The 56,960-nt window shown below is 42.4% G+C and overlaps 3 protein-coding genes across 4 annotated transcripts; 1 reads left to right on the top strand and 2 right to left on the bottom strand.

Annotated features, from left to right (window-relative positions):
• Positions 1-5,705: 5,705 nt before the first annotated feature.
• On the top strand, positions 5,706-9,953 carry FABP6 (fatty acid binding protein 6). Its single transcript, XM_009985890.2, has 4 exons — positions 5,706-5,802; positions 6,682-6,857; positions 8,706-8,795; positions 9,900-9,953. The coding sequence occupies exons 1-4, from the start codon at positions 5,736-5,738 to the stop codon at positions 9,951-9,953; spliced, it is 387 nt and encodes a 128-aa protein (XP_009984192.1). The 5' UTR covers positions 5,706-5,735.
• A 5,015-nt stretch (positions 9,954-14,968) lies between these two features.
• Positions 14,969-31,073, bottom strand: CCNJL (cyclin J like). The gene is made up of 5 exons (XM_086621829.1): positions 31,062-31,073; positions 28,199-28,409; positions 17,487-17,786; positions 16,488-16,647; positions 14,969-15,440 (listed from the first exon to the last, which is right to left on the bottom strand). Exons 1-5 carry the CDS (start codon positions 31,071-31,073, stop codon positions 14,993-14,995), a joined length of 1,131 nt encoding a protein of 376 aa, XP_086477955.1. The 3' UTR covers positions 14,969-14,992.
• Positions 31,074-49,004: 17,931 nt separating this feature from the next.
• C1QTNF2 (C1q and TNF related 2) lies at positions 49,005-51,164 on the bottom strand. Of its 2 annotated transcripts, XM_086621588.1 has the most exons (3): positions 50,924-51,164; positions 49,604-49,618; positions 49,005-49,399 (listed from the first exon to the last, which is right to left on the bottom strand). In XM_086621588.1, exons 1-3 carry the CDS (start codon positions 51,162-51,164, stop codon positions 49,005-49,007), a joined length of 651 nt encoding a protein of 216 aa, XP_086477714.1. The 2 variants fall into 2 exon arrangements, with proteins under 2 accessions (XP_086477714.1, XP_009983205.2); XM_009984903.2 differs by having other exon boundaries at positions 49,005-49,618.
• Between the last annotated feature and the right edge of the window lie 5,796 nt (positions 51,165-56,960).

The following is a 56,960-nucleotide window of genomic DNA, read 5'->3' on the forward strand; positions in this document are numbered from 1 at the left end:
CCAAAATGAAACATGTGAAGATAGTTGCTTATATAAATACTGTTATATTTTTATATACTATATAAATTATTATATTGTGTAATTATATTATATTTATATATTCTTTTCTATGGATAGATTTAGATTAGCTATGGGAAGAAATTCTTCACTCTGAGGGTGGTGAGGCACTGGAACAGGTTGCCCAGAGGAGCTGTGGATGCCCCATTGCTGGAGGAGTTCAAGGCCAGGTTGGATGGGGCCTTGAGAAACCTGATCTAGGGGAAGGTGTCCCTGCCCATGGCAGGGGGGTTGGAACTAGATGATCTTTAAGGTGCCTTCCAACCCAGACCATTCTGTGATTCTATGATACATTTAACATGAGTCTTACCAAGCTGATTATAACCAGCTCAGGGGGGATTTTTTTTTCTTTACAGTTAGAGAATGAGAAGATTGGTGATTTGTCTTGGAGATTCAGCTATGGCACGGGGCTAGTTGCAAACCCTGGCATACTCTAACTAAAGTCAGGGGTTGCCATGGGTGAGGTGGGGGCTCAGGGCAGGACTTGCTGCCTGGCACACGGGCCCTGACAGCTGGCCACCAGGTGGCAGACACAGTCTCCTATAGAATAATGATATTTCTTTGACCTACATAAAGAACAGCTGCATCTTTCTCCATTGAAAATGATAGGTAGTTCCAAATACACTGAAGGTAGTGGCCACTTTCTGAAAACTGTTTTCAGCTTTCACACCTCAGTCTTTTTATTCTTTAGCTTTTCTGTTACGATTCTCACCTTTACCAGGGAAATATCTTTTATTTTTCCACTGGTCTCAGTTATAGCTGTTAATTCCCTTGGATTTGAACTGAGCTCTGTTAAGCAGAAGTGTAACGTAACCAAGGTTGTTTGCAGCAGTGTGCAGGCTCTATACTGTAGTAGTTGAAATGGATTAAATACACATAATGTGTTTAAAATACATGTGTATATAGACATAGATAATTTTGTGTTATTCTTTTTTCTACTGGATAATTCTGGAGTGCTCTGCACCATTGAGTTTAGTGCCCAGCCCACCAAGCATGAAGCACTGCTGTAGAGGTATGCAAAAGCAACATCACATGCTCACAGCTCTGAAGATGCAGGAAAATATGAATATTGTAAATGCAAAGTGCAAGGTCATTGAACGGGTACTGGTTTAGCTGAAACTGAAGAGATAGAGACTTGGATGAGTAACCTTAGCAATTGTGCAAGTGACCATAACTTCAGAGAAGTCAGAGGGCCTCCGTTCCTTTATTCTTGGAATAAATGTTATCCTGACTCAGTATTTGGAAGACTACTTAATGGAATTCTTCATTCCCCAATACATTCTTGAATTTCAGTGCATTTTGTAACAAAAAAAAAAAGGCAGGAATGAAAATAAGGATTTATTTCAGAATAAGTGAGCAGAAACATGGGTGCAAATTCACAATGCACATTAAAAACTCTTTTGAACAAACAGGTACAGATGATAGCACGTTTGCTCAAAACTTGTTCTAAACTGATTCTGATCCTGAGCAGCCAGGCAGAGCAAGCACATTTATGAGCACTCTGTAACTTTACCTTTATTGTTTGGGTGGATCTTTGTAACCTGGTCTGGAACTCCTGTGTACAGCGTAGCATACAACCCCTTGAAGGTGAATAAACTCTTGCTTAGTGTGTGGTGAGTGACTCACCCAGTCAAATAGTTATTCATTGGTAATTTACTATACTACACACTGGCTCCATACCCACCACATTCCCACTGCAGGCAAGCTCCAAGTATTGTATAGTTGTGTGATGTCAGCATTTTTGTATCACATTGCAAGAAAGCTATCAATATAATTTGAGAGAGAGAGAATATAAAAGCTCAAGTACTGTTCATATAATCTGATTATCTTTTTCCCTTTTCACAGAACTGTGGCATTTTTCCTGTCCAGATTGATCTCTCTTCCAAGGTCCATGTGGTGTTACTATGCCAGTGGCATTGCCCTCCAATAAGTTTTATGTAAACAGAAGAGTTTATGGCTTGAGTTCATTTACCTTCTTCAGAGTTGTGCTCTCTGAAACAGAGGCCTTCAGTTCTCAGCCAACCTGAGGACCGTCTCGCCGGTCACCCACTCTCCAAAAGCACAGTTGGGGCTGAACACTGGTTATCTTTCAGTATACTCAGAGCCACATGGAGATGGCAAGAATCTTAACTAGGGATTTGCTCAGCCAGTTGTGCTAAGCAGCTGTAAAGATTCTCACAGCCCATCAGTGGAGCAAGTGTAAAACTCCCTGGGTGACTGTTCAAACGTAAATGGTCGCTCAGAGCTCTGGTCATTTACTTCTAAGGGCTTATTTGTCTTAAGAATGTTTAAATTAATGTGCCATCCTGTGGACACTGGGTTAATGCCTGGATTTAGGATTTCTTACTGGCTGTGTCATCATTCACTATATCATAGGCTCTGATAGGTCACTTTTTCTCAGTGTTTTCAGCCTTCTCATGTATGAAATAGGCTTGATGATACTTTCCTCTAAACAGAATTTTTGAATCTGTGTATAATTGAAACTGCTAGGGGTTTTGCCTCTATTAATGGCATAGAGTTTGCACTGTTGTAGCTTAACTGGTATCTGCTTAGCTTTACCATAGCAATAAGGCTTCTATGTATGTGCAACCACTTCATTGTTTTCCATGCTAGTGCTGTTTTTCTTTACTTAGATAGAGCCTAAGCATCTGAGTCCAGCTGATAAAGAAAGTGTCCTTTTCAGTTGTCTGCTCCTGCACAATTGGTCATTGAGTTCAGCAATCTTGGGATTAAGCTGAAGGAGTTTTAATTAAACAACTAAGGACAGTCAAATCATTTTACAGACACTTCTAAATCCAAAGCGCAAAGGAAACACTGCCAGTGAAACAAGTTTCTCTCTTCCTTCCCTGAATCTTATGTATTTGTAATTGATAGAGAAACTCCAGTTTTGTACTTTTCTCCCACACTCCTGTGTTTTGAATGCCAATCACAGGACACAGAGAACGTTCACAGAGTGAAGGTATATGGCTCCCTTCTATTTCAAGTACGGAGACATCCTTTTAATTGCATGCAGACAGCAGATGTTATGGCTTTTGTGGTGTCATGAACTCCAGCACAATATAGTCAGCCACTGCACAGCATGGTACAATTTAAAGCTGAGTAAATATGGGAAGAGTGAAGGGTTAGGGGAGGGAAAGCAGTAATTCCCAGGACATTTGTTCCATTTTTATTTTACAAATTGACCATGATTTTGTTATGCTTCACTCTTACTCACTTTCTGCATCTCTTCTAGAAAACTGCCTTCCCGCCAGTAACATACACCCAAACAAATAGTTTTAAAGGGATTGTTGTCAACTTCAAAACCCGCATCTCCATTTGAAAGTTTTATGTTTTCTTTCATAAGATGATGTACGATTTTTGAAGTTACTTTCTCTCAGACTTAGAAGAGGAAGTAGGTTAAAAACAAACAAACAAAAAAAACCCCACAAACCAAAAAACCAAACAGAAATACTATAAATTCACAACAAATAAACATGAGGTAAGCTCTTTTCCAATCCACAGGTATTATCTCTCACAAAACTGACTTGGAATTTTCTGAAGCTTTTTCTGGTCAGAAAATTCTTTTCCATTAGAAGTCCCCTTCTCGCCTGATTCAGAGTTTTCACTCATCAGTCAGTGTGTTATTCCAGAATCCCTCTCATTTTTCCCCTGTAAGGAAAAGTTTTGAAACTGCAAAAATTTTCCTAAGACAGGAAATGTTTTCCTGTTCAAACCTCATCCACCCTGCATATTCTGTAACTGGTTTGAAGGTGTATAACATACGGACAGCAAAGGCTTTGCATAAAAGAAATCAGCTTAGTAAGTAAACTAAAAAATTAATACAAATTTTTTTTACTGAGTTACAACATACTCTGACAAGTAATATGCCATTAAATATATATGTATACATAGCAAATATATTTAATAAAACCTTAAATCCCCTGACAAATAATGATTTAAGGAGTTATTGTGTGCACTGCTATGCTGGGTACAGGCTGTCTTATTTCTGACTCCTCCTGAATTTGATGCTGGTATGACATAATCTGAATCCAGTCCCAAATCTGTGAGGCTATATCGACACAGCCAGTATGTGACCATACGAGAGAGGACACATAGGAGGCAGGATTCGCTAAGAGATACTATTCTGTCTCAGCTCAGTAGAACAGCTTGCAGACTTATACTGTGCTCTCCAACATGCAGGATTTAGAGCACAGGGAGTGTACAAGTGACTGTGTGAATTCAAAGATCAATGTTACTGTTAATAAAACTGTTAGATGTGGCAATGCTTCTAATTTGTTCTAAGAGTTTTACAGTAATGATATGCCATGATTTATGATATTGAACGTTTTACTGAAGTTTCATCTCATTACTGACATTTGTCTCATTCTCTGACAGTGGAGTATGGAGAGGTCCATTAATTAGAAATACAGAAATGGTTATATAGAATACATTAATTTGAACGTATATCAAGGAGAGCAGTGGTGAAATTTAGTGGAACTTTGTTTTCCATGTTTTTAAACACCTAGCCTATGTTCCTGTTGTTCTTCTGATCAGTTGCTTGACACTAGACGTGTTCTTGCAGTAGCATGTGACATTATATTAATAGCATTTAAGAAATAGAAGCCACTTTGCATACAGCGAAACTTGTTGAACGCTGCTATATATCTCTCTGGATTTCTATAAAATCAGGTAAAAGTAGATTTTCAGTTCCCAAATTTATCACTTTAATAAAATAAAATTTTAATCTATGACACCATTTTCACATAAATCCTAGGAATGTTTTTGTTCAGATTAAAAATTGTTGGTCTATATCCTCAGCCAGTGGAGCTATGCCAATACACAGCAGCTGGGAATTTCCTACCCTGCTATCTGCATGTGGCAATGGATTCATTAGACATAGGACATCATCTCCTGTATGCATTCTAAATTACCCAGCAGTCCCTGACTTTTAACATATGGCTATCTTACTTAAATCAGAGCTCTGCTTTTCCAAAATAAGTGTATTTTTTGTACTTTGTAGAAACATTTGCTATGCAATACAAAGCACTCTTTGTCTCTTAGTATTAAATAAAGTATGGGAACATGGTGCTACGTACTACTCTGATGTACTTTACATCCAAGTAGGGCAAAATATTTCTTTTTTTTTTTTCTCTGTGTGGAGATAAGGTAAGACATGCAGGTGCAGTAATTTATCTGGAATCTTGTCATTGCCCATATTCTACCAGAATTACTTAGGAATCTCTGCAGCTTGTTTCTTATTTTTGTATTTTAACCAATATAGGGTATGATTCCAAATAGGGCAAGGCTGTGATCTCAGGACACTGCTTTGCAGCTGTTTTCTCCCTGTTTCATTATGACATATTTTACCATAAATCATCAAAGTAAAAATGAAAATTAAAATTAAACTTTGTTTAAATATGCACTAAAACCAGAACCAAGCTTTTGTCCTTGATTTCTGCTGATCTCCAGATTATTGTCAAGAATGTATAATTGAATTATAATCTTTTCATACAGGTCAATGGCATCCATGCTAGTGACTCACATAGATAATAAAAGTATATTTCTAACGGGTGTGGTTATTGCTGGGTTGAACAGCTTGGGCTGGTTTATAAAAACGAGGGCCTCAAGCCATCTGCACTTATCCATTCTTCTTTGTTCCAGCTGCTGTTCTGCTCTACCAGCCACATCACCAGGGCAACATGGCATTCGCAGGCAAATATGAATTTGAAGGTGATGAGAACTATGATAACTTTGTGCAGAAGATTGGTAAGTATCTCTTGGGGTGTAAGTCTTAAAGATTATAAATTAGTTAAAAATACTTTTAAGAAAAAAAAAAAGGGGGGGGGTTTTACTGAAATGCACTAAGATCAACAGGGGCTAAGACCGGTAGGAGTGCTCTGCGCTTCAGCAAGCGGATTCCGTTTTCATTGTTGTAAGCAGCACTGTCAGCCACAGGAAATAGTTCTGTTTTACAGAAGTAGTATTCCATTTCAGTGCAGCAGAATGAAGGGCCGAGATGCCTGCAGTATAAAGATCATGATGATAACTTTTTCTGCCCTTAGTATTCATCAGTGGGAGTACAAATTTAGTATGAGAACATTTGTCAAAAACCTATACAAGAACAGGTTTCTGTAAATGCTTTCAGAAGACTGGGCAAACCTGTTTCAGAGATTACCCTGTAAAAGCTCTCAGAGACAGTATGATCTGTGCACATAAGCTCAGTGCTGCGTTCATTTTTTAAAAAGCAATGGCAAAATACTAAATAGGTATGTGCAGCTATACAGCAAAGGCACAAGTTCATATGCATTAAATTCCACACATCTGCATGTGTAGATGAAGTAGAAGGGAATATTTATATGTAGTTTGTATCTAAGCGTTTATTCTGCGTATCGTTTCTCAGGGAAAAGTATGCAAGACCAAAACTTAGTATTTTAGCAAATGCATTGTTGTACCTGTATCTTCCTTCATACCAGTAGTTTAAACTCAGAGCTTTGATGCTGCTGTAAAAAAAAAAAAACAACCAAAACCAAAAGTCAGATGGTCAGATATCAACATCTGAGAACAAACATACCAATAGCATGCTACAATTCAAATACAGCTGGTAGGCTATTAGATTTTATAAACTGTATGTTTCTATTGATTAAGGTCTTCCCAGTGACAAGATTGAACTGGGAAGGAATTGCAAAATAGTCACTGAAGTGGTACAGAATGGAAATGACTTCACCTGGACGCAACATTTCCCAGGAGGCCGCAGCACGACCAATACATTCACAATTGGCAAGGAAGCAGACATGGAGACAATCGGTGGTAAAAAGTTCAAGGTAAATTAATTTAGCTCTCAAGTTCTATGCTGTCTCAGTTATTTTTTTTAACTTAGGGTGAAAATCAAATCTGTCTCAGGGACATCTTCCTTAAATTCTACGTTTCTAAGCTATGACAGATGAAGAAGAAAATTTTTCCCCCATTTCTTGATGCCCCTAGCAAAATATCTAAGTCTGATTTTAAAGAGAGGTAGAGCTTCAGAACTGTATGTACTAATGAAGAACGAGGGCAGAGTGTCAAGCATCTACTGATGTCGCAGCTCAAGCAAACATAACGCTTGTTAAAACTCTACAGAGCTGCTTAGCAGCGTGTCATTACTGAGTGCCATACAGCAACTGCAGCACAGTCTGAGGGATTGCTGTGATCCCTAGCTCTGCCCAAGCCTGGCACCAGTACTCACCTTTTGAAGTCACCTGTGCCCGAGCCTTAAACCAAACACTGTAAAGTGAAAGGCGGGGGGGGGAAATCCTCTGCGTCCTCCTCCTTGTTGGAAGGACAGAGCAACTTGTGCAGCCTCTAGCAAGAAGGAAAGATTACATGATATTGATCTGCTCCTGTCATGGACAAAATCTTGATACAAAACCTGCTGTGAAGTGGTTGCTCTACTCACCTTATTCATTTCTCGTCTATTTAAAGGGATAAGACAGTTTGGGACAGCTAAACTCTACATTCAGGTGTCCAGAACCCTAAACCAGATTACTGGATAAATGGTTTATATGTATTGAAGGGACAGGAAAACAAGCAATTGCATCAGAGAGCTTTGACAAACTGAGAATAGCAACAGCATTGCATGATTTCCAGAATGCTTTTTTAGTCATACCTTTCCGATTATGAGAGGAAATAACCCACGTCTTTGGCTTTGAGAAATCTTTGTGAAACCTAATAGATAGAACAAGACACAATTCTACTTAGTCAATTTATTGCAAACTTCACAATTTTGAAATATTACAAACTCCATTCTCTTCTTTTTGGCCCTGAGCACTTCAGCAGTCCAAAGCCTATCAAGCAGCCAAAGATTTAGGCAGAGTGAATGGCTGTCAGCAGAGAAGCCACTGCCTTTACCATAGCGTCACTAAACAGTACATAAACTAGTAAGATGTTTCCTTCCATCTGGTAAAAAATATCTACTCATCTCCTCATTTTGCAAATTATTTTTTTCTCTTCTAAATATGATTGGCTTATCTGTTTATTACTAAAAGCATAGGCAAGACTGACTAGTTGTACAGACAAGACTGATTATGTGATCACATGTGATATCTAGTTTGGCAGTCAGCTCAGCAGCTTTAGTATTTGCGATCTTCATAGTGGCATCCTGGCATACTACTTTCATACAGAAGCAGGTGAGCGAGATGAATTCTAGTGGAGTTGGAGGTATGAAACTCAGGATCTGGGTAAAGATTCACATCACTTGTCCACAGTGACTTTTTATTAGTATCTGAGAACGCTACTTCAAAATTAACTCATGCAATCATGCCTTTTACTTCACTGTCAAAACAAGAGAACCACATAAAACACTAAGAACTGAAAAAGAGGCATAGTCTGTAGTCACATCATTTTTAAGAGCTATGAAGGAATATTGTCTGACTTATTGTGTAAATATGGAACTTGTATGTTTTGTTAGATGAACGTTTTTCTATTTAAATTGTAAACACTTAACTAAAGCACAAGGATTTTAGTCTTGTTCATGAAGCTGCATGTGTAATACACAACTCCTACTTTTTTAAAGGTAAAAAATTTTAAGCATCAGGTGTACAGATGTTTACAGTGTATCTGATAATATAAATGCCAGTAACTCCAGGGAATATTAAACCTTTCTCTATTACTCATTAAACCTTGCTCTATTACAGGTAACTGTTAAAATGGAAGGTGGGAAATTAGTAGCTGATTCTCCCAACTATCATCATACTGCAGAGATTTCTGGAGGAAAGCTAGTAGAGGTGAGTTCTCAAATATTCAGATTAGCTTATTAAAAAAGAACAAAATCAAACCTCTAGAGCAGCAGGCTTAAAATTGAGTCTAGAAAAAAAACTTTATCTAAAGTAAAGCAAAACTATTAAGTAACTTTCTCCACTCTAGATAATCTTCTACAGTTTTGTGCAGGCTTAATCAAAAAATTCAGTGTACAAACTTTTCATCATATATTTTGATAAATTTGAAATGTAGATCTTGCATCTTAGGCACAGACACAGTTTTATAGCTGTAAGACTGGAATATTCAGACTGAAATACTCCCAACTTGCCAGGTCTTTGACTTTATTCACTGTGCCTATGCCTCAAGAATAGAAAATAATATACATATAAAACTTTTCACCTACTAACATGTTTCTATAAAGTTAATAAACTTTTATTCTTAGAAAACTATCTAACTGCAAGAATATCTGTAGAATTATATTTCCTTAATCTTACCAAAGGGGAAAAAAAAAAAAAAACAAACAAACCAAAACCAAAGAGGTTAGATTTCAAGTAGTATCTTATTTTCTCCACAAAACGGCAACATAGTTTTGGAAGATTACTGAAACTACAATACTTACAGTAAAACTTGTAAAACAAATAAGATTATCAAACATCAGGATTTCTGAGTCTCAAAACTTTTCCTGAATTGACTTACGTCAGTTATGTATGTCTGAGTGCATCTTCAACTGGGACTAACCGGAAGTTACTCACTCTGTGAATCAAGAAATGACACTCACCCTCCCTGAAATAATAGTGTCAATCATTTATTGCTTTTGGAGAATAATTATCTCACTTGTCTAAAACCCTGGTAACTTGGAGTTAGTAAAGCCACATCTAATGCAGGATACATTTAAGTTAGCCCTAAACACCTGTTTAGAAGTTGTGCTTGTGTAAGAATATTTTTGTGCTGTGTATTTTATTGCTGACAAGGACATTCAGCTTATTTTCTAGGTATGGCTTCTACTAAAGGCTAAATGTTGCTTCAGTAAAGGACAAGTTCTGTGGGCCAGTCAGGAGGTCTTTCCATTTGTGAGACTGAGGCTCTAATTACACTGTTCAACCAAATTTTTGGTTTGTTCTTTATTCCAGATTTCTACTACCTCTGGTGTGGTCTACAAGAGGATCAGCAAAAGGGTTGCTTAAGGCAGTAAAGCCAGTCTCTTCCAGTGCACTGAAATACAATGATACAAATAAATAAAACAGAGTGCTGATTGTGTTTTCCTCCATCTTTCTTCACATTACAAACATGAAGAATTGTTTTTCAGAGTGATGTTATCCTCAACATTAGTGCTCGCCCCATTCCTAAAGATCTAACAAATACTCAGAAAAATCAGAACACAAAAATTGGAAGATGCAACAAAGCACTTAACGATCCTGCTCCAGTCAAAGTATTTCAAGATATGATACATACTTAGCATATTCAAAAGTTTTCTACCACCTACTTAACAGAAGCTATGTTGTTCAGCTTCTGTCTAGAGAACAGGACAACACTCTGCCCAAAGCATACATCAAAATGCAAGACCTCATGAAAGTCTTTTGCCTTATTGTTGGTCAGAAGGCAGAAATTTAGGGGCTTGAAAAGAAGGGAAAGTCAGCTTATCGCTCATGAAAAGATATGGTTTCATACTTGCCATCATGGTTTTCTCAGTCTCATCAGTATCTCCTCCTGACTCAAATTCTTAGAGGACATTTAAGGTTTTACAGACTCACTCCTGCAGGAAAACTTGCGAGTGTCTTGTTTTCTCAGTACAATCCTGTTATTTACGTAGAGTGTATGTGAAAACCTGTTTTCTGAACACAGTAGGAGTTAAATATTACAGGTTTTGGATTCACTGTTCCAAATCACTTCTGGCCAATACCCAATCCACAAAGCAGTTCCCTTTTCAGACTCCTTTTTCCAGCTATCTTGCCTTCTGGATCCACCTAGCTACTGGCCCTCACAGGCTAATCAATAACTAGACATGGCATGTGTCTTGTGTACACAAAAGTTCATTTTCTGATAGGCCTATATACATGACTAATAATCAAAATAGTTTCAGGTACCTTGCATTATAAAAGGCTATTAATTACTTTTTATGTTTTTTCTCAAGAGAGATTATACTAAACTTTCCAGCTGCAATAAGTGTTCATTCAGGCTCCATCGGTTTACCCAAAACAGACTGCATGTCTTACGAGCAGCTGTTGCTCAAAGTATTACTTACTGTGTCCAAGGCGAAGCATAATGCTGAACTCTAATTAGAAAAACACAAGTCAAATCTGAAACCTGTTCAATCTTGAGACATTCTTTTGGTACTTGCAACAAACAGATCTACTACTTTTAACAGAATTTTGTTGAAATTCAGCCTCTTCAGTTATCTGAGGTCATACTGAGAAGTAAATAGGGATCTCTTCAGGCTTACTCCTCAGGTCAGTTCAAGTCAGCTAGTACATTCCTCTGCAAATAATAATGTGCCATCCTAGAACCTTTAGATCTAGAATGTGCCCATCATATTCCACATTTAACCAACTACACAGAATGACCTGTAGAGTTAGATACAAGTAAACACTGAGCAAATGTTACATGAAACTAAAGCTCATACTAGAACTAAGGGATGAGCCATGCATACCACCAAGAACCTGCCCTGAAGATTATGCCGATACCTTGTGATTCCCTGCTTTGAAAACAAAACGGAACCAGCCACCACTAATCCCAGTTTTGGAAGCAACCACATTTAGTGTTGTGTAACTGGCACATTTTTTTGTTTTCACATCCTGCATGTGATCAAGTAACTTCCCATTATATAGACAACAATGCTTTGAAAAGAATGGTGGGACTTCTATCTAGGCTCTCTAGAAGCCTGTAAGGGATGCTTTCAGATAGGAAAAAGGCATTGCTGCCTTTTCAACTCAAGGACATTCTTTAGGGTTGCCTTGAAATGACAGAACAGACAGCATTAAAACACACCCCTTGCTAAAACCAAAGAATCAAACAGTGGCTTTGACAACTTTGCGAACACCGAAGTTGTGGCTTTCTCACAAACAGGGAGATGATAGTAGTTTCCCTTTCTGGTTTAAAAAAGGAGGCTGTAGCTGTAAGATTTTTTTTTTTTTAGTTCATTTTAACCTTTGATGCCTGATCAACACTAGCAGACTTTTTTTCCACCTGTATCCCTGCTGCAGCTCTTGTCAGAACTCACTAAAACAGCTTTTTTAATTTTCATATCAGCTTTCTCATATATTTGGTTTTATCTGCAACGTCCTCCCATGTGAGGCGGTAATTAGTGCCAGGTATACCCCATCTTGTATTCCTAGCCATGCTCTGCTGCATTTGCTTTCGCAGCAGCCTTTCTTATTTCAAAGTCTTCCAGGGAAGTATGAGTTAATCAGCATGTAAAAATTCTGATCTATGACTATTCTGTAACTGACAGCATCAAACAGCACAAGCACAGGGTGGGAAGTTTTGCATCTATTTGTTTAAAAATTAACTCAGCTTTACATGCACCTCTGTGGCTCCCTCCAAAAGTAACTGTGGCAAAAAGTCTTCAGAAAAGCGTCTTTAGATTGGCTGAACTCTTCCGTATTAGCTGTTGCTGAGGAGGTATGTTTTCAGAAAAGAAAAAATAAATGACAGTCACATGAAGTATATACCTAGAAATTAAATGTGTGGAATTGCCACCAACGTTTAAAGCATTCTGGAGAGAACCATCAATCAAAGCAGTATTAGGCCAACTCAAATTGTCGTAAATATTTTCCTTTTCAGAGTCTGCTATTGGACTTAATCTGCCCCAACTCCACCCATGACACAATGGCACAAACAGAACCTAGAACTCAATGGACAAGTCCTGCTTAGAAGATAGTCGCCAGAAGAAAGACTGAATGTACAACCATGTTCTCTTATTCAGCCTTTCAATCTCCTCAGGTAAGACGGCACCCCCAAGCCACACTGGCCATGCAAGCTGGAAAAATCCATTCTTGTATTATTTTATGTCCCTACCTTGCTTCTGCACGTTTTCTGCCTGTTTCTTCAGCCATCTTGTCATCTCACTTTGTACTTCCTTCTATACACCAACACTTTATTGGAATAGGACCTTATTTCTTGTGCAGTGGCCAAGCTCCTGATCTGCCTAATGCTTCATAATATATTATTTGGCAAGGCCTTCCCATCACATTTGTCCTACCACTCTTCTATTCTGTAAAACATTATAAGTACTCAGATCAAGTATTTTTAGGGTATAGATATATTTTCTTCGTTAGCTCTTAAAAGCCAAAGAGAAACTACTAAAAAAAAAAAGACCGTACTTCAACTGTCCTTGTTTATTGTATTGGAAACTTTCACTGCGAACTTAGCAAGTATTTTCACAATTAAGCACGATGGCAGTCCAAAGTATCACACTGCACATGACACAAATTATAAGGGTGATAAAGAAAAACCACACAACAGTAGTGCCATGTATATGTTGTTCTTTATGTCTGGTGAATGACAAAAAATTCACTGAAGTCTTCTGAAAATAAAGTGAAACATAAATATAAAGCCAACAGAATAAAAGATGAACTAAGTTCTCTAAACTTCTAGACTAATTTCTGAAGAGTACTGTCCCTTCATTTACAGTTTGCTTTTTTTTTTTAAATAAACCAAGAATATTCCTCTAGCCTGCTGAATGAAGAAATTAACTTCATACCAAAGGTTGCATTCTCGGATGACAGTTACACAGCTTGCATTAGCATGCAGGCTAATTTTTTCCCTCCACCCTAAAACACCCTTAAAAACAATTCTCTAAAAATATAATTTAAAACAGCACTATGACACGACTTGAAAAAATTGCCCCAAGTCAGTAAAAGCATATTGCACATTACTTGCATTGCTGTCCTGAGAACCTTCAGAGAAAAGACAAGCCAAGAGTACTGCCTGCAAAGAAATTTACAATAGTGGTTGCATACATCAAAACTAAAGTTTCACATTTGCACAAGTCCATTTCTTGTAAATATCTACATTAACACTTAAAAAAAAAGCCTATACAGTTTATTTGAACCATCATCTCTGGTTTCAGTTGAAAAAGAAACCTTTGGATATGTGGCAGTAGGTGTGTGTCTCACTGCAAAGAAACAACAGGATCTTCCATTTACCAGCTACATTTTCCAAGAGAATGCCAAGATGGTACTTAACAACAGAAGTCAGCATTGTGTAGCACTAGAGTTAAACTCTTAATTTCACAGTAAAGTTAACCAGTTCCCTATCTTTGCCCCCATTAACACCAGTTTCTTTCCTGAGCCTGCACTACTGCCACAAGTTATTGAGCCCGAGATGGAAGGTTCACTGCCTTCAGTTATTTCAAGAGTTTTTCCAAAAGGATTTCTTCAAGTAACATTAAATCCCTGATAAAGCTCATGAACAATTTTACTAACAACAATCTCCAGTCTCAAAAGCAGCAGCATGTTAAAGATCCAAGAGATGAATTAAGGTTTTGGTTTTTGTTTCCAAAATACTTGAAGGCAGAGTGATGTCCTGTTAAGCAGCACAACATTTAGATTCCAAGAGAATTTTAAGTCAAAAATGATCTTGATAGTCTTCTGGCCTGTTTTTTCTTTTTTTTTTTTTCTTTGCTTCTAAAGTCTTACTTCTGAACTATCACCCCTGCTCAAAGAAAACCAAAAGTGTTCTACACAGATTTCTGCATAAAAAAGGTTCACATCTAACTGATACCAATTTCAGTATATTTTAGTAGAAGCTTCCAGTACTATAAGCTGGCACTGTTCAAGCAACAGGTCACTGGCAGAGAAGGAGAGCACTCCCATATTTTCCAACAACATCCTCTAGGTACATTGCTACTTGGCCAGAAATTCAACAAACAGTCCAGCCTGAAATAACTCTTCAATACAAGCTTTCAGCCAACTCTGACAAGTCACTAACTGAAGACTAGAAGGAAGTAATCTTCAGGGTTTCTGTGCCAATGCCTCTCAAGGTGGCCATGAGTGAGGTATATTAATGAATTTTTATTTGTCTCTCTCATTAAGAGCCAAAGGTACAACCCTTGGCAGAAAGGCACCCAGATTCCAGTGATCAGTGGATCCAGATCAACATCCTCTGAACGAGCAAGTCATAAGGATTCTGTTCCTTTGTGGTTTTCATTCAGATACACATCTTGTATCGCAGAGAGTTCTCTTCATCAGCTTCTCTTCATATCGTCGTCTTCTCCTGCCCATATTTATCCGTCAAAACACCCAGCTGCATATGAGTGATGGCCACTGAAGTAACTACTGTCATAAGCCGTGGAAATGCAGTGCCTGGGCTCTGTTCCTAAGGCCACCTGCACAGCAATGGGCATTTGGATGGGTAGAGCCTGGGCAGGTGGCCGAAGGCTGTCCTGAAGAGCTGTGTAGGAGTGCAACGAGCTGTCAGCACTCCCAGCAAGCAGGCTGCTGTGCCTCTGGGCCTGTAAGGAGTCTCGATAAGCAGAGCACAAATCTTGCACTGGCGACTGGAACTGGGAAAGCGTAGCTGAATGCTGGGCTAAAGGGTGATAACTAGATTGCTGGAAGAGAACCTGAGTGGTGGCTTGATGGCTCAGATTTCCCACTGCTCCCTGTTCTTGATGTTGAATCGTTACTTGCTTTTTTATGTTACTGGCCTCTTTGATGTCATTCTCATAATATCTGAAACAAATTATTAAAAAAAAAAATATCAAAGAGAGTTGTTCTCTGAGCTTGCACGTATCCCAAAGTTTTCACCAGTCAGACGTCATCAGCTTTTTGGCCCTAGCTGTTTATGGTAACCCTCGGTTGTTTTCACAATTAATTTCTAATTATCCCACTGTGATCTTCACACACTAACAACAGGTTTATGAATCATTTTGCATCACAAGTATGTTTTTTCTGATGGACTGGTTATCTTGGAACAAAAAGACACTTTAAAATAGTCTGTGTAAGTATTTGCAGAGTATTAAGGCACATAGCTATAAGGGACAAGGGGAATTCCTGTTAGATATTAGGAAGAAATATTTTCACACTTTTCATTATCATGAGAACGATGAAGCATTGAACAAGTTGCTCAGAGAAGTATGGAAGGCTCTGTCCTTGGAGGCAGTCAAAACTTGACTAGACAACACCCTAAGCAGTCTGATTTAGCTTCAGTTGACCCTGCTTTAAGTAGGCATTCAGAAGTTACCTCCAAGGTCCACCATCACTCCTAACCTAAATCATTCTATTAAACTTGTTTTATTTTCTGTTAAAATTTTATGTGTTCACATACTCAACCAGTACTGATGCATCGCACTCATGTCCTTTACTAGAGAAAAAACATCTCCGTACCGTATTCTTGATGTTAGAGATACACTTGCTGCACAGAGACATCAGTGTATTGCAGGTACAACACGAAAACAAAGGGAAAAAAGCTTTCATCAACCATTTCTAAAAGCTTCCATCCAATCACATGAGCAACCAGTACAGGAAAACATAATGAACACTAAATTGTGCACTCCATTCCACAATGCAAATGCTGTTAAAATACAGCATTTAGTAAAGTGATCTGATTTTTCCCTCTCCCCAAACTGAAGATGGAGATTACCAATGTAATACTGTACTCTATTACTGTATAATTATAGCTAAACAATTACTTAAAAAAAAAAAAGAAAAAATCATAAGAAAAGAGAGTATTAACATCTTCCTAAGAGCACAAGCAGGTTACATTCTTTCTGATCTTACATGAGCATCATTTCAATGCACTGGGCAAGATGTTCCCAGGAATAACATGTCAGCAATTCAAGCTGTGTTGTCCAGGCAGGAGAAATCTGCATACAGATACGTGAGGCACACACACAAGCTGCAGCAATCAGAGATGGACGAAAATGGAGGAAAGCGTGATCTACGAAAGAAATTAAAATCAAGGATTATACTCTTACTCATCACTGCAGAGAGCCTGTTGCGTATACTTGGCAAAACAGGACAAAATTAAATCCTCAACTTTGTTCCACGCATCTCAGAGTATTAACTCATGACCAGAAAAACTGGTTGAATCGCTCAAAAACTGGGTGAATCTTTCCTGGAGATCTCTCTACTACTTGTTTGTAACTACTATCAAGGCTTCACTATAGTTTCATTTCAGAAAAAGCCACGAAATAGACTATGCTGAAATTTGTATACTGGTCTTAACTGAACCAAATTAGGTACTGGCAATCACACACGTCTTTATGTTAGCGTTGAAACCAGCTTAGGAGGATGCTGCAAGTTCATTGCCTCTCATGTGGGCAGATACTGGAAGTGATGCTGCAAACCAGAACACTAGAAGTCTCATCATTCTAAACATGTCATGTCTTGCAGCACGTGACCCTCAAAAAAAAAATAGTTTAAAAAGATTCATACACTGAACTGCATAACACCATGTCTACAGCTGACACTAGTTCATACTCTGTGGCAGACCAAACATTAAACCCCATTTCTGACAGTATCTCCAATTAATATTCTAAGCTGAAGAAAAAAAAAAAAAATCTATCTCATCTGGAGATTTCAGAAAAGACAAGAGGCTTATATGCAAGGAAAGGACACTGTACCATTTGCCCTCTGAAATAACTGCAAAGAGAAACCCTTCTGCACAGATAATTTTGTACAATCCGTATTATGACAAGTTTTAAAGCCCTTAACTCTTTCAGATTTTTGCCTTTTGCCAAATGGAACATCATTCTAGCATAAAACTAAGTCTCTTACCTTGCACTGACAAATAAAGGAAATAATACACGTATTTCTCCAGAAAAACTTTGATTTTGGTCCATGAGGTGACTGGCCAGCCGTTGTGAAGGTCATTCTCACCAATGGATGCATAGAGGTAGTAGTCAATGTAGTGTGCTGGTGTTGGTAGACAGAGGTTCCAGTTGAAGTTTTCCAAAAGCAGCATTTCCATTCTAAGCAAATCTTTCTTGTTCAATACCACATTCACATTGCACATGTATGCCAGATTATTTAAGTGCTCCAACTTTGGTACTTTATCTTCTTTTTCTTCAAATTTACCTGCCAGAAGAGATAGTTTTCAGATAAAGTTTATCATTATGATTGAGCATCCAAAAGCCAAAGAATACTCCCCAAACCAGAAAGTCTAATAATTTAAAAGATGCTTTTTAAAGAAGAACAGGAAGGTACAGTGACATGAGTAGGAAAGAAGCCAACGGACTGGTCAACGTATTCCTATATCCTTTTTATGTTGTTTGCTTGTATAGTGTTGATGCCAAAACCAAGATTATAAACTCATTAGAATTACAGATAGTTTTTCTCATGATAACTGGAAGCAGTTTGCTGAAGGGCATTCAGACAAGTGTGAAGAAAGCAAGCAGTATGGGGAAAATATGGCAAAGGAAGATCTAATATTGGGGGAAAAAAGCTCCTTTGGGTATAGAAGCTAAATGCACATGCTACAAAAAGGAAGACATAAAAAACCCTCGGGCAACACCACCTTTGCCCTTGCTCCTTCAGAATTTCTCTTTGTTCTTTCCTGTCTTGGAGGGCCTCATTAGCTAAGGTCACTGAAAGGCTAGGAGAAGTACAATGCAACCAAGTGATTAACATAAATAATTCCTACAGGGTTTGAAGAGAGCATACATCTTCAGAGTCAAGATAGCTAAGCAAAGCCACACCTTTTTCTAAATTGTATTTACCAGCCTACTGAAACAGCAGTAGTCTCCAGAATGATGCAATTTTCACCAGTAGCTACAAAGAGCTGTTTGTTTTTTTTTTTACAGAACAACAGGATCTCACTCTATTCAGCCTTCTTTCATAAAAAGCATCCAATATCTGATTTGATTCCCAGGATTAGATCTGTCAGTAATAAAGCAACATTGTTACTTTGCTGCAAACTTAAGAAAGCAATTAAGTCTTCTAAAATTCACAGTTGGTTTACCAAGCCAAAAGTGACCTGTCTACCACTCCTTGTTCAAGAGCCAGCAAAAAACAGTCATTAGTAGTAAGTTCCTAGTACAGCTTAAAGAACATCCCTCCTGCAAAATCCAAACCCACAGCTTAGAAGTACTCTGTAATTATTTTTCTTCTTTGTTCTTGAGGGCATATATTCCACAATCGAGTCTTGCTTCAGTTGTCCTTCCTTTGCCTCTGTAAAGGTCCTCCTATACCAACATAGACCAACTAAGATACTAGCACGTCACATGGCTTCAGAGTGTTCTCATCAAATCTAAAACCAACTGAAATGAGTATTGCACTAGCAAATTATTTTAAAAGGAAGTAAGATCTTGCTATCCATTTAGGCTGGCAATTCCATCCAAAATGACTCCAGTGTATTAAAACCCCAACAATTTTCTGTACTATTAGCAGCTCAAGTGTCTTTTTAGCACATTTAAAAATGGATTTTCCATCTTTGAGCTGGTTCAGGTATCATGAATATGAAATACATTAAAAGTGTAATATAGCAGCCACTCCACCATAAGAGCTTAACAATAGCAATGAAAACCAAAATTCATCCATTGTAAGAAGCAGAACAGTAAAGGATTGTGGGCACACTGTCAGTGAAAAGCCCTTAAAATTCAGAAGTCTGTATACACATTCATGAATCTCCTTGTCACTTGAATTTAAAACCATTTAAGAAAAATGAAATTTGAGAGAAAAGTTAACCCTTTGTTTTTTCCCCATAAGGTGATCTCACAGCCTGACAGAAATTTAAGGAGTATGGTAGCAGAAGTAGGAGAAACCACTGCATGCCCAGCATACTACAGATGAGATCTGTCATTCTGGCTTCCCTAAGTTCTAGTTCCTTCTTTCCTCCCACTCAACCTTGGAAATGCCAAAAGGTCAGACTGCAGTCTGGAGAGCAGACTATCAGCACAGTAGTGTAGGGAAAGTATCATACTGACATAGGGCAAAGCTATTTGACTCGATCAAGATCATTTTTCTTTTAAAGTTTAAAATAATTAACAGCAGCTAAATTTAGTGATTTAGATGACAAGTTATTTATTCTTCCTCCCCTTCAGCTTTTCAACACACTAGATCCGAGCTTTAATGCTAGGTAACAGCAGCCACTGCAGCAGACTGAAGATGCTGAGTATAAATGTAGCTAGCTAGGGTGAAGAAAGGCTCCAAAACAGTCGAGAATGGGGGAAGAGAAATCAACTCAGAGGTTTTGCTAATTAAAAAAAAAAAAGTAAAATTTGAATATGAACTACTTTCCAAAGCAACATACAAGTAACTTGATCACATTTTCTTTCCCAATTCCACCTTGACCTAAACGCTTCACTTCCAAGTTTACCAAGCACTTCCTACCCGTGTTTAAAGCAAAACCTGGAGAAGACAGCAAAAGTTACTTCATTCCAAAGAGATCAGCAGCAAGCTGGGAAAGAACAAGTTTAAGATGTTTTTAAAAGGCAGTGTATCCTTTTCAATTTCCCCAATTTAAAGATAACGGAATATACTATTCCTATTTTTGTTCCTTCAGTTACACCAGAAACTGAGATTCTGTGCACAGCATGTTTATGCTGAGAGAACCAGGACCTCCAATACAATTGCTGCAAGAATACTGAAGGCTCAGACAAGAAAGCTGCAAGTCTAGTACTGACCAAACAAGTAACACTGACTGGTTTAATCTGCATCACGCTTTGATACGAAAAACAAAGCAGTTTTAAGCTACGTTATCACCTCAGTCTGCAGTTTGAAGTTCAGGAGAATTGTGTATGAGTCATTTGCATGCTTTTGAAATGCCACTGTAGACACCTCAAATTAAAAGTTTGCTGTTGTGTTCTGAGCTCCAGTTACTGATAAAACTATTTAGTTGTCACTATTGCCCTCAAAAAATAGTTCTGTTTTGAGGTAACAGAATCATAAGCCTTTAAAGGAATGCTTAATTTAAGAAGTACCTGGATGCTGCAAATTTTTATACAAGGAGGCCTGCTGAAGTCAATAGGATGAATAAAATAAGATGAACATGTAAAGCAGGTTTAAATTTGTGACCAGCTTTTTTGTAAAATCTAAATAGATGAGGGCAGTATGGGACATTAAGAGCGTGTAGCATTATTGCAATTAATGATGCAAAGATTTTCCAAGTTACTTTAGATCATGTTCTGTCCCACTCTGAATTCTACAATCAGGTTCTCCCCAGAAAAAAAAAAGGGAGTGCTTTTTATGTTACACGTTCACACTTCTGTTTTGATGAATGAAAGCCAGAGTAAGTCCTGTTGTCAAGGGGAACAGGCTTAAGCCATAAGGACTGCATTTCATTACTGCATTTGTCACGTTATCAAAACAGCCTATCAATCCATGCCAGCTTTTCACTAGGAAAAACTAAAGGTCTCAGAGGAGCATCACTGCTACCAAATGTACCCTGAAGAACTGATTCATGCACTGTGGGAGGCAAGAGCCACTACCACACCTAGCTAGCAGCATGCAGTTCAGACTGATTACTGGTGGTTGGGTAGATGATCCTCCTGGGGTTTTTTGCACGGGTAGCGAAACAAAAGCAGAACATGCAGGCAATTTGTTTTATTACTTTTTCAGAGTCCTTGAGAAGACCAAGGAACAAAAAGGACTGCCATTTTAAAGAGTCATTAAAGTGTAAGTACTTTTTGTCCCATAAACAATTAAAATCAAACCAAAAGAAGGATAAACCATTCAAGCCCATCTAGCCCAGCACAAAGAAAAGACCACAGCTGAAGGACTACTTTTCATAGAATCATAGAATGGTTAGGGTTGGAAGAGACCTCAAAGATCATCTAGTTCCAATCCCCCTGCCATGGGCAGGGAAATCCTCCAGTACACCAGGTTGCCCAAAGCCTCATCCAACCTGGCCTTGAACACCTCCAGGGATGGGGCATCCACAACCTCCCTGGGCAACCTGTTCCAGTACCTCACCACCCTCAATGTAAAGAATTTCTTTCTTATATCTAACCTAAATCTCCCCTCTTTCAGTTTAAATCCATTGCCCCTTGTCCTATCACTACACACCCTTGTAAAAAGTCCCTCTCCAACTTTTCTTTATTCCTACCTTATTCTGGAAGGTGGTACAACGAACTTCTGAGACTCTATGCTGGTTCTGGCTGGAATAGAGTTAATTTTTTTCACAGGAGCTAGTGTGGGGCTGTTTTGATTTGTGTCAAAAACAGTGTTGATAACATAGGGATGTTTTTGTTACTGCTGAGCAGTGCTGACACAACATCAAGGCCTTTTCTGCTTCTCACCCCACACCACCAGCCAGCAGGCTGGGGGTGCACAAGGAGCTGGGAGGGGACACAGCTGGGACAGCTGACCCCAGCTGACCAAAGGGATATTCCAGACCATAGGACCTCACACTCGGTATATAAAGCTGGAGAGAAGGACGAAGGGGGGGACGTTGGGAGTGATAGCGTTTTGTCTTCCCAAGTCACTCTTACAAGTGATGGAGCCCTGCTTTCCTGCAGGGCTGCCCACCTGCTGCTCATGGGAAGTAGTGACTGAATTCCTTGCTTTGCTTTGTGTGTGTGTGCAGCTTTTCCTTTACCTATTAAACTGTCTTTATCTCGCCCCACGAGTTTTCTCACACTTCCAATTCTCTCTCTCATTGCACTGCAGGGAGTGAGGAAGCGGCTGCGTGGGGCTTAGTTGCCAGCCAGGATTAAACCATGATAGACTCTCCCATACCACCCCCAGATACAAACACACCTTCTAACTGTCCTCTAAGGAAGGCAAGAAAAAGAGGCTATTTTAGAGACAGCCTGCTTAATTCCTTTTTCTGCAACGTCCTGTAAAGTGAGCAGTCAGGGATTTTTTCATCTGCCTGTACAATACCTAGCACACATGCAAGCCACTTAGGTCAAGGCACCTGAGTCTTTAATGCCTTACTATAGTAAAGTTTAATCACTAAAGAAAATATTCCATGCATGTTACAGCAACAGGGAAATAAAAAAAAAAATAATACTACAGACCAAGTTTTCACTAATCTATATCCTGGACTGACACCCACTATTATCTTTTATTGAAAATAAGTAGCTCGGCTGTCTTTGTCAGAACAGTTACCTGCTCATGAAAGTGCAGACAACAGAGAATGGATCACAAAGTACAGTCCAACAGAAAAGCTGCCTGATGTCTGACAACAGCTCCACAGAGTCAATGGGGAACCAGGTGACAAAGGATTATCCATGACCTAAACTCAGCCCATTTAGCACAGCCACTCTAATTTCTTTTAACTTTCTTTAACTCTGAGTTAACTCAGCTGCTAAGAATCTACTGGCAGATTAAGGAGCAGGGCAAAATAGAGCCAGGAAAACCACAAGAAGTACCCAAGTACTCTGTGAAGCAATCCAGCACTGGATGTGCTGAGCAGTAGGCTAGCTTTGCTTAAAAAAATATACTCAAAACTGTTACCATGTCTCCATAGCAGCAGAACCCTCTTGAAGAGGTGCCATAAGAACTAGAATTGCTGGAACGTTCAATGCCACTGAATGGCTGAGAGACATTGCTTTTATCAGGTACTGAAGCACCTGCTACTGAAGAGGGTTAGCTCTTCAGGAGAGAAAGGAGCAGCTTTTAAAACCCAGCTAGAATTTTACAGCAACGAGCAAAAGCTGCACTGCTTTAACTATACTGATACACCATAACAGTACAGCACCTGTATACTGTAGTTAGAAAACTCAAAGAAATAGTTACAGCAGTTTAAGACTTACTGCCCAAGTATTTGCTCTCTCCCCAGAGTTTATTGCTCCTGCAGCTGGAGCATCTGAATGGATTGTGTCAGTGCATCTCATCTGCTATGGGGCAGCTGGCTTGCACAGTGTTCAGCAGGCAATTTGAGCCAAGCAGCTCTAAAGCAGATGGGTTCTCTTTACACAGTCCTCTTTGTAACAGAGCACGAAGGGCTAGAGCACCTTAAAATACCACGATCATCTTCTGTAATAAGTTCTCCAATGAAGAGGCAGTTTAGAACACTACAACCTGCTGCTGCTCAACAGTGCTCCTCTACAAGGGCCTGCCTTGTCAGCAGCCAGGTGGGGGGAACTGAAAGTTGCTCAATTCCCTTCAGGCAAAACGTTAGTTGAACTAGATCAATTCCCTTGCTGAAATAACCAGATTTCGTCTGGAGAAAATCAGAGCTTACTCAAAGCACTGGGGTGCTTTGGGGGAAGAGGAAAGCAGTAATATTTGCAAACAGATAAGTGACCGAAAAGTGAGCATCCATCCATAGCCTGGTGCAGAGACAGCAATCCTGGCTTCTGTGCAGGTGTACTTGTAACTATCCTGCTCTAGACCCAGCTGGCTTGCCAGAAGACCACCAGTCCCACCACCAGTCCCAGCTGCCCAGCATCACTTCTCACCAAAAGCCAGCATCTCCCTGACCTAACAGCAGTCAACCTGAGTAATCACGAGTCTGCTTCAAGCCAGGACAGATGGATTGTCTTAAGTAATTAAAGCCACAGGATTTCACTAATGATCTTGCAGCAGCAGGAAGCAACAACCTGTTGTATTACCACAGCTGGACCTCAAACAGAGGTTCTCTGTCTTCCAGTCCTTGCCAAAACATCCACATGGACCAGGTCTTTCTGTATTAAACACACATGTTTAATTTACAATCCCAATTTAGATCATAAAGTTTCCTTTAATGCAAGTGAGAGACTATTCTAAATACACTACTAAAGTAACTGTGGCATCAATTTTTCCAACAGCTTTTCCTTCCCTCCTGCAATAGCTTTCAGTTCACCTCTAGATTACTGTGAACAATTTTTACCATTCTTTTTCAGAACTGATTCAGAGCAAATAACCACCATTGATGACATTAGTAAACTTCCAAAGCTTTTATAGCTGTTCTGAGGAGCTAAACTATCTGGCAGGAGTTTCCAGAGGCCTTGTCCAATTATCACACTGTACATACATTGCAAAAGAAACATACATCTTCCGGCTAGGGAACAACCGGATGATTGGAGGGACACACATCCACATTCCTCTCAACTGCAGGAAGCCCAGGCTGAACATTACTGGGTTGATAGTGGAATTTGTTTGTAACAGTATTATCTTCTCACTCCCTCATCTCTTTCACAATTATTACTGAAGTGGGAGGCACTATCATCATCCAGTTTCCCTGCCTGGAGAAATTGATGAGCCAGTCAAAATGCATTTCTAGAATACAGCAAGAGAAATTATCTCCAGCTAACTAAGGGACATCTAGCAAAATGCTATGTTCTCCATCATGACAGCACTGCTGTTGTATGCTATCAAAAACAGGTGATGGCAATCTTTGTATGTAAAGGGAAAAAAAAAAAGATACAAGTTTGATATCCTTTAGATCCAAGATAGAAACAACAATGTTCAAAGCTAATATAAGTTTACAGTAATTTCTCTGAGCTTAAAAATTGTCCTCAACTTGCATTTAGCTTAGAAAAGTTTGTTGCTTCCATTTCAAAAGTTGTGTGTCTAAAAGCCGCTCCCACTCAACAAAAAACCCACACGTACAGTGATTAGTGGGAATAAGTCATCTTGCCTCTAACTACACCTGATCTTGCTTGTGGGCTGCACTCTTCCCTTAATCTCTTGCTCTTTTCTAAGGAAGCAGTCAGGAAGAGAAACCAAAGTTCCACCAAATGTGTTTACAACAACTAGTGAAAGTCTGAATTAAACGGTCATCTTGATATGATGCAAGCACCACAACTATTTAAAAAAGATTAGTTTTTTTTTTCTCTCTACACTAAAGGTATATAATTTTTTAGAAGTACAAGTGTCTTGCAGCACAGCCTGAAGAAAACTTTTGCTGCAATCCTCTACTGAAAAACTATGCAACTTCCTACAGTAATGCTTTGCGGGAAGTTCTAATTACTGCATTTGCAGCAACAGGCAAGGGACTAGTTTTATTCTTTGCTACAATGAGAACTTTCAAGGTGACTTCAGGTCGACACTTCTGACTTACTCAGAATCTTTTACTACAAAACATAAAAAAAAAAATCATAGTACAAGTTTTCTTCCATTTCATGTAACTTTGAAAGTAACAAACTAAACACAAGAATTCCCACTTACTGTGAAGTGGCTTTTCCTGACTTGACTTGCATCACTTCAAACTACACTTACCAAAGAATATCCTTATTGCACACTAAGATGGCCGAGACAGTAAACAACAGAGCTTACTGCACTCCCAGAAGTCTCCAAACTGAGCCCTAGCATTCTAAACCTTATCTATGCAAGTTAATTAGGCATTTATTTTGTGCAAAGCTGCTTTGGTTCAACTTTCAATGTTTTGTTTCTACATGTTGCTAGGAACACTGCCTTTACGGTAACAGACATTTCCCCCTTCCTGTAAGGGATGATTTAATTCCAGATCAGGATATATATATATGCTACTGCACTGCTCTAATCTTGATTTTAGAAAAATTCTCATACTCATTAGCTCACTACACTTAGGCTTGCTCTTTTAAGCAAATTGCTTTAAAAAAAACACCACCACAACAAACAGGCAGAAGTTGCAAAACATTTCCCTCTAGCATTATCATAGGGCAGTTTGTGAACTTCCTTTTGCTTCACAGTTGCATAGAGATGGTCTGAAGTTGTATTTTACTGCAATCGTTTACATAAGGAAAACCTTGAAAGCTTTTTTTGCTTCTTCTTAAATCCTAGAAGCTACAGAAGTCAGCAGTCCAGCTCTCCTCATCTCATATAGTGAACCTCTGCTCAAGATCTTACCAGTATATGAACTCTGACAATTCAGAAAAAGTTTGCGTGCACTATTTTCATCCTCTCTGCATAGCACTGGAAATGTAAACTATAGCTATAAATTCTTCTAATAACTTTCATTTGGATTTAGAGGAAGAACTGTTGAAGCATCAATTTTATGCTGAGCAAAAATGGAGGCATATACTTGAAAGTGTCAGATTTATCTAAAGAAAATTCTACTCTCTTTTCCTGAAGGTAACATTGATCCATGCATTTGGAAAAACAAAAGGAAAAACCAACAAACAAAAAAACTAGCAATGCTGTGAGGCATTTGTAGTTAGGAGGTTGCCCAAAAAAAAAGAAGATATGGTCTGAAAGCTGAAGGAGTACACATCTGAGCAGACATCAGTCTCCAGGCTACCTGAACTTCTTATTTCATTCAGTCTGATGTGTTTGAAATTAAGGATAGAGTTTCATAACAATTTACAAGTCAGCTCTAGCCACTCTCTCCTCCATCACACCAGTGTGAAGCTTGTCTGACCCCTCAGAAAAATACCTCTCTGGTAAATAAAGTAAACACTTCTTCAGCTAGGATGGTTTTCTGCCGATCTACTGGTCTGAAGTAGCTCACCAAAGGTTCAGGTCAGCAGAACTGCAATACCAAAGAATCACTCAGGCTGTTGTAAGGCTGCACCTACAGCAACCATTTACATTATTCTTTGCTGTGATTTTAATTTTGGCCTTTTTTGCAACATGAACCAGTAACTGCTCCACATAATTCACCATCTTCTCTGGGGTCAGAGAGACAGCAATGCAGTATTTAGCACTAAGTGTATGGTTTTGTTTTTTTTAATTTACCATTATCTCTGCAGATTAAGCTCTTCAAAACGCAACCAGCAAGGAAAAGCAGTAGCAATCCCATATCCTGAGGGGTAAACATACAGTATCACCTTCTTTCCTCAATAGCTTCTGGCTCTCCATAGCATTTACCTTAACCAATATGACTACTTGAACTTTTCAGCCATTAATGCTAGAGTTTGCATAATTTTTGTTGTTCACAATAGTGCATTGCTCTACATGGCTCCCATATGGTAGGATAATTTCTCTGTAACCTAGAGAGTTCGTAAGTCTGCCAGGGTAGACTGCAATTCCTTGAGGCACCAGTCTCGCTTTCCTCCACTTGTACAGCAGCCCTGGCTGCAGAGAAGGTTCCAAGAAAGCACTAACAATAAACATTCAAGATCACTTGCTAAATGGATACCAATACTGAAACTTTAATATTACACAGCAATTCCTAGCTATTTGATAGGAGCATTGATAGGATGCATTCTAGCATCATCAACACATCCACTAAGTGCCTCGAGAAGCAAATTTTCCTTTGGCCACTGTATAAGAGACCTCTGATTTGCAAGGAACTGATTATGCCCAGTGATCACAAGAGAGGCACAGACTGTCCAAGGACAGATCTGCAGAAGAGGCTGCGTGTCACACAGACATCATTCCCTGCTACCAACTCTTCCTTGGAACAAACCTCTCAATCTTGCCACTTCCTTCCCACTCCACCACCCCCTCATCTTTATCGTCCAGTTCCACTAACCCAACTTCAGCTGCCAAAACTTCCTCTGCAACACTGACACCAGTGTATGTGTAGCGCAAGCTATGCAGCTGAGCAGAGTTTATTAACAGACTGCTTTATGCCTTGATGTGGACATTGGGCCTTACCCTACGTACGTGGAAGCTGTTAGAGAAAAGAGCACATGATATATAAGGAAAACAACCACCTGCTGAGAAAAAAAAGCCTTAATAGACAGCAGCCAACTTACTTGCTAGAAGAAGACAGGCAAACGAAACGCTGTGCAGTTGCTTGATGGGGATATCATAGCGATCCATAAAGAGGTCCAATAAATAGATTGCGAGATGCCGGGCTGTAGGGCAGAGGCTGAAACGGTTGCTGAGGACAGTCAGGAGATCAATGAAGTATCGGCGCATCCCAATCTGCGGTGAATGAGCCTTATACACAGGCAACTTAAGTTCCTAAGAGGGTGGGGAAAAAAGGGAGGAAAGAGGTATTGAAACAAACACCATTTCAGTGTCTGGAATCCCAAACCAACACCCACCACCTGCTATGGCAAAGGCATATCAGCTAGAGCACTATGACTGGCACAGAAATTAGGGCTGGATTACTGCACATTTTGACAGTCTGTTAATTTCCAATACTTCTGTCATCCACACACTTTCCTCACAAACATTAAGTGCATGGTCAAACACTGCAAATTACAGTTTAATTCAGGAACAACTTGATGCTGCTTTCTACAGAACACCAACCTTCTTGGCCATAAAAATTGCTCCTGAAGGACTCCTTTTTAGTTTTGTTCACCCAAATTGGACTGTTGAGTAAGGTTTTAACAGACTTTCATAGGCAAAAAGGGCAAGACATTTCTCTGATATTGCCCCTTCCTCAATTGCCCAAGTTACTACATCTTGTGCCAAAAAAAACTTTAGAATAAAGAATATCCATCTAACATTAAAAAAATTTCACATGGTGCATGGCTGCAGCAAGAAACAAAAGTAGACATTAACAAGAAAAACAACACTGGACAATCATTAAACTTTTCTAATTATAGTAAATTCCAGTATTTTCTGTAGTAACTTATTTCAGCATTATAAAAGCAAACTATTGAACTGGCAAACTGTATTTCACATGTAATACACAAATTTTCATTTTAAAGGCAGAATTATGTATGGTTTTGGTCTACCTATGCTAGATCTTCACCTGCAAGGTTTTACACACAAGTTTGTTCGTAGCCACTATGCAAAGAGTTGGCTAAGGGAAGGAGTGAAAATCTTTGGGAATACCCACAACAACCTAATGCCACTTAAATTTTGACACTTTCTCACTTTAGACATGGTCATATACTAATGCAGTTACCATGGCGAGACTTGAATTAAAACAGGCTGAATACATGTTGATAGGCAAGGATTAGAAAAATACCATTTCAGCATGGTATATATAGATAGATATATAGACAGACATGTTTTGTAATGGAATTCAAAGCAGTACATAGTAGTTAATTCTCCTAAATAAATCAGGGCTTTTTTTAAAAAAAAAAAACAAAACCAAAACTGTTCAGCAGAAGCATCCACACTGGCTGCCCTGTTTACAGGAGTACAAGGCACCACCTTGCATGGCTGGCGCGGTGGCTGCCCACGCTCCTTTCATCCCCGGGCAAGAGACATTCCATGCAGAGGTTCAACTTATCAGGAAAAAATAGCTACACAATCGGGCTCAGAGGGGTGCGCAGAACTGGAAACCAGGCAGGCTCCAGAACGAGAAGCAGCTTACAAAGACAGCAAGCTGAGCGCTGTTACGGATGATTGCTTCCCAGGCCTTTTTAAAGAAAGTCAGTGAAAAAAAAAACACATTCCGGACAGAGCAGACACACGCTGTGGACAGGCAAACAGCCCTTTGAAACCTGGGACAGCCTTCACTGGGGGATTATAAAGAAATCGCCCACCAGTAACAATTTATAAAGCAGGGAGACAATGGAACATGTTCCCCCCCATTGTTTTATACCCAGAAAACCCCCATAAATTTGATTTTTCCATTGCCTTATGTACAGAGATTTCAATTCATCAGTACAACTGACACACACAGGTTCAGAGGAGGAATTCACACTATACCCATAACATGAATGTTCTGGCAGAAATGGTTTCAAGCTCAGTGCTTACATCAGTTAAAATAACTGCTTTTTTTTTTAATATGTCTATAAAATATATATCATAAGATATCATAAGATCAGGTGGTAATTCTACACGTGAAATATTATGTTCTTCTAGGTGACTGGTAGGAGATTCAAGTTGGGGTTTTTTTTTGCAGTGTCCTTCCTGTTTCAACAGCTAAGTCTCCTAGCAAAATTATACTCCATGTACTCTGAGGTCAGCATATGTATTTAAGGTGAAATTTGCTTTTTTGACCATAACAACAAACGCAAGAAATAAACAGTAACTCCAGTTATACATCTAGTCAAAAAATGTGACATGCCTGAATGTTACAGTTCAGTGGGGGAACACAGGGGCTCAGAATGACACAGAGATCCAGAGACGTGCACCTGAACCTCAGGTGCTTGGAGGCCAGAACTACCCCTACAGTCAGCCCACTGCTAGAAAATTCAAAGACCAGAGCAATGACTGTAGGGGTAGTCAGTCAAATGCATTGAATTTAAGCCAATAAAACTATTCTGCTACTGGTTTAATACAGACATTTACTCCCCTATAAAGCATCTGCTTTTTTAAAACACGTTTTTTTAGTTGTTGAAAATCGGTTACTAGTAAAGGGCGTAAGTGAAAGGCATTCTCATTTCATGTACCAAAAAAACCCCACGTAGGCTTCCATATAAAGAGACTTAACAGCACAGCAAGGCTCAACTTCAGGATTAATGTTAGGAGGAGCAGAGCCACGTGCTGTGGTTTCTTACAAGATCAAGTTCCTAGGTATTAATTGATCCAGGGCAATTATCTGTGTACAGGGAAGACCCTTGCCCTGCATCACATAACATGAAGCAGCTAATAAGTAGTTCAATAGGACTGCGTGTACACTGACAGATAGTCTTAAATGATGAGATTTTCTTTTAAAGGAAAGGGAGTGGCACCCAGTTTAAAAATGCAAGAGCTGAATGGCAGGCTTACAGTCACCAGCATGGTCGGCAGTATGCACCCCTGCCCCTCAACCCCCACACAGGGTTCTTTAGCATAAGTGCATCAAGAAAAAAAAAATTACTCCTTTGAATTAAAAAAATGTCTTTGCTACTTTAGGGAAACTGATTCAGGATCAGCAAACACAACTCTAGGGAAAAACTGAACTTTTGGAGAGCAAGAATAAAAGAAATAGTTTTCATTGATTAATCTTTTCCTCTATCTCCAGTAAAGTGAAGAAATTGGAAGTCCTGCTGTCTGCTGGAATTGCCCTTTCATATGCTGCTTCTACTTATCTTTGACCTGTTCATTTGTATCTACTTCAACAACTTTGCTTTGGGCTACTGAGCAGTTGCCACATTGAAATGCTAAAAGGGGCAGCACAGAAGAGGCTCGCAGGTGTCTTGGAAATTACTTGACAAGCTTTGCTCAACATATTGATCAGTGTCTCTCCACAAAGAGCCTTCAGAAAGGCAGAGCACAGCATTTAACGGCATCACCACTTAATCCCAAAGCCTGAAAAAGTAAGGCTTGGACTGAGTCAGTCTTAAGGTTGAAGACATTTTTTAAGCTGCCACCTCCCACCAGGTTCGAGACCCGACTTTCTAAAAGAAGGGAATCAGCGTAAACATTTTTAAGTGATGTTAAATTGAAGACAAATCTTCCGGAGCAATCGCATCTGAAAGACAGCCAGGCTCCAGTCAGGAGCCATTCATTCACTGCAGACACAGCTCATCACCAGCAACCTGACCAGCTGGCACCATTCATTACCTGAGCTCAGCAGACAAGATTTTGTCTGGTGTAGATGGTTTTGTAACCGGGCTGTGCAAATGCACTTCAGAACCCATCCCTAAAAGGGATGCTAGGCAAACAAGACTTCAACTAAAGCTTTTGAGCAACCACAGGAAGGTCAAGCTTTCACTGCCTGTTTGAACCAACTGAAGTGGAGAGGAAGAAAACTTAACAGGATCACTTCCTCCAGCTCCTTGAAGCAGCAGCTGGTACAGGCCAGTCTGCCCAGCATTTATCTTCATCAGAGTACCACATCAGGTAGTTCGGTGTTCAACATGGCAAGAAATTTCACGCATACATTTTTTTTTTCCAGTCCAATTTCTTCTCAGTAAAACTGTTTTCCCACTGATTTAGAGCCAGTAATGAACTGACAATCAATCAGGAGAAAAAAGTTAGCTGTAGAAAAGTTAGCAAGTGATCTGACATTATGGTAGTAAGTCACACTAATAATGGTCGGTTCTCAGAACAAAAGTGGAATTCATCAAGGTATTTCAGAACAACCCACAGGCTTTTGACAAGGAAAATAAAACTCTGTAATTAGTATGCCTCGGGTTTGAAATTCAGGGAGACGTTAACTGAATCTGGTTTTCTACTACGTCAGAGCGCTTGGACTTCAGTCGGGATCTGTTCTGTCCCACAGGTCAAACATGCAACATCTCCTGACTTCCCACGACAGCTCCTGTGCTTCTAGCTGCCCTCCTCCCGCTCTCAGTGCCAGCCGTCTCAGCTCCAGGACATCCAGCTGCTGCACACAGGCATCTCCTGGCAGCTGCATCCTCTGTGGAGGGCCAGGTAAGTTACCTTCTCATTTCTGGAGCAAAATGAAGCACCTAAACCAGAGCTCCTCAGTAACAGCAAAGCCCATTCATCTAGAAACAGCCATGACAACTCTCTCCTACACAGATACAAGTTCCATTTATGAACTTCATACTACTCATTGTTATTCTTTTTTGATCTTATTGTATACTTTTGTTTCTGGAGCTATAAACAGAATCAAGAATACAGGCCCTGCTACCACAGCTCACTGATCTTAACCACCAATCCTAACCCAAAATCTGAAAAAAATCTTCCAAATGAGGAAAAAAATACCCAGTGGAGGTATATAACTAAAGTTTCAACAAGCTCTCCATAATTCTTCTTAATCCAGGAGAAAAGTATATAAACCCAAGACACCACTTTTGTGATGTTGATATAAGACATTCCAAAAAAAAAAAAAGGAAAAATTTTTAAAAAGGAGAGAAAAAAAAAGGAAAAATACTCCTAAGTATTTAAGTCAGAAAACTAGTAAAAAACATAATTTTGGCAATCATTTAGCTCTCTGTATATTGCATGTTCTGGAAAAATAGCATGTACCTGACCTGCACCAGATTCTCAAGAGTTCCTGTTGCAAGAATAACAGATACTGTAAAGCTGTTGGCGTTAGAACAGGAAAAAGAAACGCCTCTAGATGAAAAATAAAGGGAAAGCTTATCTATAGCAGGCTATTAACAGTTGTTCTTTGAAAGAGACAAACTTCTTCCTGTTTGTGTTCTAACGAAACTCTTCCAGCTGTGGAAGAAAGGTGCCAAATTGATCTCTAAAATAAAATTACTGCACCACACATGAGAAACTACTACAAGCCAACTCCTCTGTAACGCAATATTTATGCAGGCAAGAAGACAATATGTAAAGAAAAATTTAGACTACACTACTTCCTTATAGGAGCTTGAAAATTAAGAGCACCCTGCATGCTGCTTTGCAGTAGGCTAGGCAGCATGCTACCAATTTAATTCTGCTGCTAATGTCATGCTATTCTCTCTCCCTCACAGAAACAATCCTTCTGCCTCTGGACAGACTGCAGCATTATGTCTTCCAGTAACAAAAATCACTCATATGAAACTTGCTGGTAAGTGTTTCTAATGCTTAGGCAGCAGACTGCAGTTTAATTAACAGGTCAGAAAGGTTAAGTGTGTTTGTGAACTGATACTAGAGTACAGATGTATTTGGCTTTTACTAATCTTCGAATTGGCCACACAAACTCAGAGGGAAGGGGAAAGATAACTGACAGGACAGCACTCTTCGGGCATGGCCAGCAGGACGTGTTTCCTCGCAGAGCAGAAGCACATGGTGAAAGTCTCCAAAACAGCCACATTGGCTTCCTCTATGCAAGTACAAGCCATGCTGCCTGGTAACCCAGAGAGCAACGATTATAACTGTCAGAACACACAGCGGTAAGGGACAGTCTAGGATTCTCTGCATGATCTATTACTCCTCTTTCAGGCCTGCTGTAACCATATCTCTGAGTCCTGAAAGTTACAGTGTTCCCCATTATTCAAGCAACCTCCAGTTCTTTTAGACAAGTCTTAATCGGGCCCTTGGAGAAGTGCCAGTCTTGCACAGCATCTGGAATCAGTAAGTTAGAGACAAACCTGACAAAATCATGCTTCTTAAAAGATGTCAGATAGTTCCTCTCATTATTTCCAGTGAAAATTTAAGATCAAGATACTTTCTAATAGGGAAGGGTACATGGGCAATATATTCTTTATTTTTCCCCTCATTCAACGGTAACCAATCAAGAAGACAGAGCAACAGCTCAAATGCGCTTGTTACACTGCCTAGATCAGTGCTGCAGCAGCTGCCCTTACTGATTTATGACACATTCTACTGATGCGTGAACAAAACACCATAAATTAAGATTTTCTTCTGTGTTACCACTGTTCTTGCACACTCAAAAGGAGCAGCAAATTCACATGCTCGGTGACTTTGGCTTACACTGGGTTGTTTCACTCCTTCAAAGAACAGTAGCACCTTCAACAGTTTTCCCCCTTTACCTAGATAAAGGCCATCTCTGACTACATTCTGAGTGATTCATGCATTTCCCCTACTATCTACCTCTGGCTTTCAAAACATCTAGATACGCAAAGACTGCATCCCTTGAGATCTGAGCTTAGCATCAACACTTAAATTAAGCTGCAGGCATACTATTGAGATGTCACACAAAAAACCTGCAGCAGATCAAGATAGTATTTCAATTTTATGTAAAAGCTTTTTGTGCTTGAAGCCACTCGGCCCTTCAGCATCCTCACAACAGTCTCAGGCATCCAAAATTTGCGGGAAAGTTGAACTAGTATTGTGCTTGAAAAATCCATTACTTCACACGTTCTACTGCGGTATTTTATCAAGCATTTCATTAAGTCCTTCTTACACACTTCAAAGTGCTCAGCAGCTAATCTGAGAAGGATCAGAGAGAGGAGAGTGAAAATCAAAATTCCAGCTTTAAGGAAAAAAGAAGAGAGATCATAACCATGTACGTTATTAGGACACCTGTTCTTTTCAGCTCCATGCACATGCTGCCATCTATAACATAAGCAAATTACAGCTAGCGACCAGTAATGCTATTGTTACTGATTTTCAAAAGCTCGAGGTTTTTGTGTGTGTTTTTTTTGCTGCTGGGCCTCCAGTCTTGGATGAAAAACTGGTATTAATACACCTACTTTATTTTATAGCTGAATTGAACTGGGAAGATGCATCAAAATGAAAGGCTAATGTTTTATCCTCTCTATTAAATGAAATAGAAAAGAGCCCAAAACCTTTTGCACGTCTGCAGATATCTGGGACCCCTGCAATTCTCATCTAGATTTTGTTTTAAAAACAAAAATAACAGAAGCACCACCTCCACAACGCCCTAATGCCTTCCCACCATTCAGGGTGTAACTGTCTAGTCTGCACCAATCTGAATTTCAGGCTGTGCCAGGCAGATCTGAACATATTGAACTTACCATGCAATTAATTAAGCATTGAAGGGATGACCAGTTTTTAAAAACAACAAGAACATGAGCAGACTTACAGGCTAAAAGATAAAACAGTACCTGTTATGTCAAGACCTTCACAGTACCAACAGGTCAAGTAAACCAGATGTTTTGGCAGAACTACAGAAAACACAGGGACATATGCTGGGTGCAAGGAGAAGATGAAGAGGTTGCGTTTTTACCGAACAAAATTAACAACAGGATCCTGCACTACTTCTAACAGGATTATTTAAAACTGAAAGAAAATGCATTTATGGTGACAGTACTCAAAAACCAGTGTCGAAATGGGCCCTTCACAACAAACCCTGCCTGGATTACACTCCTGCTTCAGAGACTGCAGTCCAAGCTGACACCATGGACAAGGCTGATGGAAATGCTACATGTAAAAATAGATGAAACATCACAGCAGTAAACAGCATTTCCTTGTTAAGATCTTTAAACTCCAAGAGGAGGTGGGAGACAGGTGTGGAGGAGCTTTCACCTAGAGGAAATCACTCAGACATTTTTATTACTTAACAGCAAAGGTCTGTTTGCTTTCAGCAGAAAGAGGATCAGCTCTCCTCACCTGGCTGAATGTAACTGCAGACAGTAATCTGGAGTGCCTTTTTAAAAAGATCACATTACAATTATTAACCTTTTAAATTCACAAACAACAAGTCCTGTAGAATTTGGCCCCGCTCTGAGAAGCTATGCAAGAGATAAATAAAAAGGGAAATGCAGGCAGATCTAGTAATTCTCATTAATGGCAGGAAATGGACATATCCTGGAAGGAAACAGCCCAACATAAGCACAAAAACGGGGGAGGAACAGCAAACAGACATCACTTATTTCTGGGACGCCCAGACTGCCTTCTAAAGCAAAGTATTTCCTCTATTTTAAAAAACGACAGAAAATTCCAACACTGACTTGTTACTCGGCTTTCCACATTTGTGGAGTATTCACAGCTACTGAAGAGTTCTGCACAGATGTTGCAGTAGTTCCACATCCATTAAGAGAGGTCTCCGATTTTTGACATGAAAGTCAGCTGCCTGGCACAACCAGTACCTTTCCATTATCACTAACATAGAGCCATTGTAGAAGCAGTTGAAACACCAGAAAATATCAGCACGTACACACAGCACCCTTCTTGGCTTGGTGCGTGTTAGACTCTCCTAGTACAAACATATGCAGTAGGCTCCAGTTTTTATTTTCCTTCCTGGATCAGACTTGCATCAGGTTTACTGTTCTGGCCTAATCCAGGGCAATACGTTAACCTCTCATTTAAAGTCTAAGGATGCGTGTAGCATTTTTGGAATTTAAGTGTTTTGCTCCACTAGGTCAGCAAACTCAATAACTAACACAATACAGTCCTGCTAAGCTGAACACTACATCCCAATAATCACAGCACAGATATTTTACTAGTCAGACAATTCAGGGGCTATTAATTTCCTCCTCATTGAGCGAGAGCCTTTGGGAAGCCCCAAAGCCTCTCAGCATCTTTCAACCCTCTCTGAATTAGAAGCCAGGTATATCACACGCTTTCAGTATCTGCTCTCATGCAGAACGTATCCATCGGATACAACAGCACACAGCATCTGTCAGAAAGGACATAAACTTTCAATGAGATTAAGAACTCCCAAATCCAACTGGGGGGATGGGATAACATTTTTTGCAATTGTTAACATAAAACCCAAGTTGTTTGATAGTAGGCATATATCTCCTATATTTGTGTGTCTAAATTACTTTGGAAAAAGAAAGTGTTTCTCATGATCTTTCAGGAAAAGAGTTATGTTATTTAAAACGGACATTTTATTCCTCACCTTAAACCCAGACTTTAAGTACGTTCTTCAAAACACTGGGATAGCCTGCCACCTTGACAAGCCTCTCCAAGTAACTTTCCTGTCAGATTCACATGCTAAAATTAAGACGTTTATTCTTATCCAAGACCAGAGACACACAGTGTTCCAGACTAAGACTCCTCAGCAAGTATCTTAAACCAGAGAGATCATTTAGGCTTGAGGGTACCATCACCTGAATCTTCTGTATTCCAGTATTAACATACTAATAATGCATTAACACACTAATACTCTAGTGAGGTTGCCACTACTGAAGTTTATTTTATTCTATGCCATTGCCACAGGCATCCCTAAAACTGGTCCATGCTCACAAACTGACTTCAGTACCTCAAAACTACTTACCAAACTTTGCTGCAGGATCTTTTTGAGGAATTCCACAACATTCTACAGTAAATTCTGACACTTCGGACATCAAAAAAACAAACCCCAGCGATATACTTAAAAGTTATTTCTGCAGAATTAGTTGGGGAGAGAAAAAAAAAAAATCACAGAAAGCTAGCAAAAAAAGAGTCTTGGGCTGTGATTATTTTTCCTCGATATACTTGCACTCTGGATTCTCATATAGTACTTCCTTCAAAAAGGAAAATCATCCTTATAAGGTAGGCAGAATTAGTATAAAAATTGTCCAAGCAGAGTCATAGACCTTCCTCAGAGCAGAAAAAGAAGAGCGGCCCAGAGACCCTTCTTCCTCTTTGCAGGTCCTTTAAATTTAAGTCTTGTCCTTTTCAGCTGGCCTAGGTTAGCATTTGTATACGAAGAACAAGTTTTAGCAATCTAGAGTTGTAGGATGCATCCAGAAAGCAGACTGAAGAATGATGAAAAGGTAGTGGATGCACTAAAAAAAGATTAAAAGTTTCCCCCCATCTTTTTGCACCATGTCAGTTGGATTCTCTCCCTCGTTCCTCCCGCAGCAAGGCAGGCAGACCTGCCTCAGCTGGAGGCCGTGCGAGCGAACCCACCCGCTCGCTGAGATCTGATACCAATTAAATCACCTGACATCATTTATTGCTAAACACCTGTAAGGAAAACAAAGGGAACAGAATGTTCTGTGTGTTAACTTTGCTAGTCGTAACTCCAGTAACTAAAAAGCTGTGTCAAGTGCAGGCAGTCGGTGTTTGCTGAGGGCTCTCCCACGGTACCCAACCAGCTGCACTCTGCCTGAGGAGCACAGCAAGAGCCTCAGCCCTCCCTGCGCTCCGCACCAGGTCATCAAACCGCAACCGGACCGTTTTGCTTATTGCAGGGCATTTTACTGGTTTTCTAATCCACTTGTGAACGATACAGTAACTTCTAGAGAAGCTATTACAAACACGTCTGTACATCTTCCAGCTCCTCAACAGTCTGCTATCAGTCAGGATCCCACTTTTTACTCGAATCTGAGCGTTTATCTGTTGGAAAAGAAGCAACGCTACTTCTCCAGACCCTACAACACGCTCACTTGTTGCGGGTCATCATCAGCATCCTCTGAGTATTTAACGCAATGAGTCGTCAGCACCCCAGCTAAGTCAAAGCTACTGAAAAGTTACAGGCAGATATTTTTAGGTAGCAGCTTTCACAGGTTTGGTTTTGAACCGGTCTTGATCAAAAAGCGGAGAACAGGGGAGAGCTCTCTGCAAAGCTGCTCCTTTGAGAGCTGCCGAAGGGGAGTTTTCCACCGCCGAGCCTCGGCCCGGGCTCCGTAACGGCCCGTCCGTGGCCGGCTGCTGCCCGGGCGTTTGCGCAGGGGAGGAAAGCGCGGAGGGGAGAGCGAGGAGGAGGAGGTAAAGGAACAAAGTGGGAGCCAACCTTCGTCCTCAAGGTCTGATGGATGTCTGCTGCCAGCTCCCCCTTCCACCACAGCTCCTCCATCCTTTTTCTTCCATCCAGACAAAGGTCTGGAAGAGAGACGGGGCCGCTCTGCTGGGAGGGAGAACAAACCGGACAAGTTGCCCGAAGCTCCGCGGCTGTTTCCGCCGCCCTCCCCGCGGCCCCTCCGGCCGCCCCAGCCCCCGCACGTTTTCATTTATTTATTTACTACCTGCCAGGCGCTGCCGGACGCCCCCGCCGCAGGCCGCCCCCCGCACAGCCGCGGGCCGCCGCGACCCCGCTCGGGGCCGGCACCAGCCTCGGCGCTTTGTGACGACGGAAGCGCTGCCCGCGGCGCGCAACCTCCGCGGGGCGGCCCGCGCCGAGCCCCGGAGCCAGCGGGGGAGGGGGCGGGAAAGGCGCGGGGGCTGTGCGGGTGCCGCTGCCCCCCTCCGCCGGCGCGGCTCTCGGCTTAATTGGCGCTAATGAACAGCTGGCTGCCCCGGGCGGGGGCTTTTCCTTCTCCTCCCCCCCCCCCCCCCCCCCCCCCCCGCGAGCACCTGTGCGCGCTCCCGGCAGCCCCCAGCCCCGCGGGGTGGGATTGGGGTGGGGGGCAGGAGGAGCCCCCTCCCAGCAGCTGCCGAAGAGGGGGGCGTTGGGGCAAAAGAGCAACGCCCGGACGCGGCCGACTTGGGTCTACTGAACTGGAAAAGGTAGTGCAAGTAAAATTGCCAGAGAAAATTAAATATAAAGCTTCTTCCAGTAATGAAGGCTCTGAATAGTCAATAAATATTCTCAGTATTAACAGAAGAGATTGACTTTTCCTTTGTTTTACGAATCCCAATGCAACATGCCTTATCTTCAGCTGCCAGAAACCTGGAAAAAAGAAGTGCTTGCTTATGTCTGAGCATGAGGTTTGGCAGCAGCGCAGCTCCCTTTCGGCCACATGTCAAGGTTCCCCTCTCACAATGCCAGAAAGCAGCTCTGTCCTGCGCGGACAGCGACCTGGCACTAGCGGATGCCCTTCTCCCCGCATTCTCCATACTTCAGACATAAACCACATCTCCTGTCTTCAGGACAGGTCCCGTCCTTGTTGCACAGCACCAGCTATAGTGGGACCCTGATGTGCTGCTGCAAAACTTGGAGATTCGTGGTTTGCTGTCAGAGCTCAGCCTGGCTAAAGCTTCAAGACTGGGTGTCAGTCGCTGCTTCGTCCTGGGAGCCCAAGGACCCTCATCCTTTCTAAGTTTTTTACCCAAATTGCTCAAGAAACTGCCAGGCACCACAGAGCTTTATTCCCAGGGCCCCAAGGGCCATGCTTATAGTCCGGTGGATATTTCAGCAGATTGAACTGAAATTTTTCAACCAGTCTTTCATAGCACTCTGCCTCAGACATTCTAGGAGCCAAAAAATCACCACGCAACCTGTTTTATACCCAAATCTCACCGTTGATCCATTAAGGATGAAGAATTTTAATGAGAAAGTTTACCAGGCCTAGCAACAGCCTTCCCATTTAAGAAACTAAATTTCAGTATTAGAATTAGGTGGAGTTTTTAAAAAAATAATTGCCAGTCATTCTGCACTCAAACTTGCAAAAGCACCTCACAAAACATTTGTTCCTGGGTTAGTTTCCTGCAGGAAAGGAACAACAAAAATCTGCCTGCTTCAGTCAAAATAAATATTTGTGTTGATTTTAGTGTTCCTGGGAAACTATTTTTGTGATCAAAGAAAGTCGTTGACCAAATCTTCTGGGGAAAACATACCCCAGTTGTTTATAGTCTATGTTTACTGGCTCATCCCCTGCTATAAAAGAGAAGCAGTGAAGTGGCAACAGCTATTAAACCTACAGATAAAAGCTGCCACCAAGTGTCCATCAGAAATAATTTTCCCCTCTTTTCTTTTAAGTACATCCCGGTGTCCCCTAAACAAAGTACTTAGGTGCCTTAAATTAAGGCAAAGAAAAAACTGTCTTGTCTTTTTGCTTAAAACCGAACAGAGACTTAGCTATTTTGCTGAATAACAGCTGAAGCATTTCTTTCAAGTAGTCTGTTCACGCTTCATACAATCATACATTAATTTTCTATCACAGTTTTTATATACATGTATTATTTCAATAGAATTCTCATTTTTTTGACAGTGTAAAACAAACCAATAATATTATTTGAAAGAAAGAGTATCAGTTCTTTGAAATAAAGTTTCAATAATATGAACACGGTATGGATTTTCAGAAACCCATGTCCATTGCATCTATTGATTTAAAACTCTTGTATTTTTTAAATCCGAATTATTTTTTAAAATCTTGAGATTCCGTGTGAAATAGGAAACTGTTCCAAATGATGTTGGTTTTAATTTTGCAGCCAAAAGATTTTATTTTTGCAGAATATGGTCCATGTGTTTCAATTGTTCCATTTAAAAAGAAATTAAGTATGCTGTATCAAAAGTTTCCTTCAGTAACTGCATTGATATTTAAATGGAAACAAATAATGAATAAGCTACCTGCTTTCTGTAGCATAGTTGTTAGCAGGGCTTGAATAGACTGCCCTGTTGAATTAAAAAAAAAATCCACCAACAGTGTCTTTGATATCACAAAATATTCACGGGAGCAAATTAGAGCAGTAATTCTTGATAAGAGCTCAGACATAGCCTTGAACCTTGGAATTGCTTTATTCTGAAGGAGGGAACACCAGCAAGGCCATGTACATAAAACAGGGAATTCAGTACTGTTCCACCTGATAGTCAAATGAACAATATGCTCCGAAAGAGAGAAAAGTAAAATCTCATGGAGATTCCCAAAGTAGGTTTGCACAGAGTTTGTATTAACATTGAGAAGCTTTGTATCACTTTTCCATCATCAGTGAGCCATGGTTGGGTAACACACAGGTATAGAGTCAGTACAACTTCACTGGTGCAAATAGAGTTTGTCAGTCCATGAAGTTGTTAGTGTTGAGGGATTTTTCACCCTTAAAAATCAGTTTTACCAAGAAAGTTAACATCTTTACTGCTAGTGCTATCATTCTGAGTGCTGGGGCTATAGAATTGCTTTTAGGCAACAAAGCTATCTGAATATAACTGAGGACACCAACTACAAAGTGACCAAAAAGCAGTTCAGGCAACTCATACGTTACCTGCCCGCACAAAGGGCTCAGAAGAGGCAGGGGCTCAGCTGGGGAAGCAGCACAGCAGAAATATTGTGGTAGCAACAGCACCAAGTGCAGAGGGAGATTGTGCCTGTGTCAGCAAGGAGCTGGGCAGCTCTTGATTTAGCCTGAGTGAAAAAAAAAAATGGGTTTTTCAGTCAAGCCTCAGGCATAACACAGGCAGCATCAGCATCTGTTCATGCCTCTGCTCCTGCCAGGGAGACGTTGAGAAGCTGCTTGTTCATCCCTCTATCCTTCAACCTCACCTGCTACTGGAGACGGAGAGGAGCTTCCCTCCTATGCAGCAAGGAGGCTATTACAAACAGGAACCACCCTGTACCAGCCTAGGATCCCCCAGGGCTCCTCCACCCTTAGGTAAGCAGCCCAGCTTGTTACTGCCCAGGTGCCTCCCATTTCAGCAGCATCCCGAAGCTAGATTGGCCCAGCAGTAGCTTGAGCACTAATTTAAGTGTTTTTACACAATATAGTGGCTTCCTGCTGGTAGGGAGGAAGGGCTTTATCAATTTCTGGTTCTCTGTGTCCACTCGTGCCTTTCTCTGTTGTCCTTGTACATTTTTGTTATCTGACCTGCCTTAGTGAACCTAGTTTTTAAACTGAGTTAGTTTTCTGCAATTTTAGGGAGCGATACCAGTTCACAGAGGGATCTGAAGCCAGCACAAAGCAAAGAGGTACAGCCCTGAGCTGCAAGAGGTAAGCAGGGTCTCTTCCTTCAGCAGCATTAAACTGGGACGATGTGATTTGTGGGCTTGTGCCCAAATCTGGCTTGTTCTATTCCTGCTGGGGCTGGGCAGTGAGGGCCTTATCCAGCAAAAAGTGCACAAGGGAAGATCCTGTAAGCTGTGTGGAGCTGTTCCCTCACGTTACTGACTTAGCTGGATCAGGTTTAACACAGAACCATTAGCAAACTGATCAGAGGTGCAGGAGCTCTGTGCCCTTGCAAATGGCAGAGATGAGAGCAGGGCTGCCCCTTTCCAGGTGGGGTTCATGGGTTTGGAGAGCTACAACCTGTTTTTCTCTGCTGTTGGTAGAAGCAAGCCATGAATGATTATTATTTCTTTTTTTAAAGACAATGTTACAAGATTAGAACTGTCCTTAGGAGCAGTAATTATTAAGCCTGGCTGGTATGAAGGGCTTTGACCCCAGTGAGCTGCTGTTGGGTGTGTATCCATGCCGGACTAAGCTTGTGACAGTGCAAGGAAAGAACAATATTACAGATGGTATTCTAGGGTTTAGGGAAAATACTGCTGCCTTTTGATATAGCTTGAAGAGCCTGGTTTATTCAAAGGCTTTTAAATGTTTGCAGTTCCTATCTTTCTGCTGGTGCTGAGTGGGTTGAGTGGGGATGCTTGTGCCTTGCCTTGGGGCACTGAGAGCCTCCAGAGAAGGCTCATGAGCCCATTGCTCCCCAGCAGCCTGAAATATCTGGGATTCGTGCCTGAGAACTGGCACAATGCACAAGACAGCTCCCCCTGAATTTCCCCTTCAAGCACACTGTCCTCTCATCCCCGCTCCTTCCTGGTCTGAGCACTCATTTCCTTGTTCCTCCTCTCAGCCAGTAGTTTATTGGAAATTAGAAACTCTGTGGACATACCCTTCCTTGTAGATGTCTTTTACTTCTTGACCTGCCTGCCAAGCACCCCGGGGACATGGCCTCTCCTGCACACAGGGCCGTTACGGGGGTTACAGCAGTGCTGGAATAGGGCATGGGAGCTACAGGTCATGGTTTGGGCTGTCCTGATGAAACTCTGCAGTCTCTACTAGACCTGGCTTGTTTCAAGTGCAGAAATGGCCCTTGGTGGTGGGAAGGGGCTTGAGTGGGACCATGGCTGGCAGGAGGCAGGACAGCAGGGACAGTGCCGAGAGCTGCCAGCAGCCATGCAGCACCCAGGGCTGTGTGATGTTACCGTGGGCCTGCTGTAACATGGTCTTCAGGGATGTGAATTGACAATGTCTGGAAGAACAGGCAAAAAGAGCCTTTTTTTAAGCATTGGGGTGTTGACTGTTGAGTGTTAACTGGTGTAAGGGCAGGCTCACCTGGGGAGCAGGGCAAACCAGGGTGACTGGTAAATGCACCTGGATCCTCCTTAGTGCCCCAGCAGGATGATGTGATCAAGGCTTGAAGGTATCCATCTGCTTGGGTGCGCACTGAAGCTCAGCAGCACCAGGTGCTTGGGCAGCGTGTTGGGCACATGGCCAGGGCTGCACCAGGGAGGTGCTGCCTTGCTTTGGCACCTTCCCTTTGTTTCCAGCTGTGACATTGCATGGTTGCTTTCTGGGCACTCCATGTACAGCCAAAAACCACACGCACCCCCCACCCCCCCGAGGTCCTTTTGTGTAGACCTGACCTGAAGGGGAGGAAAAGGGCTTTGGGAGGTTAAGAGGTCAGAAGCTGCACCAGGCAGGAGGAGTTGTCCTTGGGCTCATCCAGTGCTAAGCCCACCCTGCTGATGTTTGTGCAGAGTGCTCAGACAGTGTGAAGTCACACATCTGCCTGAGCTGGAAGGGCACTGCTGCATGGCATTGGGGATGGATGTGGGAGGGAGAAGGCTCTGTGGGAGTGGAGACAAGCTCCAGTGGCAGAGAAACCCTCCTCTGCTTTGGAAGGGACCTAGGTAGGCATATGTATTCACGTCCAGGTCCATGCTGATCTCTAATAAGCCACAAGCTGAACCAGCTGAGCCTTTTCTCTGTTGCTAACTGAACACTGAAGGTGGGTGCTCCTGCCTTGCCATGACTCGCTGCCCTGGCATGCTGGATGTGCCAGAGGGACTTGCTTCTGCCAAAACATGGTGCAAAGGGCAGCTCTGGCCTGACACTTGCGGAGAAGGAGGATGCTGCATAACAGGTCTTGTGTGAGTATGGCAGATGTGGATGGCATCCTGTTCCACCAGGATGTTCCTCCTTACTTCTGTATGGCATCTGCCCATGTGCTCGCCCAGCTACCACTGTTCCAGCTTTTCTCTCACGGTGCCGGAGGTGCAGGCAGCTGCCTGGGCTGGGAGGAGCAGCCTGCGTGGGAGTGGTGTTCTCTTGAGACAGCTTGGCTGTGAAAACCAGAGCTCTGCATTTGGTGGTTTTCCAGAAACTTTGTGTTTCTGGAATAAAAAGACTTTATGTAAATCTCAGTTTCAGTTTAAAACCAAAGTAAATAACTGCTTGGCTGGAGGACAATGGCAGTATGAACCAAAATGCAGCCTGAAGATGCCGGAGCAAGTCAGAATGTGTTATTTTTAAAATTATCTGAAGTCTGAGCCACTCATTTTGAGTTTTGGGGAGGATTTTCCGCCCCCTTCTAATATGTCAGTGATTTGCGCTGTAGTGACCCAGACACACTTGTCCCTCGCCAGCTGCCCTTCCGTCCCTCGTCTCCTGGGTGAGGCAGGAGGAGGAGAGCCCACAGCTGCTTGAGATGTTTCTTCTTGCAGGAGTGGGCTGAGTGGAGACATTTTGTTCAGCCTGCAAGTTGCTCTTAAGGCAGAATAAGAGGAAATTCGTCTTTTTCAGAGGAATCTGTGCGAGAGGAACCCACATGTATCACTTCAAATGCTGCAGCCTCTTTCACAGATATTCTTATGATATCTGAAATCTTTAAATGACTTCAGCTCAATGGGAGGTTAAAGAACCTGGAGGGGCTGTTCCTCTCCCTCTTGCCTGCTGTATTTTATTAGTTGGGGCCCTCCGTTGCTCGGAGCCCTGGGTGGCAGCAGGTGCCCAGGGCTGGGGTTTGAGCTGTGCAGTGCCATGGGCTGGTGGGGCAGACAGGGCAGTTCCTGAGGGTGGATGGGAGCAGCCTGGGGCAGCCGGGAGCCCCGAACTGAAAGCGAGCGCTACCGCCCTGAGCGCTCAGCTGGGGTCAGTGGTTCTCTTTATAGTTTGCATTTTGATATTCCAGACTTAAAAGACTCACTTGCAGGTTTTCCTTTTCAGTAGATTAAAAAGGACGCTTCGCCAGACAGTTAATAACTTCCCTTGTTTCTCATCCAGGGAAACCAGCTTGTGTCCCCCTGAGAGGGCTGACACTGTGAGGAAACTCCCTGCTGGGGCCTCCTCTGGAGATAACAAGGAAAGACTGAGCTGCTGAGCCGCTCTAATTGCTCACTGCTGCTTCCCCTCCACCCTCCTCTTCTCAAGCTTCTTCCCTGTGGTGCTCTTCCATCTCCTCCCAGCTCTGCTACCTGCCTGGTGCCAAGTGGGTTCAGCTCAAAATCAGTGAACTAACTTGACTACAAATAAAACCCAAACAATTAAAAAAAAAAAAAAACAAACCACCAAAAAACCCACCCACCCCAAAAATATGCACTTTTGGGAATGGGTAATGCATCGAGTCAAGGGAAAAAAACTGAAGAGGGAAGCAAGCTCGCTCTCTTGGCAGCAGTGGGCTGTGGGCGCTGCTGCAGTAATTGAAGCTGCACTGTGTGATTTCCCTTTGGGTGCTGTTGTGGAGAGGCAACGTCCTCCCTTGTGTCCCACCACCTCCCTTGAGCTGCCCCTAACACATACAGTTGCTGAGGGCCCTGTGTTGGGGTTGAGACCTGCCTGCAACTCAGCCCAGCCAAAAAGCGATTATTCCCGCCGCTGGGCTCCCGGGCTGTCAGGGTGGGAGCGTGGGGCTGGGCGTTGAGGGAGAAATGCAATGCTTGAACTGCCGCTGCCTGCGAATGCACCCCAGGACATGCTAAATGAGAGACGTTTGGAAAGAGGAATATATTTTCTGAGCAACCACTGTCAGGGAACAGGCACCTGCCAACTGGGTGAGCAGCTTCAGGGGAACAGACACATCCCGTTCTTCCACCTTGCAGGTTTTCTTGCAGAGAGTGGGAAAACTCTGTGTTCCCCAGCTTGCTGGGCTGGGAGAGGAGAAATACTCCTGTTGCACCAGCCTCTACAAAATCGTTGCTAAACCCAAGAGTGGCTGTGGAATCTGACACAGCTTTGAAATACCTTCCGGGAAACTACTTTTATAAATATCAAGACTATTCCAGCAGTACTTTTGTTCAGCTTTATTTTATAAAATGTATTTGAAAAGATTTTTGTAAGTTATAACACAATTACTGTAGTTCACAAAAATCATGCAAATATTTTGACTTGTAAAAGTAAGATTGAAAAGAAAAAAATATTTTTTTTTTTTTGCTCCTATGGGATATCCCTTCAATGCTTGAATAGGAAGATCAGAGGAGCTGGGAGAATTCATGAGAGTTTTCACCAGGTGATAAAGGAGATGAGAAAGATGACTGGAAACCAAGACGACATATGTGATAGCGAGGAAGAGACTCCTTCCATCTGGCTACTGAGACAGAGATGGCTGTGTTACAGAAGTGTTGGACACCCTGGGGCAAGGCAGCCAGACTGAGCAGCTTTAAAGCAGGAGAATTCTTTGCTCTTGTAATAGTGAACCATTTTGGAGCATGTCCCTTTACTAGCTGCTACAGAGAAGGAAAGGAAAGATGCTAAGCTCAGCTTAGCAAAAACAAAAAGGTTAGCTGAGAAAAAGTGCAGCTTTTGACTTTTCTGTTTGTGTGGGGTTTTTTTTCTGTACAGCTTAGAACCAAAACATTGAATTTTTCTGGAGCATCTGTAATATTTGATATGCAACATCCAAAAAGCAAAGCACCAGTAAGATAGGGTCTAGCTGTAGCATTAAGCCCTTCAGGAGGATCTCAGAAGCACCACAAGTATCTCCTTCCAGCAAAAGCTGACAGGGATGAAAGAAGCGGATTATTAATGAATCTGTTTCTAGAGTGAAGGTTCATGCTGTCTTTGACAGTTGAGTCTTATCTGTAAAGTTCATCCTCCACCGTGCCTCGGAGGCCCATGGGTATTTGGCTTGCACAGTCCAGTTCAGGCTCTGGCCACAGCTCACCAGCGCTTATCTGAGCCCAGTGCAGGACTCCAGTGCTGGTATATCGAGGCTGAAGGCTGAGAAACGCTGGTGGTGCTCGGTGCAACAGCTCTGTCTTACAAAGAGTCTTAGCTTTAACCTGAAAAATGAGATCTCTCCTTTGGGTCATTTCCTATGTAGACTAGATGCCTTTGCTTATTAGTAGTGCTTTGATGAGGCTGAGGGCTGCTCTGACTTCTCTAACTTTAGCTGACAACTTCCTGACTCTTAAGTAGCAGGTACGGTGTAACTCTATATTAAGAGGGATTATTACTGTTATGGGCTGTCGGGGGAGGAGGCGCAGTGGTACAGTCTCCAGCATCAGTGGAACTTCTGAGCTCAGCTCTCAGGCGATGGTGGTTGGTTTCCTTGCTTTATAATAATAATACAGTAATCAAAGTATTCTGCACCAGTATTTGAGTTATATGTCCATGGTGTGTTGGAATCATCATGGAAAACACAATGGATGGCTTTGAGATTTAGAGATTCATGAGGCTGCCTAAAGGTGAGTCCTACTGGTCCTGGTACTCTGTGGACTCATTGATAACGTCAAGTAAATATCTAAATAGCCAATACAGGCTATTAGTGCCAAGAATGATGGAATCATATGATAATCCCACATGTGTCCATGTGTAGACTATGCTTTGCTGGATTGAGGGCTCATGCATTTCCTATTTTTTCCCACAGGATAGCTTCTCATCCTATATTTCGTTGAGATAATCTTCATCAGGATATATCAGGAAGCCAGTAAATAAGCTGTCTGTCCAGTAGGGATCATAAAAGAGCCCATTTTGTTCTGAGTAAAAGATCTGCAGCCATACCTCATCCTCCTGTTTCAGAGAAAGGATGGTTGATCCAGAGGCAACATCATGATTGCCAGTGTTGGCATCAAAAGTCTTGATCCGGTACTGCCCGTTGTGGACCAACCCAATGGCCAAATGTTTGTTGGCCAAAGTGATATCATAAGTGAAGTAGTAAATACCTGGGATGCTGCATATAAATTTCCCACTGGAAGCATTGTAATGTCCTCCCTCGTTCATCAGGATCCTGTCAAATTTGATGGGCAGCCTTTCCCTTGGGTAGCTCTTTGAGACGGCCACAGAGAAGGCAGATTTGGCTTTGTTGGCATTACAGGTGCAGGGTCCTGGCATCCCAGTCTCTCCCTTGCTCCCTTTGGGCCCTTTCTTTCCCGGTGCTCCGTTTTTTCCAGGATTACCCTTTAAACCCTTGGGCCCTCGTGGGCCTGCCTTGCCAATGGCTCCTGCTTTCCCCTTCGGACCTGGCTTGCCGGGGTTTCCTGTTCTGCCTTGTGGACCTAGAAGACAAAATAAACTTGTAAATTTTTCAGTGACAGAGATGATATGGCAAGTGGAAAGGGGTTGTATTGTTGCAGCAGTATATTTTCATTTAGCGGGAGAACTTTGCTGGTGAGAATCCTGATGAAATACCACCTGGGACTGGACATCTGTCAGGACTGACTAACCATGCTAGGTACGTAGTTGGCATGATAACACTGGGACTCAGGAGCAGGACAGTCTGTCCCTTTTAAGGTCCAAAAGGCTAGTTCAATTATCTGGCTCACTTGAGAAGGAGTCATTAATTATAAAGCTAGCCAAGAACAAGCTTTAAATGTTTGTTTTTTTTCAGAAGTGGGACAGGTCTGTGAAGGTTTTGGAACCTAGCTTTGAGCAGATGGCGTACTTTAAATCTCCTGTCTCTTTTTCCTTTTTTTAAATTTAACATGAAACTATTGTTTAAAGAAAAATAATATTCTAGGTGCAGTAAAAAGCCCAGCCTAACTGGGGGATGAACCAGTCATGAACCCAGCGCAGGGGCTGCCTTGAGATGGGAAGTGGGCTGGGATGTCTCAGCAATGCTGAAACTGCTGATTGCAAAAGAGTCTGACATAAGACAAATTCACGGGGATTTATACCCTGTCTCTTGACCTGCTGTAGCAAGACTAGATTTAAGTGCAGCTGTGGGTGGGAACCTGTTCTCCAGATTGCCTGTTTTAGGGGTGGGAGAAGAGAATAAGATGCAGCTTTGGCACGCTGGCGTTACGCTGAATCAGGAGTGCACTCTAGTGTGGCAACGGGAAATCACTGCTTTCTCACCAAAGCTGGTCCTGATGCTGCTGACTGTAAGGCTGGATGTAAAGGAGAGCCCAGCTCAGGACTGAAGAAAGGTGGTTGTTTGCTTTGATTTAGATGGAGGGTGGTCAGAGTCGCTCCTGTCACCTGGCTAGAGCACTCCGGGGAGCAAGTACTTCGTTTTTTCACCTGACTGTTCCACTTGAGAGCAGGAGTCAGAGACCAGCACTTTGTCTGGTCTAGAGAGCATGTGTCAGAACAGGGAAAATCTCACTTCCTAACAAAATGAAGCCAATAGGAGTTGCCTGCAGCATTAAGATGCTATCAGCAAACAAGTGAGTCTGAACCACTCTGGCAGGAACTGGCAAGTGTGAGATGTTGGAGGGGAGAGAATGGAAATTTCTGGAAGAGTTTCCTATGAGATCTTGTCTGTCCCCGTGCTCAGATGTGGAGTGACAGGCTGCTGTTAACGGGGCTGTGGCACTACTGCTTTTACATTTTACCCTTGTTAAGAAGCGCTGTTCTCTTACCTTCATCGCCGTGCTCGCCTTTATCCCCGTCCTTGCCGTCCTTGCCATCTTTGCCCGGGAAGCCCATCCTGCCCACTGTCCCTGGAGCCCCGGGTGCACCAGGGGGGCCGGGTGGCCCGGGGGGTCCTGGCAGGCTGCATGCCAGCTGGGGACCTTCCTGCAGTGCTCCCTTGGCAAAGCCCCCGAGGATGTGGTTTGCCACACAGGGCACAGTCCAGAGGAGGAGGACAGCAGAGATCATGGCACAGCCTGTAAAAAGCAGATGATACGTGGCCGTTACGTGTGGTAGCCGGCGTGTGAGGGTACACAGTGTCCCCTCCACTGGGATGGTGCATTGTAGACTTGCCTGAAAATGGGAGATAGCTGGGCTTTTTTTGGCAGGGTGGGGGAGCTGTTTGTCTTGGTGTGACCTAAATTCAAGGATTTGGCTCATGGAGTTTTCTAGGTCCAACCAGTGGTTTTTTTTTTTTTTTCAAACTTGCTCTTCTCTAAGTCCCTATCTGTGGCCATCCCTCATTTTGTTTTGTTCCTTGGGCCTGCTTTCTCCTGAAACACAAATTACTAAAGTTCACCTTGGAAAGATAGGTAACTGTTAAACCCTGGCTGTTGTTTGTCTCGTGGCTCTGTAAAGTGAGCCATTGCTTCAAGTATAACAAACTCCAAAGGCTTTTTGGAGCATCCCAGGCTCTGTCTTCATTCACGGTGGGAGGTTGGGCCTCCTGGGCTTGTCTCACTCCACTCCTGGATGGGGACATAGTGATAGAAAATAATTTCTGGAATAAAGCTATTCCCATAAACCTGCTCATGATACAGAGCAGTTATTATGTAGTAGAATATCCCTCTGGATGTCTGCACATGGAGCTGTTTGCAAATAGCTATGTTCCATTTGTAACTCCTGAGTAACTCCACTGCATCTTGAAATAGTGCTCAGATGCATCAGCTCCTTAGAGCAGATGCTTGAAGTCTGATGAGAGCCCATCTTTGTGCATGACCCACCTGAGTCTCTGGTTATTAGAAGGATTTATAATAGAATTGGAATTCTGCACATGGTTACACATATAGTAAAAAAGAGAATTTCTCCTATGATATCAGTTTCTGACTACCCATGGGTAAAGGTGCTCCTGCCATCCCCTTCCCAGAACCGAAGGTCTCCCCATGCATGGACTGAGAATTTTTCCTCCCTTTGCTCTGCCCATGAGGGAGGTTATGGCCATGGCCAGTGCTCCCTAGTGGGCACTGACCATGAGCTGAGGGGAGATGCTGATGGAGTTGAGCTCTTTTTCAGTTGTATGAGTATGGAAACGAGCTGGTGGGGGTTGAAAGGCATCCTCTGGCTCAATTTCTTTCTTTCAGCTTCTGTAGCTGGAGTAGCCCTTGGAGGAATGAGACACGAAGCCTAAAACTGCCCCATACAAATCTGTGGCTGGTTCACTCTTTGCTCGGTAGCTCTTTGATTTGGATGGATCAAGCTAAAGCCAAAGGATTTTTTTTTTTTTTTAAAGGAATTAGACATGTATCACTTTGATACAACTCCTAGCCCTGGGCTAAGAGGTGCACGCTTTTACTTGATGGAAAAGACTCCTATGAAATTTAATCTTTTCCCTTATTACTGCTACCTCTGATGGTAGGGGGTTAAATATTTTACAAGAATCATTCGTTTGCCTGGGCTTTCTTATCATATCCCAAAGTCCTGCTAATGAATACAGAATATAAGTGAGGATTGAAAAGCAAACTGCCTTTCACATATTTCTTCAAGCTTTGGTGCTGAAGCAAATTTGTAGTCAAACACGGATGCAGCAGCAGATGAGCTGGGATATCCCAGACCTTTCAATCTGTCGGTCGCCTTTTGGTCAGGCAGGTCCTGCTTGGCATTAAGACAAATACCGGGAGGCTTTAGCATCTCCCCAGTAGTGTTATGTTTAACTTCTGTGCTGGAAATAAGATGCTTAAAGTATTGGATAAATTTCATGTTGGCCTTAGTGCTCTCATCCTGGTATTGGCTCCTGAAGGGGGTGGAAATGCATATTACATGCTCCAAATCCAGTGAGCAATGTGCTACATATTAATGCTGAGTGGGAGCCCCCCAGTTCTGCGATATGTATAATTAAGAGCATGCAGAGGAGTGGGAAATGCAAAACAAATCTCCGGGCTGGATTCGCCTGCAAGCTGTTTCATTCTTCAGCTCTCTTTTGCTTTTCTTATACCTAAGCTTATTTGCTGCTGGTGAAAGGTGTTGGTTTAATGGCTTTGTGAGACAGAAATCACCAGCCAGTATTAATGTGGACAGTTGAATAAAGGCTGCTCAGTTCATGGAAAGGGAAACAAAATGTTAAAATACCTGTGGAGTGGGAGTGGGGAGATCCTGAGGAAAGCCACATCCCTGCTTCCCAGTGACCACTTCAAACGGGGCAGAAGAGCAGTGAGAGGCGTCTGGAGGTGGGTGACGCTAATAAGTTGTGGCAAGGAAAAATGTCATTGTGGAGCATAACCTGGAAAAAAGCTGGGACTGCTTCATCTAGAGAAGAAATGGGCAAGAGGGAGCATAGGGCAGGAGGGCGGCTCCTTCTCTTAAAGTTTCTTACTATGAGTACTTCTATTACCTTCAGACAATTAGTTGACCTGATGGGATAAAAAGTGGCAAACACAAAATACCCTGAGGTGGGAGGTTCATAGTACCAGTACTCAGAAAGAAGGGGAATATTTGACTACCTGGAGCTGTGCTCTGGCGCAGCTCCCGAGTCGGTGTTAATTAACGGCTCCGCAAGAACGTTTCATCCCACATCACAGCAGTGCATGTGGGATGCAAAGCACAGTCACATTCACAAGAGGATCTATAAATAACCTCTTAAAGAAATCTCTTTGAAAGAAAACAAATCTCATGCTGTTCCACCTTAAAAGGAAAATTGCTCCTCGATGTAGAACATATGATGAGCTCCAAAAAGCAAATTGGAAGCAGATCAGCATCTTCCCTCTCCGCAGTACGGGCGGCACTGGAAACCGTGCAGCGGGGTTTCAGCTGAGGTCTTACTTTCCTAATGACATTTTAGGTAATGTCTTTGTTAATAGGGTTTTGGAGACTTTTTGGCCATGATGGGTGCCTGTTGTGCAGGAGTGTGCACGGTGGCCAGGAGTTTATGAGAGCTGACTGGTGGTGGAGGGCTGCTCAGGGGGAAGAGGAGGTCCTGCGCAGTGCGGCCGAGCGCAGGGACAAAGTGATGGCTGTGGTTTGTACCTGCCACTGAAACGCAGATGTTTGCTCCTCAGCACCCGGGGAGAGCGTGCCGGTACCGAGCACTGGTTTCAGAGTGGGAAAAGAAAGTGGACCAGCTGCACTGACACAAGGTGGTGCAGGTGTCTGCAGCATGGCTGGGCAGGCCTTGGGGCTGCCACGGCCCAGCTTCTGCCCCACAGGACTTGCTTGAGGTTATCGAGCACGTTGGTGCCGAGCTGGGGCCAGAGCAGGGGAGCTCCGGCCCTTCACATGTGGGGGACCTCTCCCTCACTGACAGCGTGTTGGTGATGGGCAGGATCTCATGCACGCAAAAATGCATTTCTTAAAAATATCCTATCATCTACTTGGTCACTCTGAAATGATGTCTTCTGAAATATTTAGCAGCAATGGTGCTTTCTGTGTTGCTCACTTGAAGACCAAGCCCTTGGGCTCAGGAGGTGGTGCGACTTGTGATGGGCATGTGATAGACAAGGGCAACACTGCATTGCCCTGAGGTAGAGGGTCATGGAGGAAAGATCCTTTAAGCTCCCAGATGCTAGGTAGGATCTGGCTGAGACCTCATGTTCTGATCATAGCTGGGTCAAACGTCCACTTGGAGAGGAGAGGCTCCAAAATGTGCTGCAAATGTCTGAGCACTGAGGTGGAAAGATGAGACACAGACAGGTGGAGTGACAGGTGTCCATCAGCTGGGTTTGAGAGACAACAATTCCCTGTGTCCTTCAGCTGAATCAATGGAAGTTGCTGCTGTGAGTCCAGAGCATCCTGTGGGATCGATGTAGTCTGTGAAACCGTGCTGCAGATCCCCACTGGGTGATTTTGAGTAATACTTGTCAGGAAGCAAACGGGAAGGGGACGTTTTGGAAAATGTTTACTCCTGAATCTTAGAGCTGGAAGGCACCTTTATAGAAAATAGCTCAGGGCAAATAAAGCAATAAAGACAAAGCGTCTCTCATTTGCAAGTGTGGTACAAGTAGAGCTGAGCATTTACTGGCTTCTCTCTTCCGAACGACCCACGTGTTCAGGGGTCTTTGCTACAATTACGTAATATCACGTAAGCAAGTGTCTGAATTGGGATGTTCTGGCTCTGCTCCATGGCCTTTGCATGACACCTCTGCTCTGTCTTAGGATGTTTTGTTGTCATCACTCATTGTTTCCGTGGGTCCTTCTCTTCCTGCTGGCGCTCAGGCCCTTGGCAGCGGCTGCCCTGTGCCCCGGCTCTCCCTGCCGCAAGGGCTGGGGAGCAGAGACTGGGGCTTGGCTTTCCCCAGGCTCGAGAAACGCAGGGAGCGGGTGGGCTGCCTGACCCCCCAGATGCCCCAGCCAGCTGGTTTGAAGCTATGTTTGTAGGCTCAGCAGGGTTTGAACCCGACCCCTCCATGCTGAAACCTGAGCATCCCATGAGCTTTGGTAGCACACGGAGTATCTGTGCAGGGGCACTGCAAACCCTTGCTCTCTGATAGCTTTTCTGCACACACTCTTTATCACCAGAGCTACAGCGCATCACTCTGTTATCCGACAGCCTTTGTCCCTGGGAGCTCCGCAGCCCCCAGTGCCGACCTGCAGCTCCTGTTCCTGCTGGCTGCTGCAGCATGGAATGGGCTTGCTGCTGCTGCTGCTGGGGGGCTGCATAGGTGGGACCCCGGAAGGGGGACATGCGTCTCCTGCCGTGTCTCCCTACAGCTTTGGCTGACACGACATCCCTGCTCCACCTGGCTCCTGCGAGCCCTTGTGCAACCACTCTCATCCCAGTGCTCCTGAGCCGCTCTGCGGTTCAGAAGCCAGCCAGACCAATTCTATAGATCTATATGCATTAAAAAGGTGTTTCTGTAAGAAAAGATTATGCCTGTTAGAGTGAGCCCCAGGCATGAGGAATCTGTTGTACTTTCTGGTGCTTACAGGGCAGCTGGGCTGAAATCTCATCAAAGGGAAAATCCCTGAGGGTTTGCCAGACGTGGGGTGGTTTGGTGGCACATGTGGCGGCTGGATGGTGTTTTTTTTTGCCAGGGAAGCCACCTTGTGCCATGCGGTGGTGCCTGCCCGTGGGGAGGGAAAATGCAACAGGGAGAGGAGAGAAGAGGAGAGAGTCAGGGGGGAAATGCTGCTGGTCGGGAGGAGCAGGATGGTCCCGTACCCAGAGAGGGGACCCAGCAGTGAACAAACAACCGTGACTTTCTACTCTGATTCCTTTCAATACTCGAGGTTTTCTTAAACAAAACAACCATCTTCTGCTTCACAATTTCCCAGCGTACCTCAAGGTGCCTTAATGAGTCTTAAAAATAATCATTATCCCCATGAGCCTAATCCTCAGCTCTGGTGGTTGCCCCGTGGCATCCCTGGGGTGGAAGCACAAGGAGCCTTTGGGCACGCAGGGCTGATATAGATAAAATAAGGTGTGCTGCCAGTGACAGCAGCTGAAATGGACGTGTGTGATTTCTGATATAAGCTGGTGAAGTAGTTTTACACAATCTGAGTTTTGTCTGCTATGTGCTACTGCACAAAGCGGTGTCAAAGGAGATAGAGGAGAGCGACGCGTCTCCTGTGCCCGAGCCTGCATCGCCGGCTCAGCTCTCGGCAGGCGGTGGCAAACCTTCCCTAGCCTGGAGCTAAAGCCCCTTACAGAAGCTGCTGATCCGTCGGAGAGCAAAGGGAGAGGTTTCGGCTGCACGGGTGGGTGCTCCCAGCAAAAGTCTGGGAAGCATTTCCTTCCCAGACTGTTTCTTTTAACTGGTGACCGTTGCCTTTATGGATTCCTGTGCAGACGTTGGAAACATGAGTGCTCAATGGTTTAGACCTTATTTGGTAAGT

The sequence above is a fragment of the Tauraco erythrolophus genome, chromosome 16 (genome assembly GCF_009769465.1).
Source record: "Tauraco erythrolophus isolate bTauEry1 chromosome 16, bTauEry1.pri, whole genome shotgun sequence".
Lineage (NCBI taxonomy): Eukaryota > Metazoa > Chordata > Aves > Musophagiformes > Musophagidae > Tauraco > Tauraco erythrolophus.

Coding starts and splice junctions, on each gene's coding strand:
- FABP6 (XM_009985890.2), top strand. CDS start 5,736: ATGGCATTCGCAGGCAAATATGAATTTGAAGGTGATGAGAACTATGAT. Junction 5,803..6,681: donor TAACTTTGTGCAGAAGATTG/GTAAGTATCTCT, acceptor CTATTGATTAAG/GTCTTCCCAGTGACAAGATT. Junction 8,796..9,899: donor CTGGAGGAAAGCTAGTAGAG/GTGAGTTCTCAA, acceptor TCTTTATTCCAG/ATTTCTACTACCTCTGGTGT.
- CCNJL (XM_086621829.1), bottom strand. Junction 17,787..28,198: donor TGCCTGTCTTCTTCTAGCAA/GTAAGTTGGCTG, acceptor CTCTTCTGGCAG/GTAAATTTGAAGAAAAAGAA. Junction 16,648..17,486: donor CCTTTATTTGTCAGTGCAAG/GTAAGAGACTTA, acceptor TTTCTTTCGTAG/ATCACGCTTTCCTCCATTTT.
- C1QTNF2 (XM_009984903.2), bottom strand. CDS start 51,164: ATGATCTCTGCTGTCCTCCTCCTCTGGACTGTGCCCTGTGTGGCAAAC. Junction 49,619..50,923: donor AGGCGAGCACGGCGATGAAG/GTAAGAGAACAG, acceptor TTTGTCTTCTAG/GTCCACAAGGCAGAACAGGA.